The sequence below is a fragment of the Thermobia domestica genome, chromosome 6 (genome assembly GCF_964235325.1).
Source record: "Thermobia domestica chromosome 6, izTheDome1.hap1.1, whole genome shotgun sequence".
NCBI classification, from domain to species: Eukaryota; Metazoa; Arthropoda; class Insecta; order Zygentoma; family Lepismatidae; genus Thermobia; species Thermobia domestica.
The window spans coordinates 215,259,193-215,331,281 of record NC_137459.1 but is presented as its reverse complement, the minus strand read 5'-3'; positions in this window follow the sequence as shown (position 1 = coordinate 215,331,281).

Here is a 72,089-nt window from a genome sequence, read left to right as displayed (position 1 = left end):
TGGATTAACATATCAGACTTGCTGCACGTAACAATACAAAAAAAGAAAAAGAATCTCTAATCCCCCTTTCTCTGCCTACCCTTTAATTTCCTGAAATTACGTTCCTGTGAAGAGAACTCAAATTTTTTTCTGGGGGCCCAAGATCTGAACAGCTGCCACTACTCAAAACAGGCAAATAATACCATTTATTGTTAATCATCTCAAGGGACTTGTATCTTAGGAAATTTGGGAAATGCCTCGGCGACTCTTCAGAGCCTCGTTACCAGGTGTTGGGTAATTCCATAGGACTGAATTCAATATACCTAATAAATATGACGTTATGGCAGTTCTGAACTTTGGGATTCATTCTTTTTAAAATAGCCCATTAAACTTCGCCTGCCAAATTGAAGTCTTGTTGTTATTGGTACACTTTTAGAAGAGATTTAGCCAGGAACTCGATAAAACAACGTATAAGGAACCATGTGGCCATGACCGTAACCAAGAGGCCCCATCGGCGATGAAGAGGGCTCTCTTGATGTAATCTACCATTACAATTATATAATGTGGTCTCCGTTCGGAGGTGCCCACTAATTTTATCACCTGCTGTACTATGCTATTTTTCCGAAATAGGTTTCGATGTATATATAATATTCAATTGATTATAATTATACTTGGAATTAATGTGAAAACTCGGGATAATTTAGTAGTAACTATATTTTGGGGAATAATAATTTTATTCATACGTTATTTCATAATAATTTAACATATGGATATTTCAACTAGGGAAACATTGAAATCATCATCTTAATGCTATACTAAAACTAGGCCCGCTGTTGGGCAGGAATTCCTAGAGAAATCTACCAATCTAAATTTTGGCAGAATATTTTGGACCCGCCTCGTCCTTCTTGAGATGCCCATATTCTCTCTGCAATCCGATTTGATCCAGATTTTACCATTTTCTATTCGTTTTGTACTCTCTGCTGCCAAAAAATCTCTGCTGTGATTCTAACTATTTCCGGAACTATGGTATTAAGGCGCGAGAACCTCCATTCCAAGTAAATCAAGGACAACACTGTAACTTCAGCTCTTCTAAATTTGGGAAATTTTCATAGATAAACGGAATAAATTATATATTATTCAGTTCATAAAACGCCATGTTTGCAGCATATAAACAGTGATGGACAGGATTCATCATAGTATGTGAACCATTTCAGAGTAGTGTTGGAAAACCTTCAAGTTTTCTTTTGTGTCAGTGATCTCAACATTTAAGTCTCCTTTTTTCCCCGCCCAAACATTCAATTTAGGGTTCAATACACCTGTCCAAGTGTAGCTTCAGTTTGCATATGTAGTAAGTGTGATTTGTTTTGATAATCACTAACATGGTGATAGGTTTTCTTGTAGTTAGAGTAATGTCTAATAAGTCAGTGTAAACAAAAACTAAGGGGCTCCCATCTACTCCTAAATTGAACATCGTCTTAGTAAACATAGGTTGAGAAAATTCTTGGGGATTCTTTTCCTTAGAGGAAGAGGTTCCCCTTTCCATTGATAGCTGTTTAGTCCCTTATTTTGCCAGTCACTTAAAGAACCATGAGTTAATTGGTAGTAGGGTCTCTTGGGGCCCTGATTCATTTTAGCCACTTCCTTTTCCAACTTACAGAGCTGATTATTAATATGGTAAAATTTGAATATTGTTTGTTTTGTATAATTTAATTGCGCAGTAGTATTGATAAACAAGTATAATAACATGTATTAATCTTTGTGTTTTAGTTTATGTGGAATGTAGTGACATGTATGTGTGTGTAATGTAGTATTATGACAGTGAAAGAAGTGTATGAATGAGAGTGTGTCATGTTTAAGTAGGGACAGTGTATCATTTATTATATGATTTTTCATACTTTGTTTGTTGTAAAAGGTATTAAAATCCAGTTGAAATCCATAAAAATATTATATACCAATTTAGAGTACTAGGGCACATTCGATCGTGCATAGGCTATTTAGATGGCACTAATGCCATCTCCGTTGCTTTCGCAAACTAGTGGTTTGTTGCTCCGAACCATAATTGTTTGGTCAACTCGAAAATGACCCTTTTTTCTAGATAAGTTATGCATAAATATTATTTCTGGACTACCTACACGAACAGTTAGGTAATTTTTTTTCCAAATTGAGGTTTCCTCAAAATTATAACGCTCTGTATGGACCAGTAATTAAATTATTAATAAAAATAAACTTCGCGTTCGTCATGAAGCAGAAGCTGCGATATATGAAGTTATTTTTCCGTTCTTAGATTACGATGCAAATTTTTTCTCCTTTCTATTATTCGTGCAGTAGAATAAACCTCATTGTTGCTATCAGAATAGAAACGCATTTAATTAATATTATCGTTGGCAGTACTGTTGCTCTTTAAACCTATATGCATTTTGATATATAGTTTGGGTTTGATTGAAAAAGGTCTGGGTTCGTGAGATGTTTTGTGTATTGGTCGGTGCGCGATTAATCTTCTAGTGACATATATGTCGTAATTATATGATATGACTGCTTTGAACAGTCTGTAGTATATTTAAAATACAGGGTGTTCACTAGTGAATGTATGTTATAGAGTGTGATGAAGATAAAAAATAAATACATATATAAATATAGATATAGATATGAAACTGAATCTGAATGAATAATAAGACATCCCTAAATGTATATGGTTAATGTACTTTTTTACCGCTAGGTAAAGTGATGAGTATTTACGTATAATGAAAGATATTTTGAGCACCTACCACTACACTATAACCTCTCACGAGAATGTAGGTGTGTTTTAGTGAACGGATTATGTTAGCACTTCGCAGTTTTGCGATGAGGTGTAATGGTATCTATTCATTGAGAATCGTGTCTAGCGGGGTGAATAACATCATATAATAAACCATTCGAAATATTTTATAATCAATCACGGAAGTACAATAGCTGCTTGAAAACGTGGTGCCGTTGAACTATATGCATTTGTTTTGAGGTTAACTTGGAACGTTAATGTTTTTCCAATCACCTATTCCAACTAAGTTACCCTTGCCTGTAGGGGTGACAAAATGGATAGAGTCAAACAATTTCGTAATTTAATTACAGTAAACTCCGGTACTTTCGTTCCCGGGTTTCGATCCTCTCTCTCCCTTTAGGGTATTTTTCATTTTTCTCTTAGTCTTAAAGTAGATAGATATGGAAATTAATCGACACCTCAAGACGTGGCGTTCTTGCGAAAAGGGAGCCACTGGTAAGATTTGGCAAATAAATCGCTAGTACAAAATTCTAACTTTTATTTACTTCTTTATTTTGGCAAATCCCTAGTTAGGAATTTTTCTATCCTAGTAACTTCATTCTACTTTCCCATACTGTCCTCCGAATTCTTAGTTTCTGAGGGGACGAATATTTTTTATTGTTCTAGAAATTTCAAAATTCAGGGCAATGACAATCTTGTCCTTTCTTCCCCTCTTTTCCTTCTCCTTGTTGGTCTTGGCCGGATCAAGGTTACTAAATAATAATTTGACAAGCAATAACTTGTGAAGTTCTTATTTACGAGACACAGACTTGCTCCTTGGCAACAAGGCTTTCCCATTGGGCCAAGCGTTTAAGTGAGCCCCCTTTTCGACATATATAAGTATATTTGGTTATGGATTGTTCTATGACGAAATTCGACCACTTATCTTTGTAGTCGTGGTGTTCTAGCTTATTCCTTTGGCGCCGCTTTTCTCTCTCTGTCCCTTCAGCTCTCTCTCTATTTTCTTCTTCAAGATTTTTAATTTTAACCTCCCCCAAGTATTGAACATTACAAATATTGATCAGTCAGTATATAACTTTTGAACCTAATTTAATAACTGAGACGTCGCGGGACATGATTCGTGGAGATATTCATCGACGTGAAGTATCGAGGAATTGTTTTTTTAGCGTATTTGACCCACCGCGTGATGAATGATGGTCCGGCACACCATAATGTTATTATCATTCTTTCGTCATTATCCGTTTGAAGTTCTATGTCAAACTACCAGCTATTTCTACTTTTCTGCTAAGGTTTAATAAATGTTAACATTGTAGTAGTTTGGGTCCAATAGTGAAATTAACACTCTATGTTTATAATTATGTGTAGGTGCCTGCCTTATACATCAAGGGTCTACTGTTTAAACGAAATATATTGAAATACGAATGTTATGTTTATGCACGGAAAAGTCGTCGATTATAAGGAATGTCGGAGATTCTTATTTGTTGAAAGTGTTGCAACCTAGTAGTGAATTATTTGTCGGGGTTTTCCTTTAAGTGTAATGTATAGATAATTATTGAAAATATAGGTATATGATGAAATGTGAATGCATGTGAAACCTGAATATGATATCGAAGTAAACTGTGGTTTTTCCTTTAAGTATAATGTATAGATAATTATTGAAAATATAGGTATATGATGATATGTGAATGTATGTGAGACCTGAATATGATATCGAAGTAATCTGTATAATTGAATTGAGAAAATGAGTATCTATAAAGAGTTTAGTTCTTACCCCGCACGATTATTGGTTGCCATAGTTCGAGACATCCGACGAATGTAAAAGATAGATTTTAGAAATACAAAAATAATTTTTGTTTAAGTTTTGTAGATTCGGTGAATGTTATATGTGCTTTTTTAAAACTCGTTTTTATCATGTAAATTGCATATAATATGAGATGAGGGCAGGTCGTATTTCGTAACACTAAAGTACCCTCAAGCCCGTTTTTAAGTTCACCAACATAACATCCTCGTACCAATCTTTCGTCTAAAATCCGTTCCTTTTATACGAACCTTTACAACCTAATTAGTGTTTTTTACCCTAACCTCTATACGTCGATATACACAATCTCCGAACGAAAGAGGGAACGAAAAATGTTAATAAAATATTGAATCTTCCACGAATGAGAAATTGACAGTTTAAGCTTAGTAGTGTGTGCGTCTACTGAACGATATAATGATTTAGAGTTGATTTACAAAATAACTAGTGACTGACTAACTGAGGATATAAAATAGTTTCCATGATTGGAAAGATAAAACTTTGTTTCTTACAACTTAAATAGGGAAAAGTGCCCCAAATGTTCTTACGAAGGAAATCGGTATTGTTTGTAATGATCAACATAAATATGCATATAAAAATATGATAGCAAAATGAATGGACACAGTAAAAGTGCGTAACGGTCTGTGTGATATTGATACTCGTCGCTTGTTACGAGATTGGACTCGTAAACTAACTAAAAAAGAAAAAAAAAGAATGAACGAATGAAACGTAAGTTATATATATGAGAAAGGACTCATCCAATTCTTTACAGTTTTTTTATATTAGAAAATATAAGAATATATTCGTTTACGTAAATAAGTTTTGTGTACCATTAATGTTTTCCTACTAATTTTCTTGTTGATACATATATATATATATATATATATATATATATATATACACTTTCATATGTCATTCAAACTTTGCTGTTCAATCTAGCATGTATATTGCCGATTTTTTTTATATTTCAAACATGTCATTAATGGCTAATATTTTTTTCTAAATGTAAAAAAGTGTATAGAACAATGTAGTTAGATGGTTTCCTTTAGAATATTTTATCCTTGTTTTTACGCTGTCCTGTGTGTATGTGTGATTGACTGAGTGATAATTTTTAGCTTTAAGTCGTAACATTGACATTGGCTTAGTGTAATGATTTTTATAATGCATGACTAAGGTCATAAAGGATGAAGTCTAAAACTAATTATAATCGGCTCTGGGAGAAAAGCCAAAATAACAGAATATGCCCGACTAAACGGCGACCTTTCAGAAATATCAAAATTTTCATTTCTGACAAATTTATGCATTACTCGAGATATTTTTTTTCCTGACTGATTCAAATGTGTGATCTATCTCTGAATCTTGGAGTTTCAGTACTGGATACTAGGTAACCTTTGCTCTAAAATAACGGACAAGCAGTATAACTAAACTTTCTAGTCACCCGGGCTGGATCGGGGCAACTCCCACTAGCGTAGTTGCCTGGATCAAGGTCGGGGTTGTATGAATAAACATGTGTCTCTTCCAGATCCCAGCAATATCAATTCTTGAGCAATAACAGTCTGAATACAGACTACCTTTCAGAATTTATTCAAGGATCTTCACCATATTCCCATATATTTTTATCCAGTAATTCGTTCTCCTCAGATTTCTTATCATCTTCTTCCTTTCCTTCTTCTCCTCTCTTCTTTACTACCTTCTTCTTTTGTCTTTCTCTATTTGTACTGAAACCTGAAAAGAGGGGTCGTCACTGGGAGTTGTCGCTACTCACACGGTCATTAAAATAGTTTTGATATTTCTTCGGAAGTCCGAGAACCCAAGAACAAGCATTTGAAGTTAGAAATATAAAATCTATTTATTTTATTCATATTTAGTTAGATTATATTTGATTAAAAAATTTACGACAGTTTTGAATTCAGAAAGAGGGCCAGTGACACCTCTGTCCTTTTCAATCTCCCACTCAGATTAATGTTTAGGCATCGCGTCTCTTTTCATTGCGGCCGAGCGTACGGTCCTATGATATATATATATGTTCGCATAGAATTAATTCTACTTCAGTGATAGTATGTGAAAATTCTTTGCTTTTTCTTCTTATTATTGACTCACGATGACGAACCTTAATCCCCGCCTTCCCATCCGGACCAGTTCACCGCTTTCTAGATCTACAACTTTTTTCTTAATTTTGCATGTACGGTGACTATACAATATTTTATTAATTACAGTATACTAACGTGTAATGTGTGCACCTCCCTTTTCCTGGAAGCACAGAAGGAAAAAAATATAGACTCATGTAATGTTCACACTAGCATTTCCATATTTTAGATATTTTTCCAATAAGTGATTTTCGCACATGTTTGTCTCTTTAAAATTGGCAAGCATGTCAGGTCTGTCTAGTTAAGTACCTTATATAACAATATTGAATTACGGTATTTACGTTTGCTCCTCAATCACCTTTTATTTGCTTCACAGATGGCACAACTACCAGTATCCACATTCACGAACAACCTAAATTCCGTGTAAGGTACGCATCCTGAAATGTTGGGTAAAAATGTATTCACAATAGACATGCGTATACGGTATGTTTGTTTTTGTTAGGGGTGTCTCCAAAATAAGTAGGGATGAGGCTCCTGACGGTGGCGAGTAAACCTGCGGAATGCGCTGTTTTTTTTTTTTTTTTTTTTGTCTATACGGCATACCATCATTCTTCAAGTAATAATTCTTATCGTTTAAATGGTAGTGAAACGATTTAATACAATATGTGTAAACTTTAATAATGTGTCTAATCGTTCAAAAACTTATAAAATACCCAAATTTATATTTGACAATTTCAAGTTAAGCAATGACCGAGTACTGAGTATTCAATTAGATAATTACCTACGTTGTGTGTTCGTTAATATCCCAGATCTTGCTTTAGGAGATAATTCGAGATAATGGTACTGGATAACGATATAAATTATGTATGAAAATGGAGTATATGATGTGAGTGTGGAAGTTGCAGATAAGCCCTTTACTTTAGTTAAAAATGCCTTTACTGCTAAGTAAATTGGACGATGAAGAAATACTAATAGTGTCGCCTCCATTTGGTAGTGTCCCTAATATCAAGGATGAGCTTTATGATAGTGATCATAGATACATAGGGCCTACTGGGCAGGTATATTAGTGTTCATACATTTAGATAAGGCCATTCCATCGTCAACTGAAATTCAAGATCAACGATACTTAGTTTCTCATTTTGGTCAGGAACGTACCTGTTTTGCTTGTAATAGTCCTAATCATCGGTATGATCAATGTGATAGACGCAATAAAAACTCTAAAACTATACTGCAACCTTCAACCGAAGTTAACTTTGTCCGGCCACTTCATCCTGTTAGAAGTGTACAACCTGTTATTTCATTACCTTCGTCTTTTAGTGACAAGGATTTTCCCTCAATAAGTAGTGCTAGTTATACCATCGTGTTACCTTCTTGTGAGGAGACAGTGAATGGTGACACTTCTCTTGAACTTTTACCTTCTGCTACTTCTGAATGTGTATGTAATCCCGTGATTGAGCATACTACGGATATTCAGCAAATTATCGACGGTTCTTTACCTCTTGTAACAGGTTGTTCCACCTGCAGTTGAAATTAGTGTACCTGATTCAATACTTCCAGCGGTCGCTATTGCTGCCGTTGCCGCTGACTGTGTTACTGATGATATAAGTGATGTGGCAGATGTTCCTATTACTGTTCCTTCTCAGAGTAAGAAATCTATTTCATCTTATAATCACACCTTTATTTTACCTTCACACCTCTCGCAAAGTAGTTCTATAGAGCCCTCCTCTCAAGATAAGAAGAGACGGAAAACAGTGAAAGACGGTAAAGTTTCTTCATCCGCTAGAAAACCTAATATACCAGCTAGTGATGCTTTGTACAGGATAACTAGTGCTAATGTTCCCAAACAATCGCAGCTTGCTGTTACAACTTCGGTAGAAGACAGTGCTTCTGGATGTGTAGAGTGTAAACTTTTTGGTGTCACTCTCACCTAGTGATTCTTGTGTGAGTGCCATGATATATTTTTTACTGTGTTTCTGAGTCACTCCTCCCAATTCCTATATCCGTCAGCTTATCATGTTCTGTGAAGTCTGCCTCCTTCCCTACCTTTGATAGCAACTGTTCTTACCATTGCAAGTATTAATCTGAATGGAATATCTTCACCAACACAGCATCACGCTCTGCCTGATTTTTTGATTAAATCTGAAATTGGGGTGGCTTTTTTTGTAAGCGGGTCTAGAAGTGGTGAATGTACATAATTCATATCACGTTTATAATAATTCAACGTATAATCGCCTTGGTACTTTGACGAATGTACAGTGTCACACCAGTGGTAGAATTATACGATGTGACTTGTTTGGTATGAGTATGATCAATGTATACTCGCCATCTGGAAATCATAATCGTTGTGCGCGCAACACATTTTTTGTGACTGATGTTGCGACGAATTTCAGTTGTGCCTCAAACAATGTCATTTTTGGGAGTGATATGAATTGCGTACTGAATAGAGCAGACATGGACCCAGGGTTTAATTATTGTGTTTCCCTTGCTGACCTCATTTCTCATGATCCCTTGTATGATGCGTGGCAACTAAGGAACAGTGATCTGTTGAGATATTGCCTTATTCGACAGAATAGTGCTTCCAGAATTGATAGATATTATTTGATGTAATCTCTTAAATCTCAGCTTTTTGCTATATGCGTTTACCCTCTTCGTTTTAGTGACCATCTTCCTTTAGTAATGAAAGTTAAGATTCCATATGATAAAATTGTATGTGGACGTGGCTACTATCATATGAATGAAACACTATTAGCAGATGAGGGATTTCTAACATTGTTTCAGAGTAAATGGGAATATTGGAGACAGCAAGAACAGAATATATATATCCTCATATGGTGGACTACCTATTTTAAACCTAACCAAACTTGCTTCTGTAAATGGTATTCTGGTGAACGCTCTCGTGATCACCGGAAATTGTATAATTTTTATTACGAATGTTTATTAGAAGCTCAACGAGATGCTGTTTTCGACAGGACTTCGCTGCCTCTTGTTAAAAAAATATAAACTAAACTCTCAGAATTTCACTGAACTCATCTTCAAAGTGTATAAATTAGAAGAAAGGCTTTTATGTTTGATGTAAATGAACAGTGTTCTCTTACTCATGTTTTGCAAGAAAACCGACCTGTCCAACGTCGGCTGATCCAGACGGCTCTTACTCCAGATGGAGATCCCTGCAATAATGTTTTTGTAATTCAAAAGGCAGTTTATTATCATTATTTAAAACGTTTTGGAGCATTGCGAGGGTTCGATCTTGATAATTATATTTTTGATGCTATTCCCAACGTCATTACAGACAATAATACTACTTCTTTGACGGCGCCTTTTACATTTGAAGAAGTATAGTTAGCAACCAATGCTGCAAAGGCAGGAAAATCACCCACACAAGATGGAATATTTGGTCTATTGTATCAGAAGATTTGGCACGACATGGATCAGACACTTACTGATGTGGTCAATGTTGTGTCATATCTGTCGACCTAACCTCGCAGTCACTGTTTTTATACTCAGAGTACCTCAGCCAAAGGTACTTGAACATTTCAGACCTTTTTCTCTTTTAAATACAGATGTTAAAATTATTAGTCGTTGTTTCGCTTCTAGATTAGCTCCTTGTATGAATAAGTTATAGGGTGAATTGCAATGTGCACCAATTAAGGGCAAGACTATATATATATTACAGTATATCAAGATTTTGAGATTACCGCAGCTGTTGCTTATTTAGATTGTCAGAATGCGCTTGATAATATTGGGAAACTCTATTTATGGCGAGTTTTGAATGGTTTTGGTTTTAGTGCTTGCATTATACAATGTTTTAAATTCTTCTATAAGGACGCTGCGACAAAATTAAACATTAATGGTCATCTCACAATTCCAATCAAAGTAGTTCGTAGTATTAGGCAAGGAGAGCCCATCAGCTCACAAGTATGTATTATCTGTCAGGAAAGTGAACGTACATCTGTTTTTTTTGAGCCTGGTATTCCTGTGCTCCAGCCATGGAGAGTATGAGAATTAATCAATCAAATGTTTACTGAGGGGCACGAAGAGATGTCTAATCTGAATAAGACGCTGCAGAGTGGCACAAACTGTGAGTACGAATAGTGCATGGTGTAAATAAATTACATCAAAAGAGAAATTCAGAAACAGCTGGTAAACGGAGAAAAAAGAGTAAACATTGTCGAAGGGGGAACATAAAATACAAATACAAACAAATATGCCAACTAAACACCTGCAAAGCAAAGATCCTGGTGTAGTGGCTAAGACGCTAGATTATAAATCCAAAGGACGTAAGTTCGAATCCACACCAAATAGAATGATTTTTTTAATAATGCATACAGCACGTGAGAGGTGGTAAAAGATAGCGTACTACCCGTTTGAGAAGATAAGTAAAAACGAGGTAAAATTTCCAGTTACATTTATTAGAGAAGTGAAACAATGAAAACGAGGAAGCAGGCATATCTATTCAGGGGTAGGTATCAGAGGGCGGTGATCGGAAAAACGAAATTTTCCCGAATTTCACACATGTGAGTCTCTACAATAGGCAAACTTCTTCAGAAATATGTCTATTGCAGAGACCATCATACTCCACCGATTAGGCTAGCCAAAGTTTGTTTAACAAATGGTGTAGTGTTTTTTTTCATTCTTCACGATTGCTTTAAAAAAAAACTTGAAAAAGATTTGAATCTATATTGATTAGCTGTATTACTCAGAAGTGTAGCACTTCACCCCTACACTATCTTCTCATGCAACATCATAAACTAAATATTGCTAAGTTCAGCCCTGATGTTTGGAACGAACCGGTAATGTTTTTCCTGTAATGATATTTCCACCAAAATTGCATGCCGAAGTTAATTTATTCGATGATCTGGAGACAATGTACTGCCCACTAATAAACTAAATAACATACAATGGAGTAAAATTTCAGAAATGATATCATATTATACAGTAATTTCGCCGTCCAAGTTCAAAAGTATGGTAATAATAATAATAATAATAATAATAATAATAATAATAATAATACTTCGGTCCTGCGTGGAGAGTATGAGATAAAAAATGTTCTTAAAAGAAAATTTTCTTACGGCCGGGTTTGAACCCACAACAAAAGCGAAATTCTTTATAGCCCATACATTAGAACACCTTTTTTTGCCATTTGCAGAAATACTCGGCTACAAACGACGACAGGATCTAACATTTCCTTTCGGCTAAATGTATGCTGCATGGCGAGAAACGGATAACACCAACCAATCAGAACGGTGTGTTTAGATTCTACTTCTGGAGTATTACTTCTCCGAACGAGTCGTGCACATGAGAGGTGGTAAAAAAGATCATATTAGTCGTTTAATATGTAAAGTGAAAATTACCTAAAAATTCCATTGAGATTTATTACAGAAGTCAAATAATGAAAACGAGGAAGGAGGTGATGTAATCAGAGGTATGTATCAGGGCACAATGATCGAAAAAATGAAACTTTCCCGATTTTGCACATGTGAGTCTCTACAATAGCAAATTTTTTTAATAAATGTGTCTATTGCAGTAGGAAGGGCCTGACTGAGGAAACTTTGGACTTTGACTCCGACATTTATGACATCATAAGTCAAAGGTCAATGACCTTGGCCCGGGGTCAATGACCTAGGGGTACATAGGACCACCCCCTCTAAATTTTGGCTGGAGTACCATGGCCCACCCCCTAAATTTTGGCACGGGTTCATAGGACCACCCCCCTTAAATTTTGGAAATTGCAAAATCTGAAAATTTCGTATGGTAGCCTAGGGCCACAGTATGCACCTCTATCAGTATTGGGGTTCTGTGTCGTTCCCTTTCATGGGTAAAAAATTGCCAAAAATTCAAATTTCGGTGGTTTTTGACCTAATTTATCGCCTTTGATGAGGTGTTATTGTCCTATATAGTTATATGGACGTATACAAGGGGCCATTACTTTTCATAAGATATGGGTATATTTGTGCACCCATTTAATATTTTGAAGGGGTACCTTGGCCCACCCCTTAAATTTTGGAAATTGCCCAATGTAAACAATTGGTATTATAGTACTGGACCCTAACATGTATTATGATAAATTTGGGTGGTCCATCTCGTTCCCTTTCAGGGATACAAAATTGCCAAAATATAAACGTAAGCAATACGTTGTACCACGTGTTTGGTTTTTTTTGGCCCAATTTATCCTCTTGGATGAGATCCTATTACCTTATATGGTTATATGGTTATGTATAGGGGTCTATTCCCTATCATAAGACATAGGTACATTTGTGCACCCCTTTAAAAATTTGGGAGGGATTCCTTGGCCCACCCCTTACATTTTAGAAATTGCCCATTTTACATATTTGGTATATAGTAGTATAGGACCCTAATATATATTACTATAAATTTGGGTGGTCCACCTCGTTCCCTTTCATGGGTACGAAATTGCCAAATTTTAGTACAACCACGTGTTTCGTTTCTGACCTAATTTATTCCCTTGGATGAGGTCTTATTACCTTATATGATTAGGGGCCGCGGTGGCTCAGTGGTAGAGCGTTCATTTCTGGTGCTTGGGGTCCCGGGTTCAATCCCAGCCCCCGCCAAGTTAACTTTGTGGTGGACACACACTGTGTGCGTGGGTTTTCTCGGGGTTCTCCCGTTTCCTCCCACTCTCTTCATTCCACCAATTTCATTCATTTCTCATAATCACCGTCTCCTTTAGCCTAACCGGCATAACCGTGGGACGTAAAACTCAAAGATTTCATTTCATTTTTTTTACCTTATATGATTATATGATCATGTATAGGGGTCCATTTCCTAGCATAAGACATAGGTACATTTGTGCAAACCTTTAAAATTTTTGGGAGGGGTAACTTGACCCATCCCTTTAGTTTTGGAAATTGCCCAATTTAAACATTTAGTATTATAGTATAAAACCCTAATATAGATCACTATAAATTTGGGTGGTTCACCTTGTTTCCTTTCATGGGTACAGAATTGCCAAATTTTAGTACAACCACGTGTTTGGTTTTGGCCCAATTTATCCCCTTTGATGAGGTCCTATTACCTTATATGGTTATATTATATATAGTGGTCCATTCCCTATCATAAAACATAGCTACATTGATGCACCCCTTTAAATTTTTGGGAGGGGTACAATGGCCAACCCCCTTAAATTTTGGAAATTTTTCAATTTAAGCATTCGGTATCATAGTACATAACCTCAACATGTATCATGATAAATTTGGGTGGTCCATCTTGTTCCCTTTCATGGGTAAACATTGCTAAAATATAAACATAAGCAATATGTTGTACCACGTGTTTGGTTTTTGGCCTAATTTATCCCCTTTGATGAGGTTCTATTATCTTATATGGTTATATGGTCTTGTATATGGGTTCATTTCCTATCATAAGACATGGGTATATTGATGCACCCTTTAAAAATTTGGGAGGGGTATCTTGGCTCATCCACTCGGGTTTAGAAATTGTTTAATATAAGCATTTGCTATCATAGTACAGGACTTCAATATGTATCACTATAAATTTGGATGGTCCACCTCGTTCCCTTTCATGGGTAAAGAACTACCAAAATTCAAATTTCGGAGATTATTGACCCCGTTTGATAAGGATTTAACACGTTATATGGGTATGTACAGAGGTTTATTACCTTCATATGTTTATGTTCCCTTTTAAATTTGGGAATTACCAAATAACAAAATTCGGTAAACGTTTTCTAGGACCCATTGCAGATGTTGGTGTTCCTCTTATGGCCAAATATTCAAAATTTAAAAGTTATTGACCTATTTTTGATATAGCTTTATTATTGAATAAGTACAGGATTTATTACTTTTTCATAAGATACAGGTGTATTTGTGTACCAATCTTAAATTTTGGGAGGGGTACATTTCTTATTGTCATATCAATAATTGGTAATTGTTCTTAAAATTGGATAGTATCTTATTCATTGGGTAAATCATTGTCAAATATTAGTATTATCACGTGATCAGTTATTGACCTATGATGGGATTAGGAGCCCAGGACATTTAAACTTTGTAGGATAATTTGAGAATTGTCAAATGTAATTGCGTCATTGTTTTTGATTATTCCAGCCTATGGACCAAATATAAACGTAAGCAATACGATGTACCACGTGATTGACCTTGATGAAGTAGTGTACAGGGATTCATTTCCTTTGTTGTGGTACTTCTTAAGTTTGAGTACACACTTGCAGAAAACAGTTGGTTCTACTCAGGTAAACAATTGACGGACATTATTGACCTTATTGAACATATAATGATATGATTAATTCTAAGACTTAGGTATATCGAGAGAAGTATGCTTTAAATTTGGGAATTGTGATAAACAGAACTTTAAAACAATGCTTTGAACTTTAGTCACAGCTCATACTTTGAGTAAACTGTGGTTTGTTGCTAAAGTCTTTGCCCTGCCTTCCACAACAGGCAAAAAACTACAAGGTGTTTGTGGTCAATTTTTGTGGAACAATTGTGTGTTTCATGTCCGCTATAATGACATCTGTTTATCAGTAGCGAAAGGAGACCTTAACATGTCTGATGTGCAGTTCAAGGCTGAGAGTTTTTTTATAAGAGATGACTTGAGTGGTTAGTTGAAGATGTACCTTCTTCCACTAGACACTTCTTGAGATATTTAGTAGCTACGATCGATCCAACACTGCCGTTGGCGACAACTACACTCCCCTCAAGTTGTTCTTATATAAGCACTGTCTTGTGCCTATCTCTATGAATGCCATCGAACTGCCAATGTTTGAGTTTAACAAGTAAACAATGGTACATGCACCACCAACAGCAGCTATCACCATGTGCTTGATAGAAAGAGAACCAGAATACAGTACAATTTGAAGGTGATATTTCGTGTATACACTCAAAATATTTAACAGTAGAAAATAAATAATTTTGGTATATAGTAGTGAATGACATTGTAGATAGGAAAGTAAAACGGAATAAATATGGGTTTAGTGGCGATATAATATATCCTTTCTGTGGTGCAGCTGATTCGTTCAGTCATATATTAACAACTTATGTGAACAGCAAACAAATCTGGTATCAATTGCAAAGATTTTTGGTTCTTATTATGCGCCAACCTAGTTGGTCAATCGAGGTAATACTCCTGTTGCGACCAGAATATTCTTTTAATTCAAAACCGAAACACAACTCTCTTAACTGACTTGTAGCGCAAACAATTACGTATGCACTCTGTTTGGAAACTCCAGGAAACTCCCTTTTATATTGGGTGTCTTACAGTTAATTATGAAAGAATGAACTTCCTTATGAAAACGTGTATTTTTGCTCCTTTTATTGACAACACCTTATATGTGTAATTAAATTATATTCCTTTGTTATCCAAATGAGTTGTGAGTAATTTGTAAAGCTTGTGTATATGCTTCATACAGTCCTTAAAAGGAAGTCATGAGCAAACTGCAAAACTTGTATATGAACTTTTTTCTCTTCTTTCTTAAGTTCTTTTGTATATATATATTGTTCTGCAGTCTGTCATTCACTCTGTATATTTGTGTTAGTAATATCATGTATCCAATTCTATTAGCATGAGAAAAGTTGTTACGAAAAGTGGATATCGCACTTGACCACTGAAATAGCCATTAGGTGTCTCAGGGTCGAATTGCCGCCACACCTACTTTGTGATTGTTTTCCTCTATTTCTTTTTAAAAAGGGGGAACCATAAATAGAAGGCATTATTTCCATTTAGAGCTGACCAAGACCATTGCGCTTCTATCCTACGTCCAAAAGACGTTTGCTCATAATTTTCAATTTTATTTTTAGGTGGCAACTATATCCCTGTCGTATGGTGTGTGGATCGCTCGATGTGAGTGTCGTACGTGCAAACCTCGCCCTAGACATGGATATTTTCAAATGTTTACATATACTTTTACTTTTGATTTGTGTCGTTAAAATTACGGAATACTCCGAAGAGAGCATTTAGCTGTTAAAAGAGAGAACGCTATTTGTTGGCGGCTATCATTTTTGTCATGTATGAGTGAATATTGTATTTGCCTATCAAACAGCCATGTTAGATTAAAATCTCTGCTAAACTTGCCTTGAAGAAAGTGATTGTTATTGGAATCGTTACGGTTCTGAATTTTGGAATAGTAACGGTCAACAACTTCCGGTACAGGTTATTGATTATAGTTTCCGGAGGTGAGGTGTTTTTATATTTAGCATATTTAACAATTCCATTCACATAGACATCTTACATAATATTGACAAGGTACATTCACGAAGTTTGCCCTTGGGATTCGTCTAAAATTAATTTAAATGCAAAGTTTTTCGCGGCCCAAAGTGTATTGTACTAACTTTAGCGGCCCATACTTGTAATTTGGATATTTATGGGCCTTCATATATCCGGAATTCATTACACTGCTATAACGCTTGGTCACAAAATTGCTTTTAGTTTCTTTAGATGTAACTGAATATGGATGGGGGCATATGCAAAACAAATTGGATCAAGTACTGCTTCTCTGATAGGTTTTATCCACACCGGCCGCCATCTTGGATCTGACATATTGGATTCAACTTTCGGCTTTTCAAATTGGAATAGGTGCATGTGAGATGTGATACATCAAATTCATACAAAATTTTCTCGATAATTCATTGGTGTAGTGAGTTTTACGGTAGCTTGTATGATTTGGAAGATATTGCATGTTAAATGTGAGGCACTTCACAAATTCAACCATTAAAAAGTTGTGCAGGGCCGGTGATCTTTTGCCGGCAGGGCAAAAGTATTAATAAGTGATCTTTTACGTGATTCTTTGTTGACGAAATGTTTTTTGAACGCACATACATACAGACACACAGACGTAAATATGATATGGTAGATCTTCACCAAAATCTGGTCGTATCTAGATTTACATGAGGCATTTTGTTCGTAATACAATACTTCCTTGTTCGTAGTATAACATGGAAGTAATAACAATCACTCACAGAAATGTTGTAAGATTATGACACCAATGTTGTAGAGAGTTTGTTTATTCTTACAGTATTTTCCAGTTAGAAATTGTTTTGATTTTTCAACATCAGAAACGTAAGCGTAACTCATATTACTCTGCAATGTCTATTATTCGCGAAGTGCGTAGAGGGATTTAACATGTAATATCTCGCAAATGGTACAAGCTAAAGTAAAACTCACTACACCAATGAATTTCCGAGAAAATTTTATATGAATTTGATGTATCACATGCACCTATTCCCATTTAAAAAACCGAAAGTTGAATTCAATATGGCGGATCCAAGATGGCTGCCGGTGTGGATAACACGTGTCAGAGAAGCAGTACTTGATCCTATTTGTTTTCCATATTCCCGCATTTATATTCAGTTACATCTAAAGAAACTAAAAGCAATTTTGTGACCGAGAGTTATAGTAGTGTATGATTGAATTCCGGGTATATGAAGGCTCATAAATATGCAAATTACCCATATGGGCCGCTAAAATTAGTACAATACACATTAAGCCATGGAGAACTTTGCATTTAAATCAGTGGGGGACACTTCGCGAATGTACCTTGTGATACTAATTGCTGATAAATATTCAATGTGAAATTATAATTAAAAAAAAAAAAAAAAAACAATCCTTTAATTTTATCTAAAACATTGAATAGACTGGCAAAAATATTTTAGACTAAACTTTAACTGCTATTTACAGTAGCTATTTTTGTTATTATTTCCTATATTCAGTAGTTACTGTTTGTTACTAATGTAGAAGTTTTTAAAAAGATTTAAATTAACTCAAATATTTTCTGTCCTAAAACAAACATATATTAGGAATATCTTAACAAAGAGTTATCATTCTTTCTCACACTTCTGATTCTAAATCAAGCATATAATCCTTGGTTTCTTCACTGCATACACATCAATAGTTTAGTTTAGGAAATCTTCAGTAGGATTAGTGCGGTGTCGTGGAAAATCAGCACTTGGCGCTAGAGTATACGAAGGCACCCCCGTATACTCATATATGAGTGAGGTCGACGGACCAGCCGCGAAAGGTAAGAAAATTTTAAAAAGTATACCCTGCTTTTCCTTGATTTTGAGCACTTTTCATTACTTTTTTCCTTTCATTTTATATATGTGCACATGCCCACATCGCTCTTACTTCGGCGCCCGCGGCCGTCGCCCTGCTTGCCCCTCCCACATAGAACGGCGAGTAGAATCTTCGTTACCTTCAATAGCAATCTTTCACTTATATACTACTATTATATTGCTAAATTCTATATAAATCTCTAACCCAGGAAGGATAACTGTTCCTCCCTGATCCCTCTAAATGTCGCCCTCAGAATCTCACCCTTTAACTAACTTATTTTTAATTAAAGAAAAGTGTGTTTACTTTAGCAATCATAAATCACATTTACGTCTGTTACTTCCGATGCGAGAAATGGAATTTAGGCGCTCTTTGCAGATAATGCAAGAACTGTACATTTTCAAGAACTGAAGTCTACTGACATCAGAGATCGTATGGAATGATCGAAAGATCTTCCCTATCTTTCCTTTCCTATCTCAATCTGTGCTAGTGCTACCTACTAATATATAATATAGGGCGAGAGTATAGTACCTACTAAAATACAAACCTTTCTTCAACAGTTAACAATTTCATGGCTGGTTGGTCATAGCGTTAAGAAATACAGGTTTTATTGACTATTTGGTATTCTATCTTAGATGTTACATGTTTAATATTTATTGTGGAAGAACTCGATTTTCGAGAATAATAATTTGTATATTTTAGATTTATTGTTATGTTTATATCTCGAAATCGTTAAGTAAGGTTATGGGAATTTAATGTTGAATATGTAAAGTTAATGCAAGCTACACAATCTCGCTAATAGTTGTGTCAGCAATTCATTGTAAACAGTTGTGTATAAGAATGTCATCGTAACGTGTCTGGCAATGTAGGAAGGAAATGTTGACAATGTGTCTTTCCTCACATTAGCCAGATTCTAGAAATTGTACAAAACGTGAATTTGTGGGATTTTATGAATTTCATGAGATTACGGATGTGCGGAGAATTGCTTAGAATCGGGAAGTCAGAACGTGTCGAGGGTTGCAGTTTTGAGTTTTGACACATGGAAGGAATTTGTCTCTCCATGTGAAAACGGTGTTGCACGTGCCACAGCAGACGGAAAAGCAGACGATGGTAGTTGGACCCCGCCAAACAAAACCACAGGACGAGAAGGTTTTGGGAGGAGTTCCTGAGAGTTCTAGAGAGAGTTCGAGAGGATCAGTTCCTGAGTTCTTGATGATTAGTTCTGAGAGTTCCAAGATTGTTCATTGACTTTGAAGATACTTGGGTTCGAGTCTGGAGAACCAAGTTACATTTAATTATCCACCAGATGATAGGAGAAAACAGTACGTTGTACTTCAACATATTCTAACGACGCAGAACTTCGAGGGAGATTTACATTGAGAGGCCCATTCCTCAATGCCTACTTTCATCGTCCAACAACAAGGAGCGTCAGCTTAAGGAGCAGAGTTCAACACCAGAACGACGTGGGACAGCAACAGATTTATCCAGGTATGTGTGACTCCGAGTCAGAATTCAAAGCTCAATACTTGATCGTACTATACCTTACTGGCAAATGACTCCGAATATCCGTTATAGCAAACATTCAGAAATCTCACAGTTCATACATCAGATTACAGAAATACATTGTTTTATGTTAAATGAAGTGGACGTATATTTGTTTGTTTAATCCCCATATGAAAACCTCTTGCAAGTTAAGTTATAATTTACCCACTCATTCTAGATGGTGAGTGGAAGGCGCCTAGTAGCACTCATCTTTGCATCCCCAAATAGGCACTGAGTGGCTAGGTTGTCATTATATAGAATGGTTCTGCGTCATTTATGTGTATATTGAGAGATCGGATTTCGTCTGTACGTGCACGGAAAGAAAAGCAAATAATTGGGTGAAGTAATTTCTACATTTTGTGACGGATTTTTTTTTTTGAGTTTCTCCGAGGGGGAATGAATTTTCTTCGGGGAGAAGATTTCCCCCGGGCTACCCCCTGAATTCATCCCTGCACATAAATGACTTCCACTTACCTTTCCGTTTTGTATAAATCCCCTACTGCCCTAAAAAAAAAAAATGTGTTCGATACTTTCTTAACTACTTGAACATCACTATCAACTCATTTCTTCCGTAAATTATTCTAATTTTTGCTAGTTTTGGCCCCCCAAGTCTAAACAATTATCTTACTTTTTAGTGCAAACCAAAATGGAACAAAAAATTATATTATTATTTATATAAAGTAGTCAAAGAATTTTAATTTTTTAACCTCCAAATTCTTTAAAACCTAGAATTAAATCATAATATATTAAAATAAAGTAATAGTCATATTTTCTTATAATTTGGGAGATAAAGTAAAGAAATGGAAATAAATTCCTTCCCGGGAATTTATAGGCCAGGGAAAAAAACCGGGAATATTCCCATTTTTAAAATCCCTTCCCACCGGTTATATTCCCACTGCACATCACTAAGCTCGGGTACCTTAGGTATATAAATGCACGAATTATATTGTATGTTAGCTTCATTTATACTTACTAAGCCCTCGAAGTTTCATAAGAATAGAATTATTCTTTCTAGAGAAATAAACATATTTATATACTATAAAAATACGCTATGTGTACTGTTCATTTTACCGTATTCATTAGTGCAGATAAAATCACATATAATTTCCACGAAAATTACAATATAAGCACGGTTTATATCTCATTGGATTTGAAATAAAACGTATTTTCAATGATGTATACACCGTGTCACCATTTTATATCTACTTAATACATAATACAAAAGAAGCGAGTGGTATCTTCTTAATAAATGGACACTTACTTGCCTCAACTAACATTTTTTAGTTGCCGACTTTCTTCTGTGTTTGGCTTCTGGAACATCTCTTTTAAGGGTCCAACAGTAATCAGCTAACATTTTTGAACTCTACTGTCACTGGTATCTCTTCTCCATGGAGGAAATGTCCTGATGAAAATGTTCCCCATACTCATCACTAACAGCACCAAGGTTTTCAGGAAAGAAATGCAGGTGGGAATCTAGAAAGTGAACTTTAAGGGACATGTTGCAGCCCATTTCTTTGAATGATTGCAGGAAATCACTCACAATTTTGCGGTAATTTGAGGCTTTCCTGTTTCCCAAAAAATCTCTGTTAAACATTTAAATGAAGACCAAACTGCTTTCTCAACCAGAGTTAAGAGATCCTCAATTTTTTGGTTACGAATCAAACATCTTATTTCGGGGTCTACAAAAATCCTAGCGTCACTAACCTGAGGAAATTTTTCCTTGAGGTAACCCAATCCTGCATTTTTTTTGTCCATTACCTTAACAAAGTTTTTGAAGAGTCCCAACTTTCTGTTAAGAGGAGGTAGAAGTATCTTATCAGGGCTCACCAGTGAGGAATAAACAGCATTCTTCTGTGCAGGAGTTAATACATGCGTTGGCCATTCCTTTGTTCCTGCTGTCCCATTCGCAGAAGAAACAACAATATTTCGTATAACCAAGCTGCACACCCATTAACAAAGAAATGACTTTTAAATCACAGCAAACGGTCCACTTGTATTTCTCATACTGAATTCTTTCTAACACTATTTCGATGTTTTCATACGTTTCCTTCATATTAGTTGCATAAGCGAAAGGCACTGAAGGAAATTTGTTGCCATTGTGCACAAGGACATCCTTAAAGCTAGTTTTGGAAGTCAATAAACAATCTCCACTCTGTACTTATATGTGCATGTCCAAGTGTATCCATCACAGCAGAGACATTATTACAATACACTAAATCATCTTCTTGAGAATAATAGTTTTGAAACTCTGTATGAAGGTTTTAAAAAAACACACACTTTAGTGTCACGATGGAGCAGATTCCAGCCTTTAAGTTTAGAAGCAAGAAGTTCTGTGTGTATCTCCGAGAGTTTTAAATCCCGTACGAGGTCATTTAGTTCACCCTGAGTTATCAGATGGGGATCTAATGTAAATGTGCTGCCTACATAAGTAGGATCATCTTCTTCATTTGGAACTTCAGTAGTTGCCTCAAGTACGTAATCCTCATTTACTGTAAGATGAGGAGGAGGTATTGGTACGGGTAATTCTGCACTGTGTGGAACTGGCCCAATTGCTGATGGCAAATTAGAGTATTGTACTGTGTGCTTAGATTTACTGGTTATTTCTTTCATCTGTATCATACAAAAGTAGCAGTCTGAAGAATGATCTTTTGTTTCCCTCCAGATCATTGGTACTGCGAAGTCCATGTTTCGTTCACCATTTACCCACCCAGTCAGACGTTTCACGCAAGTACAACAAATGTAGCGAGGAGCGAAATTCTTATCTTGGTCTCCTATACAGCAACCACAATATAACTGGTATCACTTCCTCACAAGTGGAGTAAAACATCGACGTTGCGATTTAAATGTCAGCTCCCAACGTACATAACAGAAATTGTCCGGTTGATTTACACACTTCCTCGGCATCTTGTATCATGTAAGGTATCACACACACATACACACAGGAATCTACACTCCATCAAATTCCTCTTTGTGCTGAACAAACACCGTGTGCGTGGGTTTTCTCGGGGTTCTCCCGTTTCCTCCCACTTTCTTCATTCCACTATTTCATTCATTACTCATCCTCACCGTCTCCTTTAGCCTAACCGGCATAACCGTGGGACGTAAAACTCAAAGATTTCATTTATATTTTTCCATCAAATTCCCACAAAATCCTTCTAGAAATTCCCTCATACAAAAATTGCGACATGGTGTACACATCATTGAAAATATGTTTTATTGGAAGTCCAATGAGGTATAAACCGTAATTTATTGTAATTTTAATGGAAATTATGTGTTGAATACCGACCCGACCCGACCCGTGACGCGAATTGACTGACCCGACCCGATGACCCGACCTGTGATCCGACTCGATTGACTCGACCCGACAACCCGGCCCGAGCTGGCCCGATTTACCCGACTCGAGCTGACTCCACCCGACAATTCGTGGTGGCTCAGTGGTAGAGCGTTCACCTCTGGTGCTAGGGGTCTCGGGTTAAAACCCTGCTCCCGCCAAGTGAACTTTGTGGTGGACAAACACCGTGTGCTTGGGTTTTCTCGGGTTCTCCCGTTTCCTCCCACTTTCTTCATTCCACCATTTCATTCATTACTCATTATCACCGTCTCCTTTAGCCTAACCGGTATAACCGTGAGACGTAAAACTCAAAATTTCATTTCATTTCATTTCATGTCGACCCGACAATTCGACCCGAGTTGACCCGAGTGACCCGACCCGAAGTGACCTAACCCGACAACCAACCCGAGTGACCTGACCTTACAATCTAAACAGTTTGAGAGAACTAGAACCTTACAAAGCTGCCACCAGAAAAAAAAAATGCTGGCCAATTCGTATGCATAAACCATTGTTTCGGCTATTTTATTTGTAGTATAATTATCCTCCTGATCCTACTACTCCTCCTCCTCAATGTTCTGCCATTAATGACAGGTTAGTTTCCGTGAACTAGGTAAGAAGCTTCCATTTTTGCGATTTCCCGCTAATATCCTCCTCTCAACCCAACATAATATACCACCCTCCTTATTACAATCTATCAATGGCAACCTTCTTACACACTCTCGCTCTCCTGATTTCACCCCCTTTACTACATCTCTCAGAATGCAAGATCGTAACTTGTGATCCGTCCATTTTTCGCTTCCTTATATCGTCCAATATTGCTCTCGTCTCTTGCATTTTTTCAGCATTTCCTAATTCGTTTTTCTCTCTACCCTGCTAACCTTCTCTATTTTCCTCCACATCCAAATTTACAAGGTTGAAATTTAGGCAATCAAGTTCGAAAGTCAAAATAAAATTTGAAGTTCTGAAGACAACATGATTTTCTAGTAAGGAATGTATATAGAACTTCTTTTAATATTTTTTGCTCTGTAATAAACAAAAAATTCATTACGTCAACATTCCGATTTTTCTGTTTAAAAACAGCGTTGCTGTCTGATAGAATCATAAGGAACTAATTGCACTGAAATATCATTCTGTAAGGAAGTACCTTTTAATTTTTTCTTGATTAATTTATCTAGAAGATATTTGCAACGTTATATAAAAACAGCGAGTAATTTAGTGCCGAGAAAGTCAAATCACTACCGAAGCAATATAATAATAATAATAATAATAATAATAATAATAATAATAATAATAATAATTATTATTATTATTATTATTATTATTATTATTATTATTATTATTATTATTATTATTATTATCAGGCGGGAAACTTCCAAAACTTTTAGAACAAAGAAACGGGACTTTTTGAAAGCTAAAATTAAGGAACTTGATGATAATAGTAAAAATAAAAATATTCGGGACATGTATAAGGGAATCAGCGAATTTAAGAAAGGCTATCAACCTCGTGCTTATATATTAAAGAAATCTGACGGAACAGTTCTCACCGATACGGATAGCCTCTTAAATAGATGGAAAGATTTCTTTGACGATTTGCTGAACACGCAGCCAAAAACTAATGTGCGTGGAGAAAAGGAGACACACACCGCAGAACCGTATATTCCAGAACCCAATCGAGTAGAAGTGAAAGCCGCTATAAAGAAATTGAAGAAACACAAATCTCCGGGTGTAGATGAAATTCCGGCTGAGTTAATTTTAGCTGGAGGCGAAAAATTGTGGAACAAGATACACAAACTCATTCTCCTTATCTGGAACAAGGAAGAATTGCCACAAGAGTGGAAAGAATCAATCATTGTTCCAATTCACAAGAAAGGCAACAAAACTGACTGTAATAATTATCGAGGCATTTCTCTTCTGTCAACATCCTATAAAATCCTTTCAAATATTCTGTTAGCAAGATTGACCCCATACGCAGATGAAATTATTGGAGATTATCAGTGCGGATTTAGACGAAATCGATCAACTATCGACCAAATATTTACCATTCGACAAATACTCGAAAAGAAGTGGGAATACAATACCCCGGTACATCAACTATTTATTGATTTTAGAAAGGCTTACGACTCGGTTAGGAGAGAAACACTATACAACGTTCTTACAGAACTTGGAATACGGAGAAAGCTAATTAGATTAATTAAGATATGTTTAAGTGAATCCTAAAGTAAAGTCCGGGTAGGAAAATTTTTGTCCACGAGCTTCCACGTCGAAAATGGCCTGAAACAAGGAGATGCGTTGTCGCCATTATTATTTAACTTTGTGCTGGCATACGCCATAAGGAAAATCAAAGATAGCAACCAGGGCCTAGAGTTGAACGGCATTCACCAGGTTATGGCATATGCTGATGATGTAAATTTAATAGGGGATGATAGGAGAACAGTAGAAATAAATGCAGAGATCTTATTAAACGCTTGCAGGGACTTGGGTTTAGAAGTAAATGCAGAGAAAACTAAATACATGGAAGTGCGTCGGGACCGTAATACGGCACATTTTGGAGGCGTTAAAATATTAAATAATGCTTTTGATAAAGTGGATACTTTCAAATATTTAGGATCAATATTAACAGACGAAAATCATATTCACGAAGAAATTAAATGTCGACTAAAAGCAGGGAATTCGTGTTACTATTCGGTTCAAAATCTCTTGTCGTCGCGAATTCTGTCGAGGAATTTGAAGCTTAAAATATATAAAATCATGCCTGTTGTTCTGTATGGTTGTGAAACATGGTCGCTTACTCTGAGGGAAGAACATAGACTGAAAGTATTTGAGAACAGGATCCTGAGAAGAATATTCGGACCCAAGAGGAACGAGAATGGGGAATGGCGGAAGCTTCATAACGAGGAACTACATAGTTTATACGGTTTACCCACCATTGTTAGGGTCGTCAAGTCTAGGAGGCTTAGGTGGGCAGGTCATGTAGCTAGAATGGAAGAAAGTAGAAACGCTTTCAAAGTCTTGACTGGTAGACCCATAGGAAAACGACCATTAGGAAGACCTAGGCGCAGATGGGAGGACAATATTAAGATGGATCTCGCAGAGATAGAAATACAAAGTAGAAACTGGATGCAATTAGCTAAGGATAGAAGTCAGTGGAGAGCTTTTGTGAACGCGGCACTGAACCTCCGGGTTCCATAGGCCATAGAGTAGTTATATCCCTATATTGTCGCCATTTCGCAGTGTTGCCTGTACTGAGAATAATTACAGTGATTCTTTCTTCCCCTAAATAGGTAAATTTTCCTGATTTTTTAAGGGATTTTTAGTGATTTTTTGCAGTGTTGCACCGAAAAGTAACTAGATTTTCGATAATTTTTGTATGTAATGTAATTATTGTTCCCTTTTATGACTTATTTTAAGTACACTTCAATTAGTTTTTTCAATTGAAGTAATGATATTGCAATTACACCAGATTGATAATCCTTTATCTTATCACGCAAGTGTGACCTTTGCGCTGTTGCCCTTACTATTGGAGTTCGTCGCGACTTCCCTTTATACTTTTACCGCTCGCTTTGTATACTTTATCACGTATGTGTGACCTTTGCGCTGGCGCCATTACCGTTGCGAGTTTTCCGTTGCGAGACTGTTTTGTATATTTGCCGTTTGCCCGGCACCCGTGCTGTACCAAACGCTAGCTTTGATAGCGCCATTATTGTTTGACCATGGTGCAAGTTTTTTATTTTTCCACCCATTCACTTTGTATACCTGATTTCCGTCATTTGCTCAGCAATGGACAATTATGGTATTTTCCTACCGCTTTGGTTTGCTTTAAGGACTATACGTAACGCACGTATGATATTGCAATTATGCATTGAATTGCATTATTATTATTATTATTATTATTATTATTATTATTATTATTATTATTAGTAACGATCATAGCATTAAATTATATAAAAATAATATTGGTTGCCATGGACGCGTTTTGAACTTACAACCCTTGCATTACTGATCCATCATCTTACCGTTTAGCTACCGTTTAGCTGACGAATACAACTGTTTCTTTGGCAGTAATGATAAAGACCTGTAACGCTATCTATTTGTTATGTTTGAAAATGCTTTACTATCACAGATCCATCTAGCGGTAACAGCTTAAACTACGTGGTCATTTGTTAAGTTTGAATAAGCGAAATTTAATTTTAATGGCCATATATGATTTGATGTTATGAACTACAGAAATACACTTGTATTATTGATTGATATTCCTTTGTTAAAAATTGAAGAGACCATACATTCTTATTTAGAGACAGCTAAGTTGAAATTTATAAACTTCCATATGATTTTGTGTATTACGTCTAGAAATGCACACGGATAGGTGTAACTAATAATTATTTTAGATTATAAGACACTGGACGTATTTTAAATTGATTACGTATTAATGAATAATATATAAGGTACAATACTAATATTGCGGAAGGCATATGGCATTTAGTATTGTTATGTTTTATGATATTACTAGTTAAATTTGGCTTTATGGACCAGGGCAAGCACACTATTATGGGAAGGGGGCATAGATACTATACAGACATTTGTCTGGACCAAGAAAAAATTATTTAGGACATAAAAATGTTTTACATTTGACCGACTGCCCCATCATGAATTCAACCCGGGACCCCTTGCATTCAAGGCAAAAACGTTAGCGAGTAATTTCCCTAGCGATTAAATTATACGTTCTACTATAAAATATTTGAGCAGATGTCCATTTTGAAAATTGAACATTACTTTTAAATAAATGAGCCCCCCCGTGGATTGGACTTGAGCTGTGCTTATTTGAGTTTAAACAAAGAGGCTATATAAGACATAAACCTGTTAATGGGAACTTTGAGACGTAGGCTAACGATTAAGTTTAAATTGGTTTTGAGTTTACCACCAATGCTATATGAGACGCGGACCTACTGATTAACATACAATATGAGCTCCCGCAGGGAATCGAATTTGATTTTTACATTAAAGATGCATATGATTGTGAATTTAGCGCTTTTTTTAAACAAAGAGGCTATATAAGACATAATCCTGTTAATGGAAACTTTGAGACGTAGGCTAACGATTAAGTTTGAATTGGTTTTGAGTTTACCACCAATGCTATATAAGACGTGGACCTACTGATTAACATACAATATGAGCTCCCATAGGGAATCGAATTTGGGTTTTACATTAAAGATGCATATGATTGTGAATTTAGCGCTTTTTAAACAAAGAGGCTATATAAGACATAAACCTGTTAATGGGAACTTTGAGACGTAGGCTAGCGATTAAGTTTGAATTGGTTTTGAGTTTACCACCAATGCTATATAAGACGTGGACCTACTGATTGACATACAATATGAGCTCCCATAGGGAATCGAATTAGGGTTTCGACATTAAAGATGCATATGATTGTGAATTTAGCGCTTTTTGTAACACCGAGGCTATTTGAGACATAAACCTACAGCTTAATGTAGGCCCGAACCATATGACCTGCATTGTGAATTGAACTCGAATCACCCATGCAAAAAGGGTGTACGCTAATTGCTTACCAATGGAGAACTATTGAGAATATTTTAACATGGACTTACAGAGAATCACATATGTTTCCACAAGGTGTACATTTTTTTATTGAAACAGACTAAATATATTTTAGTGATTGAATTATAATAATAATGAAAATTGAATTATAAACTTGCCCTATTAAAGAAGAAAATATTGTTTATTTATTGGATATCTTTATTGAAACAAGTGTTTCAAGACAAAAAGCACTCGGTGACTTCACGGACAGCAGATGAAATCATTTAGATTATGAGTCACGAGTTAAAGGAAGTAAAACCAACGCCAGACCACGTTTATCTTATTTATGTAAACTATGTTTTAGCTCCGCTTCAGCATGGAGGAAATTTCCCATTGCATACGGAAAACAACTGAATGACCTCATCGGTGTTGCCAAATTGTCATTTATTTGTTTGGTTTTGATGAGTGAAGACCATAGCCTATTTAGGATGAGTAAGAAGATAGAGGTCACTAAAATAATTCATTTTGGCAACGTTTGCACATGTGACAATGAGGAAGCATGACTGCATCATCTTCTCCCCCTCTTTGAGGGAGGGCATAATATGCATAGACTTTTAGTACAACGATATTCTGCCCTCTTTTGAATGAAGATTTTGGAGAGGGAACATCAGAAGATTTTTAACTGGTGATTTTGTTAATGTGTAGTGTGAATAGTGCATCTCGTTAATATTTGTACGCTGATTTACGATCGTATTGGTAAGTTTAATTTGATTTATTTTATATTTGAAAATATATTTAAACAATTTTAGCTGTATTATTGAAATTATGCGTTTTGTTTGGAGTAAATTTGAGTACTAATAATATACACGCGTATATTATTTTTTTGTTTAAATCTAGATCTGTATTCATAAATATTATTGAATAGACAGAATCGGATGTTATTATTTTAGACAGAGTTGAGTTGAATTTTAGTTTAATGTACTGTCTATTATTGAGGCTCGTGATATTTTTGCTTAACATTAAATGTGGAAACATAGAAGTTTGCGTTGGGAATGGAACTAGAGGCCTATAATGTAATTGATTGTAAATTTAGAACTTTTTTTTTCACCAAGGCTATTTGAGACATGAACTTATAGATTAATGTAGGCCACATAAACTGGAGGAATTGATCGGTTTTTTTTACACCACCGTCTACCCACGGAAGAGCTTTAATTACTAAAAATAAAATTTTAATGCTAGCTTAATGGATATGAATTTAGATTTTAGGCTTTTTTTTAAATTGGAAGAAAGTGGCCTGAACTTTGACATTTGTTTGTTGTAAAAACGTCGAAAACTGTGGCTAGGGTTATACACTTTTTATCCGGAAATTGAACACATAGCTTATAGGTGACGTATACGTATTTTAGGCAGAGTGGGGAAATATATTTACTTTTGGGCAGTTTTATGAAATACTATTACATATTTTAATGTTTTCTTGAGTACTAAGAGAACAAAGCTTATTATTGAATTGCTTACAATACGAATTGAACTACTAGTCTTAATTAAAACGAATTTGGTTGATGAGAATGAACAATGTTTTACTGTAGATTGATTTAATACGGATAGCTTGGGAAGGCAGAATTAGAGAAAATTAGATTTTGTGATGCTACCTTATTTAAAATGTGAATCTATTAAATTATTGTAGTACATTAGGATTTATACAGAAATTATAGGCCACATGATTTCATATACCTAGTTGAAATAGCGTATGTTTATTAGTATTAATTTTGTGGCTATGAAACAAAGCAGTAATATATTTTTGGGGCATTATTTTGACTTACATAGTTAGAGCAGTTAGACAAAACATGGCTTGTGAACAACGCGTTTACTGCCACCTATGAACTAAAGTAAGAACTAAGTGTAGAAAACAGTTACAAGACCTCCGTAAAGTTTTTTTTTAATTTGGAGAAACCATAAAGGATTTTACATTGTACGTAGTGGTAGGATTACGTTTAAATTAATACGTTTTATTGTAATATTGCGAACAGAGCGATGGCTAATTAAATCAATTACTTTAGCAAGAAATAGGTTTCTATGGATTTTTTTTTGGTAGCTATAACTTGTTCCGGCGTTCATCGCCTATGACAGATTTTAAGAACAATTTAAATTTGAGTTTTAAGTGATGGTAGGCGTAGATTTGTTTTAGGACATTTCAATTTTTATGGAGTTTTGCTAGTTTCAGAAAATTACTGTATATTGAATCCGGCATGTAGACAGTTTCTTTAAGGGAACAGGATTAATTTTAAAGTTTAATAAAAATATTATGCCGTGAACACGGATTGCTGAATATTGCTTTTGTTTGCGAAAAACTGGGCAATAGAGATAAGATTTTAGCCTATTTGAGTTTAATGACTTGTATTAGTAGAGAACTTCTTACTAGCTAATTAATCTGTACCTTTTGCGTTTTTAGTTCATTTGAAAAGCATACTAATTATTTACAGAAACAATTTTATAGGAAGTTTGATGAAATAAAAATGTGGGTGGGAGAATTTATGGAGAAGCATAGCTTCTTAGAGAAACTAATAATTATTTTATGACCTGGGGAACCCGTAGAATATTTGGCATTAAGTTATAAAGAATGTGGTAAGAACACGCATAATATAATGAATAATAAGATGAACTAAGACTTAAATTATTGCTTTGAAAACAAAACCTACAGGGTTCTACAGTTTTGTATAGGATTAATGTTTATTTGTTACAGCCCGTAAGAACAATTTGAATTGATTTAGGAGTCAGTTAGATTTGAAATCGTCCTAATGGTTAGGATAGCTTGTTTATTGGGTATATTGGAATGCAATTGTAGGGCAGCACCAACGGTGAACGCTTTGCCCTGCCCTAAAGTATAAATTTGAACTTTCCTTGGTAAAACCGCACGTTATTTTAGTATTTAATACGTTTCTTGTAATAGTCCTAATCAATTTTACGGAATTTAGGTTTTTGAATGTTCGTTGAGATACTTGCTTTGAAGATGAGATTTCATTGCCAAGATCTTAACTTCCTTGTAATAAACTAGTTGAACAAATTCTGATTTATTACAGGTACTTGTACAAATTATAGTTTTACTTATAATTATTTGACCATAATGCAAACCATTTTGAATGAACAAAATATATTTTGCCATTGCATGTTGGTAGACATTTTGTACAAATAAATAAAACTAGGAGCAAACACAGTTAATATTTCTTCTATACATTGTAAAAATTAGTCAGAACGGTAAAATTATTTCTTGTTTGTCATAAAAATTAAATGTACTACCACGTTGAAAGCAAAAAAATATATAATTTGCCTAGTATACTGAAATGTTGAACTTTGATACAAACATGTGCTAGCTGGAAAAGCGTTAGATTGAAATTGCGTTGTTTCGTGGCTTAGTATGTAAAGCGATGGACTCATGCACTAAAGGTCGCGCGTTCGATCCTCGGTCAGGCTGTGATAAGATTTTTTTGTTTTTTACTTTTGTTTGATTATATTATATTTTCATATTTTCCTTTTCTATGAAAAGTTGTTCTTATTTGTATTCTCTTAATAAATTAGTCGGAGCAAATTGTATTTGTGAACTTGAAAAATAAATTGTTTGTTGTGCAATTTTAATTGCTACGCTTTTTATAGAAGCTTGGAATAAGCATAGCTTGTGAACCTATAAATAATTTAAAGAAAGTGGAGTTTGTAAAAGTTTTTTTTTCACGAAAGACACGCTAAAACTTATGACAGAAGTAAATTACAAGGAATTTCGGAAGAAAGTCTGCAGCATTTATAAACTTAATTGAGAATGGAATACCATACTAAATGATCATTGTGGTTATGAGAGCAGGATTGTAGGTTATGAACATCCACATTGTGCGTTTTGGACCCTATAGTTATATTTGTCAAAATTTTGAGAGTAGATAAGAAAAAAAGTAATTTACTATTGTATTTAAAATAAATGTAGAACTTGCATACGTTGATACAATTAGGCGGAACACATTTGACTCACCACGCTTCCCTCCAAAGTGACATTTGCATATTTTGGTGTAGTAAGTAAGACGTTTGCCTCATGCACTTGTGATCCCGGTTCAATCATGGACTAACCAATTTTACGTGCTACGCTTATTTTCATATTCTTCTTTTCTATGAAAAGTTTTAAATTATTTATTGAATCCTTTCTTTTAATCCCTTACATATATATAAGGTGTTCGAACAGTATATGTGAACACATTTTTATTGTTTCGTATTTCTTAATACCTCGACTCGAATAAGGTGTGGGAAGTTAAAAAGCTCCTTGTTAAAATATGACCCTTATGCATGACCCATATTATTTATTCCTACGCTTCATTAGAAGCTACCTGTTAAAAAAGATGTGAGAATATTTTAATTTATTAAAAGCTTCGTGTTAAAATAGAGTGTAAACCTACAAATAATTCCGTAACATGGACGGCGCAAGATAAGAAAGAAAGAGTGGTGGGGCGGTTTACTGGTTTGTTGTAAAATTAGTTAAGCGAGTACAGTTACATGGATACTACACAGTACGTGGGAGGGTGCCCTATAAGAATATTTGTGAAGAATATCAGGACGGATTTATCCTAGGAGGTTAGGCAATAAGATGCGACACTGTTGTAGTGTTGGAATGCATACCATCAAGGAACTAAGGGGCAATTCTTACTTTTATACTTTCCTAATAAAATAGTTGGAATAACTTATGTTTATTTTAGTTTCATCACTTTATTAAAAGTTCCGTGTTAACTTTAGTTGAATCGTATGCTAAAACATACTCCTAAGAACAGCTACCCTGTGAACCTACAAATAATTTCGAAAATACTAAGCTCGATGTTAAAAAAATGTGTGTGTGTGTGTGTGTGTGTGTGTGTGTGTGTGTGTGAGTGTGTGTGTAACTGAGTGAGTGAATGAATGAGTAAGTGTGTGACTCTGTGTGTGTGTGTGTTCCCGCATTCCTATCCTTGTTGGCACCTGCATATGGTTTAACACCTTACCAGTTGGGACCGGAAAAATTGTTGGGACATTTTCCGGTGCCAACAATTTTTAAGCCTACAGGAGCTTCGTGGCGACCCCCTGGGCCTCCTGGCCGAATTTCGGGAAGGTCCCAATAATTATAGAAAAATGTGAGAATCTGTGTATACCGTGTGTATGTTCTGCCGAATTAGCTGCCTCCTGGTGGTCTCACACTTTAACTAAGAAACGGTGTGTAAATATGACGCATACCGCATTTATTGGCACTGCCCTGCTTACGGGATGGAGAAACGTAAGGGGAGTGGAAAGAGGAGGTGAGTCGTGCGGGGGAATAAACACACAAGCAAATTTACACAGTGCTTGTTGGTACCGACGGAACCTTGAAATTTTCGTTTGCGCAGTCGCGTCTACTCACAGTAGCCTGCCTGTCACATGACATAGTTAAAGAGCAGAAGGTGGGTTGAAATCAAGGGGAGTCATTGATCACAATTGGAGAAACGTATATGCATATATTTACAACTCGTACTTCCAGAAACGGTGGGAACAGAAACAAAGATTGTGATAAATGAATGGAAGTAGGCTAGCGTAAAACATATACACAGAGCGTGATCTTATCGGGACACAATTATTGTTTCTATCTACACACGTAGTTCGATTTTCTGTTGCTCCATGTGAGAAGGTCTGGGACCAGTGTCTGAAGCGAAAGTTAATTTATTTGAACAAGAGCAAAAACAAATGTATCCTAAGAGGTACACTAGAATGGTCTAAGATTGAAGACTTACAAGCACATTTGCAAAGCACAGATTCATACATACCTACATACTATATGTTCCAACTTTCACACTATTTTATTTCCTTCTTTTGTCAAACAGAACTCACTAGTTTAAAAATAATAATAAACTAAATATTTATTTTAACCTTTAAGAAACAAAAAAAGCATAACCGTAGTTTACAGATATGTCGCATACAGATTTATTAAATTAATTCAAACATATGGAGTAGGAAACACGTAAGATGTCTGGGTTGGCAAAGGATAGGCAGCGACCGCAGCCCTTGATTGTTGGTGGGAGTGATAGGGCTAACTACGTATTCTGTGAGTCTCAGTAGAATAGTAGTGTGCCGGTATCGAGTAAGTGGTCATAAACTAATTTCCAATGAGGCCAAATTATTAAAGCTCGGATATATGGTGTTAGCGTGGTGAAAGTGGTATGCTGAGTGTGTCGCGAGTAACAACATTTAGATGACAGTCAAAGTGATGAAATTCTACAAAATTTACGGGGAAACCACATCCTCGAAGAGGAACAGTGGTTAAAAGAAAATCCTTGGTGACAAGTCCCACGTACAGCTGTGCGATATTACGATATATCGATTGGTAGATATTTTTAAGTATCGAAAACTTTTAAGATCGATGTTTTTAATATTTCAATATTTTTCAATATTTCGGTATTTTTCAGTATTACGATATTACGATTCTTCGATACTTTTAATGCTTTAATATGTCCATGTTTCACAATATGTCGATATTTTCTATTTAACCTCTTCAATCCCAGGTAATTATCTGCAATCATAGAAATTTATATATTTGTGTATTTGTATCGTACGAAAAGCAAATTTGTATATTTTTAAATTGGAGTGTTATAAAACATAGTAATGACGTTTTGTAAGAAGACTGTACCTAGGTATATTTATTTTAATAACCCGAACCTGCCTAATCGAAAAAATAAAAACCTGTGAATTTCAATATATTTGTTATCTAGTACACTATGTATATTAGAGTTGCTCAGCTATCAAAATACGAGCACAATATGTTAAAGGTGTCTACCAAAGACGGCTTGTAAGATAAATTACGACAGTAAAAAGTAAAGTGATATTGCGTAAAACAAACAGATGTAATACTTTCTCGTGTTCTGACTGTTGATAACAAAAATAGGAACAGTAGTAACATTTCTTCTCTATGTCTGATGCGACAAAACTTTTAAGTTTTACGGACATAACTTCCCTCCGGAGCCGAGTCTGGTGTTGAAATTGTAATATTTATTATTATTAATTCCCTTCTTTTTTCTGTATTTTATATCTGTTTTACTTTACATGCAAATCATCAGGACAGTTTCTATTTTCTCAATACATAAAAAAATCTTTCACCTAGCGGACTTGAAACTTTTTGATTTCGAACTCCCAACCTTAGTCCATCTTTGGTAGTTTTTGTCTTCAGCTTTCTTTCTTTACATATCTGCATCACATTCATCCGTTTCTTCAGATCCTTACGCAAGAGTTGATAGTTGATTCAGGGCTTAGTATCCTATACAGCACCGAGACTATAGGAAACATGAAATGCAGCTTAACGCGGGATCCTAACCACATGAGGTCCCACCAGAAATCGAACCCGGGTTTCACGCACTTAAGGCGCGCATGCTAACCATGTAACCACTAGGGAATATGAAAGCGGAAGTCCAGTAAGTCGTTCTAAGAGTATCCGAAATTAAAAATGTATTTTCTATGGACTATCAACGAATTCACTAAATACACTTCCACTCAATGCCCATATAATCAACGTACCAATATTTGTTCTTCCAGATCTATAAATGCTTAACTGTTTAACAGTCACACCTGGAGTTGGAAACACGTCATATATCTGGGTCATCAAAGATTACGCGGCCACCACAGATCTGAGACGATGTTAGTGGCGTGTTACGGCCAACTCCATGCTACGTGAGGGGTAGTAGAACGTAATGGACAGTGAGCTGAGCAGTGTTAGTGTAAAATGAGAGTTCTACTTAGTTTTCAAGGAAGGAAAATTGTTTCTCCGTCAATTTCTGCTAGCGCGACAAAACTTACAGGCCTGTTAGGTGTGCCGCAAAGGACAGTGTCCAAAGTGATTACAACCTACAAAACTGACGGCAAATCCTCATCCGCGAAGTGAAACAGTGGATGGAACAATACCGCCGTTGACAGATCTCGCCAAGCCTTACGGCGTATTGTCACTTTGAATCATCGTCTGACTGCGGAGCAAATAATGGAAAAACAAATAGCACCTTCCTCAACCGGCGTCGACAATCAGTCTGTCAAGTTACATGACATGAATATGACCTGACATGGATGGCCTTCATAATGGACCATGGCGCTTTGGCACAATGTCAACAGTGCAACATGTCGACGGCTCTGTGTCGTTGTTGTTTCAAATATGCTGTTTTCAGTAGATTCTGTGCTGACGCATACCGGTTGTGCCAGTGCCCGTGATTATGTCGTCATTTTTGGGAATCTGGTATTGTATGGTCCAATTGTCTCAATTATGAAACAGAAGAACACCGAGAAAACCCATTGAATACAAAGAAGTTTTTACACACCTGAGGTATGGGTAGGTAATGCAAAAGCTCAACCCTCCTAGCATCCTGCAAACAGAGCAAAGACATTAACACGCTATTACAAATCTTTACAGGAAAAAATAACTGGAGAACGAGTAATTTCGTTTAGAACTTGTACCAAAATTGTAAACCAAGTATTCCAATTCCGACTATCAACGAAGGTCATGATTTTTTTGAAACTGTTCACACCTGAGAAATTTAGAAACGAAGAAAAATGTTATTTTATAGAAAGAACTCGACTAAAGAAAAGATAGCAACCGTCTAATTAACGTTTGAGGAGTCCAGGGGGAAATGCGGGATGTCCACTTTTGGATGAAATTTCGATTTTCATGCCATCTTGTTGAGCACGATGTGTTTCATTCAATATATCGAAAAGGGGGAAAAGGGTTACTATTAGCCTGCTATAGCAGTTTAAAAATCCTTTTAAAATGGAAGGAGGTATCGTCATCACTTACAGTGGAAAAAGGGGGAATTCATTTTACTCTTATTTTTCGGTCTCTTTTGTCGATATCATTCAACTGTATTTATGTTCCAGTGTTGACTGATTATACAGCTAAATGTAGCTTCAACAATCTATTTGTTTAAAAAATAGTAAGAAAAATCATCTCCCAACATCCATAATCTTGAACATTTCTGTTACTCTTGCAGTAGTCAAAATAAGGATTATACTTTATTCAGATGCCTTCATTGCATTGCACATGAAAGGCAGAGGTTCATTTTCTTTCAAGTGACATTCCCAGTTCGTGTCATTCCTACCTTGAACGTGATAAGAACGTGAGACTGGTGAACATAAAATCAAGAGATCAAATACCAGAGGATTGGAATAATGTAATCAAAGGCAGCAGAGTGAAACGTACACCATATAAAGTAAGTGAATTTACAGTTTCATAATTCGAGATTGGATACCATTCTTACAACCACTGTACTTGGGAAAATGCAAATTCCACTCTAGGCCAATCATGAGAGCTCCTCCGTGGCTAAGCGGTTAGCGTACGCACCTTTGGCGTGGGAGGTCCGGGTTCGATTCCCGGCGGGAGCTCATGTGGTTCGGATTCCACGTTAATCAGTAGGTCCACGTCTCATATAGCCTCGCTGCTAAACGGGACAAACTCAAAATCAACTCTAGGCCAATCATGAGCTTCGAGTAGAGAAAAGTCACCCATGTTTTGTGATACCTAGGGAGACTTATAATGGACTTTGGTTTTCTTCTGTGATTCACCTACTATTAGCAAATGGCCCACCACAACCAGATTTATTGGAGAGAGAATTCTTTAATCCATAAATGACTCGCGTCGAAAAGCTGGACGCTTTTACCATAAATTGTATTAATGTTGAAATATAGCATATAATGTTGAAACAATAGCACATCACGGAAGACCCGGGTTCGATTCCCGGTGGGAGCTCATGTGGATCGGATTCCACGTTAATCAGTAGGTCCACGTCGCATATAGCCTCGCTGCTGAAAGGGACGCTAAACTGAAATTCAACTCAACAATTCATTAACACTGCAATAATGCGCAAAGGACCGCATATACATTACTATGAAATAAGAAGAAAAATCGAATGAAAAGAAGGCCAGGATTGTAAAAATCATATTTTGCATCCGTGATATTGATCTGTCATGGGCATGTGTGCAATACAGGTATATCCAATGAATTATTATTAAATGAGTTAAAGTATATAACTATTGTTCCAGAACCCGATTTTTAAAATTATAATGTCGTCAAACTTGCTTAAGCAACTGCACCTTTACGTAAGCAATGTCAAATAGTCGTGTACAAGGCGTTGACTCTCAGGTCAACAAAGTCAATGAAACTTTGTACCCCACTTGTTCTCCTTGTTTCACTCTCCCATACTTGATATTGATTAGAGGATAAAAGTACATTTCCAAGATTTTCGTTGTACATTAAAGAACTGGGTTAAATCTGTTGAGAACAGTTTGAATATGATGCTATGACCAACATCATAATTATTGGTGGGATTTACAAGATCGTTTCCTCTTTCTTAAAGGGAAGTTGCCTATCTAGGAAGAAAAATGGTAGGATCTGTATGCTTTGAATGTCTTATGCAGCCTATACGCTTAAGCCTTCTATACGAAACTCAAAAAAGAAGTAATTAGCGGAGTAAAGGAGAACAAAGATGTCATATTTTTAATAATATTATTTATAATTTATAAACAATTTCCTCTTTTTCCATTACTTTGCCTGCAATAGACCCGTTTTTTCCCAGTATATACCAACCTCATGTCAGTTTTCTTGTATTCTTTTACTTACAATAATATACATTGAACATAAGATTTTGTAAGCTAGTTTCCAATATAATAAAGAACGAGTAAACCAAATCTGAAGCATTTTCCACGACTAGTTTCCGAAATAAAATGTTTTGAACTTTAAAAATCGTTTCCTGAAAAAATGTAAAAATGGACATCCCCTTTTCCCCTGCACTCTTTATTTATGACAATTTAAGAAGGGACTACTCGGTAGCTTTATACAAGCTCATGCAAACGATAAGCATACCTGCAACATGCAGGCATTCGACCTATGTTTGCGCCATGAGTGACAGTATTTCTTTTCGAATGGCCTTACCGTCTGATTGTCTTTGTATGGTGGTGCTCTAAAGCTATTTGTAGGTAGCGCTTATACGTAATTGTAGCGTTGGTTAATTTAGTTTGTTCAATAATATGAGTAATGTTTTTCGAATCCAGGTTTTCTGCATCGAAGACTGTAACGACAGTGATTTAGCTACAAGGGAACTAAAGAAGGAAACTAAAATTATCAAAAATTTTTGTGTTGGAAAAAATGTGACCGTAGCTATGCAAAACATAAAACCAAAGAGCCCAATGGGAATGAAACGAAATCTTTCACTTTTACGTGCCACCGTTATGCCGGCTAAGCTAAATGATACAGTAATGGTTATGAAATGGTATAATGAAGAAAATGGGGGGAAACTGAGGAACCCCCAGAAAACCCACGCACACGGCGTTTGTCCACCACAAAGTTTATTTGGCGTAATCAAACCAGGGATCCCACTCACCGGAGCCCATAGGGAATAATAGAGAAGAAATGAACGTAACTGGAGACAAAGATAGGTTAGGCCATCACTGCTGAACAAATTGTATTGTGGGAGAGTCGGTAGTACATGGGAGAGAAAAAGGGATAAATACTACAATTTGTGATGGTATTAAAGCTGACAATTCGCATATCAGGACGATAAAATTGCTGAGAATAGCAACGATGAAAATTCGCTTCAAGTGGTCTACTTGCGATGGCAAAGAGCTATAATGATTTATATAATACTGTAGGAGAGACAGCAACTGTATTTCGTATCGCAATGTGAACACGGTACACTTTGAAACTATGAACATTCAGTATTAAGACTGGTTGCAGGAGATATATAGCTTTCGATTACAATAGAGGAATAAGATTAGAGATTACATGTTCTTCGGACGCTGAATACACAACAAAAAAGTTCTATGTATTATCGTATTTGCTTTATGGAGATCAACAATGAAACCGGAAGTAGTATTCGGTTTTACTAGTTTCGCCTTTAGTGCCGAGGTAAGAGTGAAAAAAATATATTCTTGGGACGATGAATCGAATACAAAAAACAGATTTTCGCTATCTATTTCCATTTTTGCTGTATAGAGATTAACGTTAAAACCAGAAATTGTCTACTTTGACCACTTCTTAATTAAATTGGTCAAAGACTCAGTGGATCCTTGGGACCTTGAATCGATCACAGAAAACCGATTCTCATACATAACTTTCAGTTTTATCTCAATGCAGATCAATACTGACACTAGCAGCAGTAGTAATTTCTTTACCATTTCCGCTTTAATAGAGAGAGAGAGAGAGTGAAGATGGAATATTTTCTTGAGATGCTCAATTAATTCTAGAAAACCGCTTGGCGCTATCTGTTACTGTGTTCTTTCTATGGTAATCAGTGTTGAAACCGTAAAATGTTTATTTCTACTACTCCCGGTTTTAGAAAAGCGTTAACGGAGAAAATGGGAGCTATTCTTGGAATGGCGAATCAATTCCAGAAAACCGCTTCTTGATATACCTTACGGTTTTCTTCCTGTACGGAGATTGATATTGAAACGTTGACTATAGCTCTTTTCAAATGTCAAGTTAAACACCTTTGAGAAGGTTTCCTGCTCCTTTAATAGCAGTGAAGCGACGTTGTCATCATTGTGGGGCAGATGACAGACAGTATGTAGACACACAGAATTTCGTACTACTATGATTTTTGTCAATATCTGTCGCAGTACCTAGAAATATTGTGTATCATTGGCTACCGCTCAAGTAGGTTTTCATGTGAAAAAAGGTATAGTAATAATTTCTGATTTTAGCAGACAGACGACAGATATATTTCCTTAACACGCTCAATCCATTCAAAAAAAAAAAAAAAAAAACTTGTCGTTATATATTGAAGCTTTTATTCTATGGCAATTAATCTTGAAACCGGATACGGTTGTCTTCCACCACTTCCAGTTTGAATAGAGACTTATCAGAGGCGATTGAATCTATTCTTCAGCAGCATAATAGATTCCAGAAATCGCATTTTCTATATCTTACTTTCGCTCTCTCTCTCTCCCTCCCTCTGTGTAGATCAATATTGAAACGGGAAACAGTAGTAAAATAATACAATTTCGAATTATAGTAAAGAAATACAGATTCTTTTTTTGAGAAACTGAATCGATTTCTGGAAACTATTTGTCAATATCTAATACAGCTTTTGTTATGCTTAATTTCTACCATTTCTGTTTGAACAGCATATTAACGGAGTAAAAAGAAACCTATCTTGGGACGCTGAATCGATTAAAAAACTGGTTTTCGATATATCTTACCGTTTTTTCTATGGATATCAATACTTCAACCGGAAGTAACATTAAATTTATAATGCTTTCGGTTTTACTACCATATGGATGAAGGTTCTAAAATCTTTCAAAAATTGAATTGATTCCCGAAAACAACATGTTCTGCAGCTCTTTTCAAGTGAGAAGTTACATGAGTGGTAGCCAATGATACGAGATGTTTCCAAGTAGCTCATCTGGCATTGACAATAATCAGAGTATTGCGAAAGGTCTTGAAAAGATTTTTGATTATTACTGTTATTACTGTGTTAATTTTAAGGCGATCAATGTTGAGACTGCATAAGGTTGACTTTTACCACTTAGGACTTCAATAGTGGATTAATGGAGGATAAGATGGTGCCTATTCTTGAGACGCTGAATCGATTTTCGAAAACCACTTCTCAATATATCTCACCAGTTTTGCTCTAATCCCCGTCGACAAATGGAAGGACGGGTATAGCCGTTTTGTAAAACTTCCGATATTTATGCATAACATAGTTTGGAAGACTAAAAATTGAAACTCATTAGCTTTTAATTCAAATATCCATCCAATTGCCTTACCATTTCAACATAACTTTAGTTATGTCTACAAGCATTATAATGCTTTTATTGTACCCATCAATTATAACATTGAAGAGACGCCATTGCTTATATGCAGTTATTCTGTGCTCATCCGGTAACGTTTTGTCTTTTATGAGGAGCTATTCTTTTACTTTGTACATTTTCATATTTCTCGATTGAGTAGCCTAGAGCTTCAGCAGTACCCGTGTCACGACGCGCTCACACGTTTCCTCATTTTAGTGTTTACAGGAATGTTTCCCTTTATCATAAAATGTTAGGCCATTATGAAGCATTGGATTCAATTATTTTCAAACACAAGAATACCTAAGAAAAATGTATTTAAAAGTTTTGTTGATCATTTCAGTTTGGATGAAATTTCAGTTGCCTTTTTATCATAACTTAATCAACTGAGGTATCAGTAGATTTAGCTTCGTATCAGTATTCTATATCACTATATCTCTCTATATTCTATATCTCTCCATCAGTATTCTATAAGTATTTATCGTTCTACTCTGTTCTATATTCTTAAACGAAAATAATAATAAATGGTATCTATTAAGAATGCCAAATTTTTAAGTGACTTTATTAAAATTTAAGCTTCGTAAAAAAATCGCGGATTTAGAAGACAAAAATCCTCACCACTAGGAACGACATTTTGGGAGGGCATAGACGGTAATTGTCACTACTAGTTTTTTTTTTTACAAATACAGACCATTTAATAAAAAATCGTATTTTGACAAGCAGTTCTTGTTGCAGGGTCTGTCACTTTTCCGTGAGAGTTTTTCGAAAATCTGGAAGAGTACTTGGTAGAGGTATACGCTCGGCAACACGTCTCCCTAGAGCATCCCAAGCATGCTCTATGGGTTGAACTCCAGGGAATACGCTGGCCATCAGATTTAATGAATATCCTCTTCCTCAAGGAGGGCGGCCACACCAGCTGTACGATGCGAACAAGCATTGAAATTCATAAAACGAAACTGAACCGATAGCCCAACACGCAACTTTGAACGCAACAAACGAACATAACGGAGAATGACATAATGCAACAACTGGCCTCTGTTATAGTCCCTCCTTCTACGAACTGCATTTCACTGAGTGTTAAATAACAAAATTGTATCTTTCGTGCCCTTACCTAGCTGAAAACGAACTCGGAGACTGATTGTCGGTTGAGAGAGAAAGTTTGGAATATCACTATTAGCTAAGCCTAGGACTATTTTCACCATCTATTTACAAGTAGCATTAACAACGTTTCAGCTGTTGTGTGAGATCTATTGGTCAGGATATCTTATAATTAGCAATCTGTACTTTTTGCGAAATAGGCACCGTGGGAGCAGTGACGACACCAGCTTTACTTTCTCGGGGGAAGAGGTGTGTGTGAATAGGCAGATACATTTTTGGAAACCCAGTTACATTTTTGTGTACCCCAAAACTGCTGTGTGATAATACAGCTTGCCTGGGAAGCGGGGGTTGTCACGAGGACGGAAGGCGGACGATGTGATCGGAAGGCACCCGTTCCCCTGGTCCCTTCTAGTGTCGTCACTGCGTAGCAGTCATAAACGTCTTCGTTTTTTGTTCCAACAACCGACGAAATTAATATATAGAGAATAAAATACGACAGAGAACGAAATACTATAAAGCGTATGAAGCATAGTAACTGGAATAATAATAGACTCTAATAACAATAATAATAACTCAAAAAATAATTTCTTACGATGTCTAAGATTTTGTATCACATTTTTCACCTTGCCATGGCACTCTGGCGCCGCGGTACGGCGGTTGCAGATCACTCGTTTAGTATACTGGGTGCATCAAAAGACCGGAACTTTGTTATGATAAAGATGCAACAACAGAAAAAGGAAAGTTGTTGGAAATAGAAGGTTTTCAATCTAAAATCTCGCATTTATTCCAATCGCTCCTGCCGTTTCCACTCCACACTGTAAGGCGTCCAGTGTTAAATGTTGACAGTGTTTTTCTGTTTAATTTGAAGGATATACGAGTATACCGTATATATGGTATATAATACTCATTGTCAAAGCTGCTTCAAGATAGATTCCCGGCGACGTCACCACCAAACAGGTCAGGACTTTGGAAATACATTAGTAAGGCGAAGATTGTAACTCACACTGTAATGTAGGTTCAGTATAAAGTCGAAATTCCTAAATATATATCTTGGCTATGTCAGTGATTTAGATACAATCAAAACCACCAGTAGGATTTTATTGATTATAAATCTCACGACCGCAGCTGAAAATTACAACATGATTGCTTAATTTGATGCATGATTATAAAAATAATGGTTAATGCTTATGAACTAAAGCTTAAGAGAACAACAGAAACGGTAATGAAAATGATAAAATTATCGTCTTGTGTAACTAATAAGGACAGAATTCTGCTTTGATAAACAAGGAGTAGGAAGAAGTTATAGCCTTGATTTTTATAAAAGGTGCGGGCCACCGCACTGCACTTTGACGCTCCAATTTCCTAAACTGTTAGGCCACACTTCCTATTGAAACTTGTATTTGGGAAATAGGAATAAAATAATTTGTCTTGGAAAACTCAATTGAATAAACTTCACCCTTCCTCCCAAAACATGTACCACCCCTTCAGATATTTTCATTAGATATGTCATACTGTATATTAGAGCAATTAACAAAATAATTGTTTTTGCAATATTAACAAAAGCACCTGAGCCATTTTTGAGAAAATCGTTAGAAATCTCACCCCAAGAGTAAACTACATATTGTGGATCATTTTCGATCCTGCGAGTTTATCCATATATTTTAGCTAATTAATGAAACATTTATTTTCGAAACTTGTAACAAAATAGTCTGAGTCGTTTGAGAAAATTGTCGGGAAAAACCTTGAGTAAACTACCCTTTGTTTTTTTTTCAGGAACAATGAGTTATTTCATGTTATTAGATTACCAATGAATAACTTATTTATGAAATCACTTGAGTTGTTTTCTAAAACGAAAAGTAGCCGAAAAATACACGAATATGCTACCCCTGCTAGATTTTTCCCAGGGAAATGATTTTTACCACAATATAGGGTTGTTAAAGAAATATTTATAAATTATCAACAATATTGCGTGAGACATTTTTGTGAAAATCGTCGATAAACAACTCACCCCCAATTCACAAGCTGTCCCTCCTATATTTGTTCACGTCAAATGACTTATGCCATATTGCCAGCCTATTCATGAAATACTTATTTATGAAATGCGAATAAAATAGCCTGAGCCGTTTTTGAGAAAAGCATCGATAAAAGCTCAACCCCAAGAATAAACTACCCCTCGCAGATTTTTCCCAGGGAAATGTCTTATACCACAATATAGGGTTCTTAATTAAATATTGATTTATGAAACATAAAAAAAAAAAAATGTTGGAGTCATTTTTGAGAAAATCGTGTTTTTCGATTTTTACTCTTCAGTAAACTACTCTAATTTGAAGAAAACTTAGAGAACGGGCGGACGGATATATATCGAAAAATCACCTAACCTAAAAGTGTAATAGGTAAATTGCGGAGAAACCGGGAGGATGCTCATTAAAAGGAAAACTTCATATTAAAAATGGAAAGTTGACATAAGATTTCATGTAGAAGAGATTTATTTTTAAGAAAAGAAGTTGATTTAGGTGTTTGTATAACGATAAAGGTTCTAACATTACAACCCACGAAGATTTGGAGGGCTTTTATAATGACATTTCATTAGCACTATGGTTCCAATCGCAAATTATTTTTGGTTTTCTAATGTGTGAAAATGACCAATGACTGACGACGCTCATTGATCGACTGGTTGGAATTAAGTCTCCCTTTTTAGCACCTAGGCTATATCACTAATGTAATATCCAAAACACATTGCTCGGGTTTGTATTTGTAGCAACTACCACCACTAAAACTTGAACCAATGATACCAATTTGTGGGATAAATCCATATTGTAGGATTTTTTAGCATTTGCTTTTAGAAAAGGGATAAAGGAAGTTTTCCTCGAAATTGGCAGCGTAGGTTTATGTGGGATTTTTACACCTTATCGACGCCAACAATTATTTTATGGACCGAAAAAAGTCTAATAAATCTTCAATCTAAAATCAGGTTACTTGTAATTTTATGCTACAAACACATGGTAGAGGAAAATGTCTTTTAAAAAACTGCTATCGGCCGCCAACAAACTTAAATTGTGCTCTGGCATTGAAAATATATACTGCGAAATGAAGATGTTTTTTATTTTTCCTATTTCCTTTTCTTGTTATTTTCATATTAATTTTTCTTGTTACATCCAGTACAAGATGATGGCACAAAGTAGAGGCAGAAATAATAAGTTTTGAAAACAATATATATATATATATATATATATATATATATATATATATATATATATATATATATATATATATATATTTGTTTCTGTCAACATACTAAATTGCTTCTTTCAAGGAAAATCATTCTTTAAAAGCTATTTGATAAACGTAGAAAATCTATATTTGCGGATAATTAATTATATATCGCAGAAAATAACATTCAGTACTTCTGTTTTTCTTATTTTGCAAGTTTCGTAAATTTATAATTAGCATAACATAGGAAATTCAAGAGCAAAATGGGAATTTCTACACCACGAGTGAGATTTTATAACGTTTGAAGTTAGCGTAACTGATTTGGAACCATAATCATAATCTGTCACGAAGGACATACAATGGCGGTAATTATGTAGATTGATTGATAATGTGTGCGGGACTACGTATACCAAAAGTGCATTCGCGGTCTCATTGTAAGACCCGTACTCCGAGGTCATATATTCAAGGAATTTTCAAATGAAAAGGCACGAAACGTCGTAGAAACCAAACGTCGTATGTTGAAATAGGAATATATCGCTTTGAAATAAAGTACTGCTACAACTAAGGAGAGAATGTAGTGTCCGGCCTGGTTGTGCCCATGTGTGGCTGCCTTTCACATGATGCAGGAGAGAATCAGGCAATTATGTGTTCCATCCAAGTCGAATTGACTCGGCAGTGTGTGTGAGGAAATAATAGCGTTCACAATGAAACACTCGATGAGTGAGGAGCAGCGAGGTATTATCCGATTTTTGACTGGGAAAAGGGGTTTAATCGGTCGATATTCATCGCTGGATGGTGACTGTATACGGGAGAGATTGTGTGTCCAACAAGTCAGTGAGAAAGTGGAGTGACTCTGCTCCACGATTACGCTTGTCAACACGTCTCGCAGGTCACACGAAGTGTGGGAGCAGCTCCGCCCTACAGTTTGGACATATCTCACTGGGACTTCCATCTGTTTGGTCCGCTAAAAAGACATCTCAAAGGCAAGCGCTTGAACTCGAACGAGAACTGAAAGAAACAGTGGAAGACTGGCTGCTATCACACCCACTGGATAGCATAAACAGTGGGATAGTTGTGCTCAGGCGTCTGGTAATTACTTTCGAACAAAGACTTCGATTATATCCACAGTGTCATCTTTCACCTTTCCATTTGAACACCCCTCGTATATCTGACTTAAATATAATAAAATCAATACATTCTTTGTATCAGGTCTAGTTAGAGAGAACGATGAGAAGCAAAACTTGGATGCCATAATGTTTTTTTTTTATAAGAACTGTTTCTTAACTGATATATAATGATCCAACCTTTTTTAAATCACCAACTTTTTAATTCGATAAATTTGTGTTCTTCTATCGCAAGCATGCATACTATTAATTAAACCTACAGTGCTAATAATATTATCAAGCAAACAGGTGGTAGCAACGATCTTCCAGACCTCTGGAGGAGGGGTGAACCTCGAAACTGTTTTGCACAGGGCTTGGGTGTTATTCCAGTGATGGGAAAACTTATTTAGGAAGGGGCCAAAAGAAAAAAGAAAAACACTTTGGCGGGCTAATATTCAAAGAAAAAGAACAATTAGGCCTATACATTTTCTAAAAAAAAAAAAAACTTCTTGTAATACTAAGCCCATGATTGAAAGACTATAAAGTGGAAGTGCTAAATGAAATTTGTACAGCATTTCTATAAGTTTCTCACAATATTGATTAAAGTGGGATTCACGGATTTTCAGAAGTGAAGTTAAATTCTGTAGATCAGGACTCATACTGCGAACCTTGTGGTGGACAAATGCAGTGCTCGTGGGTTTTCTCGGAGTTCTCCCGTTTCCTCCCACTTTTTTATTCCACCATTTCACTCATCTCTCATCATCATCGTCTCCTTTAGCCTAACCGGCATAACCGTGGGACGTAAAACTTAAAGATTTCATTTCATTTTTCATATTGCGGACATGATAGAATGTTTCAGCCGGTGGCATCTGGCCCGTGGGCCGTAGTTTGCCCATCACTGTTCTAGTCTACAGATGGATAAGACAAAATCGGTTCCGTCACCACTGTGCCAAGTTGCTGCATAATTAATATCAGTGCCAGACCTTAGTTATGCACTGAAAACTTTTGTTTATCTTTGTAAGGTGTTGGCATGTCTGCACTCCTATTCTTTGCTGTCTTGGATTATAGATTGTTTCTTTCTTTAACTACAGTGACCAAACGACCTGGGCTCTACACCAATCACATACATGTTTTGCTTTACCTCTGATACATCGAAAGATTTCGGTATACGATTCGTGGAGCCGTCTTGCGAACGCACGCTTGACAAAACATCAAACACCAAAAGTTCACCAACAATATTACCAAACTTTGAAGACGTGCTGATGATTTGGTTTCGCAAAAACACATCCTAAATAAATCTAAAGACATCGTATCTTCGTGAGATATTCTCCATACAATGCGGGAGATGACAGAGGCAAAATTTCATGCATAGGAGTTGTAAACCGCCCCCCCCCTCACGTTCTATAGGAAGGAAAATCGGTATATATAGGTGAATTAGGCAATGTAGGCAGTGGTGAATGATATTACGAGAAGTGTTCGATAATTCTTGATATAGAAGATCTTCCATTTTCCTACATAGTCCCCTTTCACTATAATGCACTTCTCCCAACAATGTTTTAGAGCATGAATACCAGTTTTAAAAAAATCCTTTACGGCTATACTGGAAGCCATTCTTCGACAGCCTGCACAACATGCTCATTATTGGCTAACTTTGTTCTTCGCGGGTGCTACTTAATCTTGGGAAACACGTGAAAGTCACTTGGGGCAAGATCTGGAGAGTGGGGAGGGTGCTCAAGTATTTCATACCTGACATCGGCAATAGCGGTGGAGGAAAGGTGACTTTTGTGAATAGAAGCATTGTACTGCAGCAGCAGCACTTTCATATGTAGCTGCGTTTCCCCTTGATTGCCTGCCTTACTTTTGGAATCAGTTGGGAATAGTAGTCATTTGTAATTGTCGTTGGACCCTGAAGATAATGAAAAGTATGCCTTTACTATATCCCCTACCAGAAAAAAATGTTTGCCATAATCTTGCCATCTGATTGCATTATCTTGAATTTCTTGAGGGGTGGACATCATGAAGCCGCCACTGCATGCTATGTTGATTGGACTCTGGACCGCAATGATGTACCTGGGTTCCACACAGCCATAAGAATACATAACCAAATCAATTCAACTCTCTCCACTGTTCGGATTTTTGCGCACTCGTACTATGTGAAAGGAATTTTAAAGTTTACAAGAGAAGAAGAATCTTTGTTTTAATAGAACGTCACTTTAGTTTCGGTATTTCAAGATAATTTATTAAGTCTGGTTTAAGATAAATTAACAGGGAAAAGAATTGAAATATTTTCATTTTTCTAATGCTTTTCGGTCGTACGTAAGGTGTTAGTCAGGGCTGGATTAACTTATCTGGAGGACCGTGGCTAGAAAAAAAATATGTGGCCCCTGCTGACTTCACCTAATAAATTTCTGTCAAAGTACAGTAGGAAAGTTAAGAGAATGTGTTTAATATTTTTGGTCATTGTATTTTATGATGATGATTATATCGTCATGATTCTTTTTAGAAAGCCAGTTGAGATTTTGATCATATTGGAGAACCCTATTCACCTGAAGGCCCGGGCTATAGCCTCCCTAAGTCCCTCCCTTTATCCGGCCCTGGTGTTAGTGCATTTTCATTCTAGACTAAGAACTCATATAAGATAAGAGACACATAATAAGTTATTAGGCTTAAGCTATATGCTATATGTCTATGCTTATATAACTACTTACATAACTTTCGTCATTTATAGTTTCGTCTTTCATTGATTATTTTCTGAAAGATCAAAGGGAGTTACAGAGTACAAATTCAACCAAACTCATTGACCTGAATCAAACTTGGCAAAGTGTAAATCTTGACGTACTGTAACATACCTTGTTTGTTACAGACAAGTTAATAGGCTCAATGTGAATTTTGAATTATATTACTCATATTATTATCGTAATTTTATAATAGGGCAATTTAAAGTATCCTTATGTTTATTATACTTTCGCAAACATTGCGTTGAAATGCAGATTTTGTTGTGTTTAGACGTTGGTTCTCTTAGTAAACTGCTCTTGAGTTTGTTTATCAATGTTCTTCTTCTTCTTCTATTGAGTCGCCCATAGTAGGAGAATATACAGGCATAGGAGCATTACGGAATGAGGCCAGTTTATAACGTTGATTTATAGTTCAAATTAAGGTTGTAGTATTCTTTCTTACTATATATTTTGTTCATGAATATCTATATTCTATGCGAATTATCTTTATTTTGTTTAATAAAGCTGTAATAAAAGTTTCACCAAAATTTCCAACAGCGGGAATGAGAGAGAAGCGAAGCGGTGAAACGACTGTTTTTATATATTCTGTGTACTTCACCAAAAGCCGAACAAGAGTGGCGTCGTAATTTTCTTTCTTCTGTTAGAAGAAATTTTATTTTGTGATGAACTGAGAGCGTGTTCGTCGTTTTACTCTGCATAATAATAATCTCCAAGGAGTGAAATTATAGTGAGAACGTTATTCTCCCGAGGTTTTGGATGGAAGGGAGATAATTCTAACAGATAAAAGGTGGAAGTTGATCCCGCACATGGTGATTCTTGTGTAAGCTGAATAATGGCGTAAAACCTAATTACTTCTTCTAGTAGCAGCACTTCAGGTAACGTGACTAACTTTAAGTCTATCTACAATGACTATTCTGCATGTGAGCCTTGAAGTAAAGTGAACTTAATCTTGTTTTCTGGGAAACTTCAGTAGTAAAACTCGAACTGCCGAAAGTCAACGGATATATCTATATTTAGTTCAGTTGAATTATTTTGGAACACGAACCTACTGAATAAAACTATTCTTTCTTCGTATTAGCTACAGTGGTTTATCAGAGTTAGAATAAAATCTACAGTTGTTTATTAGAGTTAAGATAACGAAAGCACCGGTGTTCTTCAGAAGTATAAATTAATATTTGTGAGTACGAAAATGTATAGTTCACGAGTGTATCTTATACACGGCACAATGTCCGAGTAAAGAGTTCCTATGGGGGAAACCTTCTCCCATGGGGGCCCAGCCTGTGCGCGGCCTCGAATAGTCTTAGCCGCCCTCTCATTATGTAAGTCGTACGTAGCGTAAATCTCTCTCTCTCTCTCTCTCTCTCTCTGTTGTGAAGTTCATTAAGTATTGAGTTAACCGTATTAGAAATGTATGGGAATATTTTCTATTAGAGCTCCAATTTGAGTAAATTTGAGTATAATAATATATATATGTTGATAGTATTTATCAGTGCTTCTTGCTATATGTGTTTACAGTTCAAGTGATTTCATGGGTAAGGTTGCCATTTTACGAAGACTGTCTGAATAGCATCTATAGTTCTCCAAAGTTTGTCCACCTTCGGTTATCATATGTTACAGTAATAAGTTGAACGTTGTCCCTCTGCTTAGATTGCTGGTGTTTCTAACTACGTTATGTCAAATTGCTGTTTGTTCAGTAACTGTCTGTCTATAAAAAGAAATATATGTATATCTCGTCCATTCGTCCAATGTTGTCTAGTTAATAGATATATATACAAAGTCTCATCCAATTGTCCTGTATGAAGTGTATTATATACTATCGTGTCCATTGTCTACCTAATCCAGATTGTCTAGTATTGTCTATTATTACTGTCCACCTAACTTGTCCGCCCGAAAGGGAATATTATTATTACTAAACGTCCGAGTCATTAGTTGCTGTGTCTGCCCAGTGGATGTTCGGCTGTACACATTACTATTTGAGTGGCTACGGCATATTGAATTATGCGAAATGTGTGAACGGAAATTCTATCATGCTGAAGTGGGGATTAAGGCGTCAAGTGTACTATATTTGACTTCGTATAAATTGCATTACATTATAATCGATAGTAGAATGCGCCCATGGTTGGAGCTGCCGAACGGGGATGTCAGTAAATATTACCTCCGTTCCTTTATTGTTTGTGTTTAGCACTTGAACTGAACCGGAAGCGGTAACACTTCTTTCAGCTGACGCTCGCTCAAGCGAGAATCACTCTGTTCTGTTATTATGTCGTACCTATGATGAGTGATGTGAAACTCTTAATTTTATTTAGTTGTCTGTGACTGCAATATGGTTGTTTCTCTTAAGTGGTGTGACGAAGTGTCAGGTAATAGTTTCTAACAGTTACAATACAATCTACTTCGACTATTGGTCTATGGACAGTTCTCTGGTGAGAAAAAAAAAAAAAGAAGTTAACAATAAAATCTAATAATGGTTGATATTGTAAACAAATTGGATATGCGATTGACAAACAGAATTCTAGATGTGTTCTATTGAAGTTTTTTTTCCCTCACAATGTTATGGTACTATAATGAATATACTGGCACCTTACGTTAATTGTAGAAGTGTGGTTAACTACCACACCAGTCTGAGTTGAAGCATTGTTAATAAATAGTATCTAAAAATGATTTTTTTTCTTTTTCAAAGTACTTAATATAACTAAGGTAAAATATTCATATATACGTATATGTTTAAGCTGAGCTTTATTAAAGGGAGTTGAGTGGAGCTATTACTCTCCCTTCTAATCTGCATCCACCGGAGGTAAGTTTCTGGTTCTTCATTCTTTTTGTTTCCGTTTTCGTTTATTATTTATCCGTTGCGCGATAGATTCCCTTCTCGATTCCTTTCGAGGTTGCTAGGACTTCGAATTAGGGATCAAGAAGTGAGTTCAAGGGAGGTGGTCGTTACGTATTGGAAAGAATCAAAACTTCCCTTGAACTAGGCTTTTAGATTGTAGCAGTAGTTATACAATTTTTGGCGAACCAGCCAAGGATTTTTCTGACGGTAGGATTGTGGATGGAAGGAGAGTAAGAAAAAAAACAGAGAGAGAGGAGAAAGAAAATGAGAGTGAGGCAGACTGTTCAGTGACGTGCACTGGTGGGGTTACTGGTGTTGGTTTCTCCCAAGGGAAGTATTCTATTGTATTGATATATTATATATTGTGTGATATATTTTGTGATAGTGTTGTTGTGTACTTGATAATATGTCAACGTCTGAGCGAATTTCAGTTGGGGGCAGTGTTGCTAGCTCCGATTCTGATAGAGAATACGCGTGCTGTAATCAAAGTTTTAAGTCTGTAATATCAGAAACTGCTGAACGGGAAGATTCAGTCATGTGTGAAAAGTGTACCCGATGGTATCACTTCCGTTGTGTCGGGATAAAAGAATCCGATAGTATGTTTGAATTAATAAGTCGGGATTCGTACCAATGGATTTGTCAGGGTTGCCAACCCTCAAATGGAAATGGGAAAATCGAAAAATCTTTTGAAAATGGTGGCTTGGTTAAGTCCAACCAAAATGAAGAACAAGATGTTCTAAAATTTTCTGTAGTTACTTCGTCCCCTATTGGTGGGTCAGAGAGTTCAATGGAAATGCGTTTATTTGCGTTCTTACAAGAAAAGTTCGGTGAACAACGCGAAGAGTTACAAAAGCAGAACGAGAAACTGGACAGACAAAACGAAAAGCTTAATGAAAAGTTTGATAGGCAGCATGATGAAATTTTGATCTTAGCTGAGAAAATTAACGAAGTCAAATTAGAAGCACACAAAGAAATAGTCGAGGAATCGAACAAACTGCGTGAACAAATAAATGTGATGACTGGATCCCAGTTAGAACAAGAGGCTCGACTGCAAATTGTCGAGAGTGACCTCTTGAAAGTAAATCAAAAAGCGGAAGAATTGCAAGGTGAATTGCGAAATTTGCCTGAATTAGTTGATACTAATAGCAAGGAGATAACTTCGATTAAAGAAGGATATGAAACTACTGCCACTATTCTCGAATCGGTTTGTGATGAACAGAGAAGCTTAACCAAAAGAGTCTCTGTTTTGCAACAAAAACTTGAGCTTCGTTATGAGCAGCTTCAGAAGGAAATTAAGGAAGTTAGAGCGAAGTTTTCGGTTTCGAAAGAAATAAATAGTGAGACTGAAGGGGGAGACGATAGTGTTGCTCCTAAAAGAGTTTGTTTCACAGATGTCAGAAAGGATAGGACGTCTGCTGAAAAGAGTAGGTTTGATTATAGTGATCAGCCGATTCCACATTCGGATGGAATGTTATTTAATGGTACTACTACAGCAACTAATACTTCCTGGTTTTCTAAACCTATCCCTAGTGTTCCGACGATGAAGGCCCCGTTTAATTTAGATACTTTTGCAAGTACTGGTAGAAATACCGTGCCTATCTTTGGCAATAGTAGTTCTCCGGTCTATACTATGTCTAATTGGAATTCGAGTCACTCGACTCCGAAATACTCCTCATTCAATCAACCCAGTTGGGGTAGTTCCATTAGTAATCCAATCAACCCTTTAAGTCAGTGTTCTACACTTTTCTATAATGTGTCTAACTTAAGTCCTTTTGACAATGGTCCTATATGGTCTAGGATTCCTGGTCAGCAATATAATTATGAATCTAAACAGATTTCACTAAAAGATCTTACTTATTTTCCTACTTTTGGTGGAGAAATTCGTCCGGGTGCATCTAGAGCTTTCCTCAGAAATTTCAAACGTTGTATAGATCGATATTCCGTTTCGGATTTTGAAAAGATTAGAGCTTTTCAAAGTTGCTTGAGAGATGGAGCTGAAGTCTGGATTCAGTCTGTCCTACATGAAATCCGTTCATTTGATGATTGTATCCGGCTATTCAAAAGTCAATATTGTAATGAGAAGACCGAGCTGATGCAGAAAAGGTATCTCCAATCTTTAAAGTATGACAAAAATAAATATTCCTCGTTGCTAGAATTTTCTTGGTTCTTGGTTGAAATGTACTATAACATTACCGAAAATCCTAACTTTCAGGAACTTTCAGGATTAATTTTGGGAAGCTTACCTTACGATGATGTAAGATTATTATCTGTTAATCCAAGTCAAAACTTAGTCGATCTGATGATTCAGATTGGGAATTTGTCTTCGATTACAGGTCCGCGTACCGAGTTTGAACCTCCTTCTAGGAAGAGATCATTTATTAAACAGGCGAAGGTTATCAAAACTAACCAAAACTTTAATCAGAATAAAACGGTTGATAGCAGTTGTCAAACTGAAAAGAGGAACCCGGAGTATTCTCAGAACTTTAATAATTATAATAATAATAATTACCATCAGAACTCGTTTCGAGGTAATAATCGCAATCGACGATTTAGAGGAAGAGGAAATCGGTATCGAAATAATGGAAATCGATACTACAATAACAATAATAGTTATAATAACGATCGAGTAGAAGAAAATGATGGATCTAGACAGATGTCTAACAGTAACAGTGAAGGGTCTCCGAATTCGAGAGAACAGGTAACCAGTTCGGAAAACATGACTCGCAGCTGCCAATGAGAAAGGGGCAGGCAAGCTGCGAAGGACAAGACCCCTTTCGAAGTATTTGCACAGTGACCTCGTCAAACTCTTCTGATTCTACAAATCCGTTTTTAGAATTTCATGTTAATTTTGTAGTCGAAGACGATTATGTCTGTTCCTCGTCTGAGTACTATTTTTCCCCTTCACCCATGATAAAAGGGAACATTGCGGGCATAGATCTGCGGTGTACGGTGGATAGCGGCGCTGAGCTGAATTTAATGGATTGGGAAGTATGGAAACGTTTAAAATTAACTTTCCCAACGGCCAAGCTACATCCGTATACTAGACTCACTCTAGGAGCCTTTGCGGGAAAAGAAAAATTCCAAGTACAGGGATTACAAACTTTTAATTTAAATTTTCAAGGTCACCTTTTTGAAACTCCTATATTTGTAATGAAATACTTACGAACTGATATTATCTTAGGATGTCCCTTCCTGGATAAATTCAATGGTATTATTGATCGAGGTAAAAATGAAGTTAGACTCCAAACTTCGTCTGGGACTCAGATTTCCTAACAGACCATAAGGCCTGAAGTATTATTTGTGGAATTTCGTCGAATCGTGTGGAAGTTTCTTCACCCACATGGCCAGTTCGAGCTATTGAACGGACGGATAAGAACACTTCTTTAGTGACTTCAACCATTGAGGAACCTCAACAGTCAGTGAAGCAGCCTACGAAATTTCCGATGAATCCTGTTGAACATTATTCATCAGAGGATCCAGAGCCTAATGTTTCTGAGGTTGAAATTCAGGATTACATTAAGTCGAGAATCGACTTAGATGAAAATTCGAAACAACGTTTAGCCAGTATTCTTTTGAAGTACCGATATTTATTTTCGGAGTATCCTAGACGGGTGCGTGCACCACTCTATAAAATTCAATTAATAGATGAAAAACCGATAGTAGGACCGTACTATCCTGTTCCCCAAGCACTTCAACCTGCTTTTGAGAAAGAACTTCAAACCTGGATCAAGCTTGGGTTAGCTAGGGAACAACCTTCTCCGTATCGTAATCCGATACACTGCGTACGTAAAGCGTCAGGAGGAGTACGTCCAGTTTTGGACCTCCGAGCTCTAAATCAGAAGGTTTTGGCGCCGAAAATTCAGGTGGAACCCATAGGCGAAATTTTGAACCGTGTAACCAAGGCGAAATATTTTAGTTCTTTCGACTGTTCTTCTGGATACTATGGAATTGGGTTAGATCCCACATCATATCCATGTACTAGTTTTGTATACGCAGGTCATCAATATGTAATGTGTGTATTACCGATGGGTATTAAGAGTGCACCTTCAATTTTCCAGAATATCATGTACTCTTTCTTTGATCAGACTACTAAATCTTTTGCCACGGTCTACCTAGACGACATTTTAATTTCTAGTTTTTCCCTCGAAGACCACTTCGAACATTTAGAAAAGGCCTTTGAAATTTTTGCTCGTGCCAATTTCTCATTAAATTTTCGAAAGTGTCAGTTCATCCAACCCGAAATACATTTTCTAGGACACATTATCAGTGGAAACAATATCAAGGTTGATCCTCGACATAATGAGCCCATTCGTTGTTTCCCAATTCCGAAAACCAAACGGCAATTAAGAGCATTTTTGGGTTTAGTAAATTGGAGAAGAAAATTCATAGCTAATTTCTCTGCTCTAACATCTCCTCTATATGATTTGTTGAAAAAGGATAGGAAGTTTGTGTTCACTCCTGATTTATTAGAGTTATTTCACAAACTAAGAGAACTGGTAAGTCAACCACCGGCTCTTAGCCAACCTGACTTTTCACTTCCATTCCATATTTTCTCAGATGCCAGTGGAGAAAATTTAGGAGGATTTCTTGCGCAATATCTTGAAGGTGAATCGTCCCCAGTCATTATTGCTTATGCTAGTAGAAGGGTAAAGCCACATGAGCTGTCCTTGTCCATTTTCCAACTAGAAGTATTAGCTATTCTCTTTCTTTGCGACCATTTCTCGCAATATATTCTAGGTCGTCCGACGGTTGTACATTGCGATAACGCAGCAGCTACGCATGCGTTTACCATGAAAAGTTTAGATCCTAGAACTACTCGTATTCTTCTAAAACTTCAAAGATACGATCTCCAATTTCAACATGTGTCATCAGAAGACAATTTCATTGCTGATATACTTAGCAGATATCCTCCGGAACTTCCTGGAGATAGTACCCATCTCTCGGTTAACTTGTTGTCTAATCTTGACTTTTCCTTTCTTAATCGTGAGGAATTTCTTCAAGGTCAATCTGACGATCCATTTTGTCAGAAAGTTCGGGAATCTCTCGTTAATCCATCGGAAGTCTCTTGCTTCATAGAACATAAAGGTCTTCTATATCGTAAGAATGTTCGTACAAATCAGTGGGTTCTCATTGTGCCACAATGTCTGGTTGATAACATTGTTGAAGCAGTCCATCTGCGAGGCCATTTTGGAGTGTACAAATGCTTGTCAGTATGTCGTAAACTTTTCTATTGGCGTAACCAGCGAAATTCTATAAAGAAATATGTGAAAGATTGCACTCGTTGTGCTGAGACTAAGTTCGCTAATCGGATCATTGCTAAGGAAGCATGTCAAATAGAAGCTCAAGCTCCTCATGATAAGTTAGAAATAGATTTGGTCGGAAAATTACCCTGTAATAATGGATATTACTATCTTTTGTCAATTATTGACATTTATTCTAGATTTGTTGTCTACCTACCTCTTCGCACAGCACATGTTAAAGAAATTATTTCTGTCCTCAAGCAAAAATACTTCTATTCTTTTCCATACCCTCGGGTAATCATATCGGATAAAGGTTCACAATTTACCTCACGACTCTGGAATTCGTTTTGTCATCAACATAATATAAAGCATCTTCAAACGTCTAGCTATTCGCCAAATGCGAATGGAGTAACTGAAAGGTCTCATAAGGAAATTAATCGAATTCTTCGGTTGGAGTGTAATACTCAACAAACCAATTGGAGAAAGGTCATAAAAATGGCTCAAGATCTTCTGAATCATTCCATTTGCAGTAGTACTGGTAAAACTCCTGCGGAGTTATTCCTCTCGTACTCTGCTACAGAAGCATTTAAGCGATCGTTCCCGTGGTCTCCTGAACTACAAGAAGAATCAGAAGCCCGGAAGCATATAGTAACTTCTATATGTAACCCTAAGAAAGAATGTCAGAAAATAAAGAGGACTGAAAGAGAAGTAAAATTAAAGGAAGGAGATCTAGTGATGGTTAAAACACACTATCTTTCTTCAGCTATTAAGAAAGATACTTCTAAGTATCTTAATTGTTTTATTGGACCCTTTTTGGTTCATAAACTTTTAAAGAATTGTGCAGTTTTGCATAACTTGTCTGGTGAGTCAGTAGGTACTCAAAATTTTCAAAACTTAAAGATATTTGATTGTTCTCCGGATAAGCGGAGGGAATTATTATCTAAACATCCTAATCAAGATTTAGTTTAAACAAATATTGTTTGTAATTATATTTATATAGTCTTCATTTCTTAAGTATCGAGTCATAAATTCAAAAGAAAAAAAGTTTTTTTTCTTTTCCAAGGCTCGGTGAGAACTGTAACATACCTTGTTTGTTACAGACAAGTTAATAGGCTCAATGTGAATTTTGAATTATATTACTCATATTATTATCGTAATTTTATAATAGGGCAATTTAAAGTATCCTTATGTTTATTATACTTTCGCAAACATTGCGTTGAAATGCAGATTTTGTTGTGTTTAGACGTTGGTTCTCTTAGTAAACTGCTCTTGAGTTTGTTTATCAATGTTCTTCTTCTTCTTCTATTGAGTCGCCCATAGTAGGAGATTATACAGGCATAGGAGCATTACGGAATGAGGCCAGTTTATAACGTTGATTTATAGTTCAAATTAAGGTTGTAGTATTCTTTCTTACTATATATTTTGTTCATGAATATCTATATTCTATGCGAATTATCTTTATTTTGTTTAATAAAGCTGTAATAAAAGTTTCACCAAAATTTCCAACAGCGGGAATGAGAGAGAAGCGAAGCGGTGAAACGACTGTTTTTATATATTCTGTGTACTTCACCAAAAGCCGAACAAGAGTGGCGTCGTAATTTTCTTTCTTCTGTTAGAAGAAATTTTATTTTGTGATGAACTGAGAGCGTGTTCGTCGTTTTACTCTGCATAATAATAATCTCCAAGGAGTGAAATTATAGTGAGAACGTTATTCTCCCGAGGTTTTGGATGGAAGGGAGATAATTCTAACAGATAAAAGGTGGAAGTTGATCCCGCACATGGTGATTCTTGTGTAAGCTGAATAATGGCGTAAAACCTAATTACTTCTTCTAGTAGCAGCACTTCAGGTAACGTGACTAACTTTAAGTCTATCTACAATGACTATTCTGCATGTGAGCCTTGAAGTAAAGTGAACTTAATCTTGTTTTCTGGGAAACTTCAGTAGTAAAACTCGAACTGCCAAAAGTCAACGGATATATCTATATTTAGTTCAGTTGAATTATTTTGGAACACGAACCTACTGAATAAAACTATTCTTTCTTCGTATTAGCTACAGTGGTTTATCAGAGTTAGAATAAAATCTACAGTTGTTTATTAGAGTTAAGATAACGAAAGCACTGGTGTTCTTCAGAAGTATAAATTAATATTTGTGAGTACGAAAATGTATAGTTCACGAGTGTATCTTATACACGGCACAATGTCCGAGTAAAGAGTTCCTATGGGGGAAACCTTCTCCCATGGGGGCCCAGCCTGTGCGCGGCCTCGAATAGTCTTAGCCAGCCCTCTCATTATGTAAGTCGTACGTAGCGTAAATCTCTCTCTCTCTCTCTCTCTCTGTTGTGAAGTTCATTAAGTATTGAGTTAACCGTATTAGAAATGTATGGGAATATTTTCTATTAGAGCTCCAATTTGAGTAAATTTGAGTATAATAATATATATATATATTGATAGTATTTATCAGTGCTTCTTGCTATATGTGTTTACAATTCAAGTGATTTCATGGGTAAGGTTGCCATTTTACGAAAACTGTCTGAATAGCATCTATAGTTCTCCAAAGTTTGTCCACCTTCGGTTATCATATGTTACAGTAATAAGTTGAACGTTGTCCCTCTGCTTAGATTGCTAATGTTTCTAACTACGTTATGTCAAATTGCTGTTTGTTCAGTAACTGTCTGTCTATAAAAAGAAATATATGTATATCTCGTCCATTCGTCCAATGTTGTCTAGTTAATAGATATATATACAAAGTCTCATCCAATTGTCCTGTATGAAGTGTATTATATACTATCGTGTCCATTGTCTACCTAATCCAGATTGTCTAGTATTGTCTATTATTACTGTCCACCTAACTTGTCCGCCCGAAAGGGAATATTATTATTACTAAACGTCCGAGTCATTAGTTGCTGTGTCTGCCCAGTGGATGTTCGGCTGTACACATTACTATTTGAGTGGCTACGGCATATTGAATTATGCGAAATGTGTGAACGGAAATTCTATCATGCTGAAGTGGGGATTAAGATGTCAAGTGTACTATATTTGACTTCGTATAAATTGCATTACATTATAATCGATAGTAGAATGCGCCCATGGTTGGAGCTGCCGAACGGGGATGTCAGTAAATATTACCTCCGTTCCTTTATTGTTTGTGTTTAGCACTTGAACTGAACCGGAAGCGGTAACACTTCTTTCAGCTGACGCTCGCTCAAGCGAGAATCACTCTGTTCTGTTATTATGTCGTACCTATGATGAGTGATGTGAAACTCTTAATTTTATTTAGTTGTCTGTGACTGCAATATGGTTGTTTCTCTTAAGTGGTGTGACGAAGTGTCAGGTAATAGTTTCTAACAGTTACAATACAATCTACTTCGACTATTGGTCTATGGACAGTTCTCTGGTGAGAAAAAAAAGAAGTTAACAATAAAATCTAATAATGGTTGATATTGTAAACAAATTGGATATGCGATTGACAAACAGAATTCTAGATGTGTTCTATTGAAGTTTTTTTTCCTCACAATGTTATGGTACTATAATGAATATACTGGCATCTTACGTTAATTGTAGAAGTGTGGTTAACTACCACACCAGTCTGAGTTGAAGCATTGTTAATAAATAGTATCTAAAAATGATTTTTTTTCTTTTTCAAAGTACTTAATATAACTAAGGTAAAATATTCATATATACGTATATGTTTAAGCTGAGCTTTATTAAAGGGAGTTGAGTGGAGCTATTACTCTCCCTTCTAATCTGCATCCACCGGAGGTAAGTTTCTGGTTCTTCATTCTTTTTGTTTCCGTTTTCGTTTATTATTTATCCGTTGCGCGATAGATTCCCTTCTCGATTCCTTTCGAGGTTGCTAGGACTTCGAATTAGGGATCAAGAAGTGAGTTCAAGGGAGGTGGTCGTTACGTATTGGAAAGAATCAAAACTTCCCTTGAACTAGGCTTTTAGATTGTAGCAGTAGTTATACAGTACTCATGTGAAATAAATATGATGTGCAGGCTTTTAGTTCCCGAGTTAGATGAGATCAAATTTAAAGTTTGGACTTCGACACATTTTAGACAATCAATTTTAATAAAGAGTTGATTAAAAACCAATGAAGAAAAGTTTTCTAACGCAATTGAGAAACATACTAATATTTCAAGCAAAATATTGAACAAATACAAATATGATTAAATGTCAGACTAATCAAAAATAATTGAAATGATGTGTCAACATTGAAAAATCGCAAAATGTTGGACATGCTCGCAAACGCCGGAAGGATTGCAACCCTAATTTCACTGAAATTACCTGTGAACAAATATAAATGTTCTATTTCGGTATCTTATCAATGCTTTTCACTTACTACTATTGATATGATTCAGATGCCGGAAAGAGGTGGGGAACTACTTGTTTACTGACACGCTGAATCACAAGAACTATATCTCCCAATTTAGATTCAATTCCAGATCTCGGATACAAATTAAATAAACGATTTAGACTGTGATTCTGATCCGACCACTTCCACCTCACAAATTGGCAATTTTGTTATATAGTAGGCATATGCACGTTCGCCGCAAGACGCGAATTTGATTCTAGGCGGGAGCTCATGTGGATCGATAGCCACGTTAATCAGTAGGTCCACGTCTCATATAGCCTAGCTGGCGAAAGAGACGCTCAACTGAAATCAAAAACATTCTGAGTGGGAACTGAAGGGGTTAGGGCATAACGATAAGGCGGAAGTTCGTGTCAAATGATTCAGTGCTCAAAAGGCATGCTAAAATCCGAACCAACCAAACAATCAAGCTGCGGAAGCACATGAGATGTCCATGTACGTTCCGTTCCGCACGACAAAAGATTACGTTAAACTACTTTTTTTTTCAGGGCACGGGAGCGATAGTGAATATTGAGAAAAGCATTATATTATCAAACATTATATAAAATGCATGTTTTAGATAAATGTTAATCTAAAAAGTTAATTACAGAGACAGATTAAACGTTTATGGATAGGACGTTTATCTCACAAAGAGACTTACGAAAGTGAAACTCGCCGATTTGAATGAAACTTTGTAGACTTGTAAAACATCGAAAAATAATCGACACGTATTTCTTTTTATTTCGGTATTGGTGCGGGTTTAAGAGTAGAAACTAACTTTCAACGTTGGAGGTGATCTTGAAGCATAGACAGAAAACAATTACTTAATGTAGAAAGAAAACATACTGCCAGGGAGTTTCAGGACAGCTGATTCAGAATCTCACGTCAAAATTAGAAAATGCAAAATTGTGAATCCAATAAGGTGATTACAATTACAACAGTCTTCTGGTTTGAAATGGTCTGCAATTAGCCAAGAGCAATATCCACTATCGCAGGCAGGGGTTACTGCGAAGAGGTTGCAGAACGATTTGAAACACCTTTCTCTACTTATTTTAACGAGATGCTTGATTAAAGTGCATCTCTATACCTCTCATATTCGGGGCGCTTGTTTATAGTGAGTCTCCTCGCTTGTCAATATGTCCGAGTTTCATATATCCTCAGTTGTTATAATTATAAATTTATCGAAACACGTTTTACAGTAATGATATTCCGTAAAAAGATGTGTGATGCATAAACATAGTTTACACAACGCACACCTTATTACAGCAATAACTGCGCACAAATTGCAAAATGATGCACAATCTTTGAAATAAAATGTTATGGGATTTTTAAAACGTAGGAGTTTTTTTTATTACAAATAACCGCTTTCGTATCACAGATACTTAATAATATTTGCAAATGTGGGAGAAAAAATCTATTTATGAATCAAAGATTGGATCTTAATTATATTATTGGAGATGTTAATTTATGTTATAGAGAAGGACAATGCCAGAAAAATGTCCCAAGATGTTTTTCCAGGAACTAAAGAAGAGTACATTAAGATGCTAAATCCAGTTGTTCCTGCAGGAATGATTTCTATTTTGAGATACTCTTTTGAGGTTTAACTCGGGACTCAAATATAATATAAATCACTAAAAACACGCACCCCCACTAGTGAGAGGCGATGGGACTCACTTTCAATAAGCACCTCTAATAGTGAGAAGCAAGGGGACTCACTTTCAATAAGCATCACAAACAGTGAGAGGTGAGGAGCCTCACTTTAAATAAGCACCCCGAATAATGATAGGTGCAATCAAACATGAAGGTTTCAAATCGGTTTGCAACCTTCTCGCAATAACTCCTGCCAACTATGATTGTTCTTGGCTAACTGCAAACAATTTCAAACCAGAAGACTTTTGTTAATTGTAATCAACATATTGGATCCGCAATTTTGAATTTTCTAATTTTGACGTCAAATTTTGAATCAGCTGTTCTAAAACCTCCCCTCCCTTGTTTCTTCAATATTAAATGATTGTTTTCTGTCTATGCTTCAAAATCTTCCCTAACGTTCAAAGGGTTATCGAGAGACCTTAAACCTGCACCATTGCCGAAATTAGAAAAAAATACGTGTCGATTATTTCTCGATGTTGTACAAATCTGCAAAGTTTCATTCAAATCGGTGAGTTACACTTCCGTAAGTTTCCTTGTTAGACACGCATTCAGTAATATAATAATGATGGCCAAAAGAATTATCTTACACAGTGACCAGGACTATTACAAGAATATCTTTTAATTCTAAAAATTACATACAAACTGTGGAAACAAAGTTGTCAGTCATTTTCTAATATGCAATTTTTGTACTGAGTGCTCTTGTTTCAATGTAATTAAGTTCTTGCTTAAAGTGTCAAATGTGGAATACATTTAAATCCATATGATCAATACAGGAGTGCCATCAAAAGTCCTGTTCATCTATCCGAAAAGCAATTCCAAATGTCCCATATTGAACGTCTAAGTACTTAGCAAGAAAATGCAAAAATTAGCTACGCGTTAAAATTCTCAGCATATCCTATTTATGTTTCTGTATTAACATTTTTCTTTCGAAACAGTTCAGATCTTATGCTTTTCCTTTCTATCAATGAATGTGATATAAAAGGAGTCTCACTGTCGTGAGAATGTTACAACGTCATCGTCACGCAGAAGGTAGAGGAACTGTGTGAATGGCGGGAGAATAAATTGAAAAGGTCGATATATCCTTCTGAGCGTTTATTAACAAATGCAGCAAGCAGTTGTGATCATAGCAAACCTCGAACGACCTCTCGCCCGTTTACAAACTAGTTGTTTCTTTCCCGGTAGAACTTGTTTTAAATACCCACTTCTACTCCGATAAAGCGAAGTGGAGACCAAACATACAGAGTGTCTCCCGGTTTAACGTGGTTGCCAGATTTAAGGAGTATTGTAGTAAGTTCACTTGACGGATATCTGATAATTTAAATATAAACAACTATGTAGTTTCTTTCCATATATTTTTAATTCTTGTAGACTTATTTCCCCAAAACTGCGTGTACTTTTCTACTTTGTGCTATTATTTTACACTGTAGATAACTGAAATATTGCAACACTGTAGAGGTTCTCATAACGCCTGCAATTCTGTAGAAGAATGTTAATAGTGTGTGTGTGTGTAACATTAGATCATCCAGATATGCTATTGGTACCGGTACCATTTATATCTTGCAGGTGATGTTGGCACCAGGATCCAATAAATATAGTACGGCACCACACGTGTTTCCCAAGAAACTGCGAGAAATAGCCATATAAGTATTTTCCCACCGCAAATATGAATAAAATTAATGTATTTTGATCTCACTCTCATTTTTGTCTCTCTTCTAGTTTTTTATGCACATTTGGTTCCAACAAGTCGGTCTCCCAACTCGGAGCTAACAAGTACGCAAATACGCGTATACGTGTGTGTGTGTGTGTAACTGAGTGAGTGAATGAAAAATGAAGTCCCACGTTTATACCGGTTAGGCTAAAGGAGACGGTGATTATTTTATTCGTTCGTTTGTTTTTACAAACTCTGAACAATCTAAGATGTTTGAACTAAATATGGGAGCTAAAATAAGCTCTTAAAAGTATATAGAAAGTGGGAGAAAACCCACGCACACTGTGCTTGTCCACCACAATTTATAAAAAAAATAAATCCAAAGTGAATGTTTGTCATGAAAATGTTGAAATAATTGGTGCGAGCTGGTATCGAACCAAGGACTCCATGCACCAGAGGTGAACGCTCTACCACTGAGCCACTGCGCCCATGAGTAACTGAGTGAGTATGTGTGAGTGAGTAAGTGAGTGAGTGACTGAGTGAGTAAATAAATGTGTGTAAGTAACTAAGTGAGTGAGTGAATTATAAAAATACTAAATGAAATTAACAGAAACAAAATACATGTTTTAGACTTAGAGTACAGAATAAAATAAGTTTGATTTAATCTTCATACCACGATGCACAAGTTTTAACATTTTGATGCTTTTTTTTTCTAACCTTGTATAGCTTAGCTTCAGTTAACCCGTACCCTTTTATACACATTAAGCTTCAATATTTCTTTTATCATGGTTTCCTTATTATTTTTTTCAGACAGTTTTTTATTAGTATTCCTTGAACTGTTATTGGTTTTGGTTTTATCTTACATTTTTAATACCAGATAGAATATGAAACAACTAGCATTTCGTTTTACCTAGTACCATTCACACAACTATTTCTTTTCGCTGTCTTTCCCCTACTCTGTCGCCCTTTCTCCACCTTGTTTTTCCTGTCCTTCCGCCTACTTTGTTTTTCTCTCTTTCTTTTCACCTACTGCCATCTACCTAAATATGCTTTTTTCTCTCTCTCTCTTTCCACCTACTACCATCTACATAACTATACCTTCTGTCTCTCTCTCTTCCTGTTTTCCGCCTACTTTGTTTTTTTTCTTTCTTTTCACCTACTCCAATCTACATAACTATACCTTCTCTTTCTCCATCTCCCTTCCTGTTTTTCCTGTCTTTCCGCCTACTTTGTTTTTCTCTCTTTCCACCTACTACCATCTACATAACTATACCTTCTGTCTCTCTCTCTTCCTGTTTTTCGCCTACTTTGTTTTTTTCTTTCTTTTCACCTACTCCCATCTACATAACTATACCTTCTCTCTCTCTCCCTGTTTTTCCTCTGTCTCTCCGCCTACTTTGTTTCTCTCTTTTCACCTATTCCCATTTGCATAACTATACCTTCTTTCTCTCTTTCTCTCTCTCTCTCTCCCTGTTTTTCCTCTGTCTCTCCGCCTACTTTGTTTCTCTCTTTTCACCTATTCCCATTTGCATAACTATACCTTCTTTCTCTCTTTCTCTCCCTCTCCCTTCCTGTTTTTCCTCTGTCTTTCCGCCTACTTTGTTTTTTTTCTTTCTTTTACTTACTCCCATCTACATAACTATACCTTTTCTCTCTCTCCCTGTTTTTCCTCTGTCTCTCTGCCTACTTTGTTTCTTTCTCTTTCCACCTACTGCCATTTACATAACTGTATCCTCTTTGACAATTAGACTATTTGTCTTTTGTTTTCCTTTATTTATTTATTTGGTTTATTACCTTCTAAGCCTAACCTAACCAAAGTTTACTTTGTTTATGTTTTCCTTTTCTCTTTGTCTTTTCCGTTCTTTATCTTTTGTTTCTTTTTCTTTGCTTTTTTCTCTATTTGATTAATTTCTAAACCTAACCTAACCATGATTTGTGTTTCCTTTCTTTATCTTTTGGTTTTTGCTATTGTTCCTTCTCTACCGGTTGTAGTATTACTTTTTTTCCTTGGTACCTATTTTCGTCTGTATTTTTTCTCTTTATTGCTCTCTAGCTATGTCATACACAAATACTTTTCCTATTTTTATAGCTCCCTGGCTATTTGTTTTGTGTGCTATGTATGTTCTCTAATTACCTTTTGCTTTTTATTTTGTAACTTTAATTGGATTATATTTCGCCTTATATTTAATCGCTTTATTAGAAGCTCAGAGGAATTAATTCCGAAATATTAAAAAGCTCCTAATATTTTACTGGCTCCCTTGCTAAGCAACTTATTTTTACGGATCGCATGCTCCTAAGAACAGCTAAGCTAAGTTAACCATACTCTGTATTTCTGTCTCCTGGTAGTTGGAGTTTCTTTTGTTTTGTGTTTTCTTTGGCTTTTTGGATATAGTCCTATGCCTTTGTACTAAGACTTCATGTTTCTGTTTGGTTGTACATATATTATTCACCATGCTTCTACGAAACAACACATATTATATTAGACCTCTCCCATACTAGGCCTGGATATTTACATATGACTTTTACTAGACTTGTCGCTACATGTCCATACTTTAGCTTGCTGCTTGAAAAATTTCTGTTAATAGATTTAATATATGTAATCTTTAACACGAAGGTGGGTCTTTTGAATTTTAGTAGATACTATATTCATATAAGGTAATCTATACTATATAGTGTAACCATATAAGAATGTATACTAGATATATACATAGTGTATACATATAAGACTTTATTGTAGATACATACATACTTCGTATATACATATAAGAATCTATAATAGATGCTATATTCATATAAGTTAATCTGTGTTATATAGTGTAAGTATATAAGATATTCTATAGTAAATATATATACATATAAGACTTTATAGTACATATTATATACATATAAGAATCTATAGTAGATGCTATATTCATATAAGGTAATCTATGCTATATAGTGTAAGCATATAAGATATTTTATAGTAAATATATATACATATAAGACTTTATAGTAGATGCTATATTCATATTTCTATTCGTATTCTATGCTATATAGTGTATGCATATAAGATATTCTAAAGTAAATATATATAAATAATGTATACGAATCTAATACAAATTATGTTATGTTTTAGGTTATCCATTGGTGTGGTCTATTCAAGAACGTACTACCAGAAGTATCAGAGGTACTACCAAAGGTATTTTTCTTAATAAATTACTCAAATAGAGCAACCTTGTTGCAATGTATAAAATAATTCATATAATTTACAATATTACTTTTAGAATTGAACTGTTGCAATTATTTTATTTGTTCCTTTGTTTTACAAAACTCTGATTACGTATTGAATCGTTTGGTGTGCAAACTCCTTGTTAACTTTAATTCAATCGATTGCTAAGCAAGCTCAGACCAGCTACGCTGGGAACTTGTAAATAATTTGTTCCATCACTTCAATAGAAGTTCCCTGTTAACTTTAGTTGAATCGTATGCTAAAGTATACTCAGTAGAACACCTACGGTGTTATTCGTTCGTTTGTTTCACAAACTCTTAAGAAACTTTGTTTCAAGTAGTAAAAAATTGTCTTTTTGTTTTAGGATACTCCAGCAGATCAATTGGACTTCTCTCTTTTGGACCTTTGAAGAAATTGGAATTTAAAAAACCTGCAAATATCCTGTAAGTATGCAACCAGTATTAATTCCATTACATATCCTGTTTCATAATATACTTTCTTGAAATAATTTTTAATTTGTTTAGCAACTTTCTTTGACGTTTCGATTTCTATTTTTTATTTGTTCGTTTGTTTTACAAACTCGTTTCCTGTGCAAGCTCCTTATTTATTTATTTAGCCTTTCGTAATAAATTACTCGAACACTTCGTGTGAGCATACTAAGGATGTTTGAACAATATGTGAGTGTACTAATTATTTGTATTCTCCTTAGTCGGAGCAACTTATTTTTATTTTAGTTTGATGTTAATTATTTATTGGTTCGTTTTCATTAAAGAAAACTCAGAGAACATTATGTGAGTTCCAAATTAATAAAAAAAAGCTCATTGTTAAACTGAAAGTTGATAAAAAAATGATTACTAAATAGCTTACTGTGCATTAATTTTGTAACAAAATGATAAATATAGAACTGAAATTGTATACTAATAAATATTTTTATGGTTTCAGTGTTGACAGTGGCATACAAGTGCACCGAAAATTAATACAACGTGTCCTGTTAGATCTGTTGACATCTAACCAGCGGTGGTAAGTGTTGCAAACTTTAAAATTTTTAGTTCAAAGAGTATATGAACATTAAATAATTAAAATTTTAAATTAATGAAACTACAATATTAAATTTTACATAATGAAAGACATACTGACAAATAATTTTGACTAAACCAACTTTACATGTGCGCAATGAACAATTCAAATTATATCTAAACATATATTTTCATTTGAAACATTTAATTTTTTAAAATTACATTTTGCATTAACATTTTTATTTTGCAGTTAAAGAGTTTCATGTAAACATATAATGAATTACATTTTACAATAAAAGTTTCATGTAATAAAATGAAAAATTGCATTTTACAATAAACGTTTCATGTGAAAATTACATTTTTAATTTACACTTTGCATTTTTTTATTTTACAATCAAAGAGTTTCATGTGAAAATTGCATTTTTAATTTACACCTTTACATTTACATATTTTTAATTTACATCTTTACATTTTTTAATTTACATCTTTACATTTTACTTTTACATTTTTTAATTTACATTTTTACATTTTACTTTTACATTTTTTAATTTACACTTTTGCATTTTTTTATTTTACAATCAAAGAGTTTCATGTGAAAATTGCATTTTTAATTTACATTTTACTTTTACAATTTTAAATTTACACTTTGCATTTTCAATTTTACATTTCACTTTGTATTTATTTTACAATCAAAGAGTTTCATGTAAACATATAAAGAATTGCATTGTAAGAATTTAATGTCATTTGAGAAAATAGACATTAACGTTTACAGTTAAAGTATAAAATAAAATTAAGTGAACTTTCATTAGTAGTGTATTATAAAAATAGTTACAATAATACAAAATTTACAAATTGAATAGTCACAATAATATTTATTGATGATATTAGTTTTCTTTGTTGATGCATTTCATTGAATACTGTAGAACATTTATCAAATTAATTATTTTAACTGTTTTTTTGTTTGTTAATTTAATATGCTTTTCTAACTATGCGTCTTTTAAATTTAGTATTTGATTTTTTTAATAATTGTGCTTTTTTCCTAACCTGATTTAATTATTTTCATTCTTCCTATTCCTATTTAATAAATTTTCTCTGCTAATTGATGTTTAACTATGATTTGTCACTAATAATCATTTCATTCTAACCATACGTAATTTTTCTTAACTA